Here is a 70595-nt window from a genome sequence, read left to right as displayed (position 1 = left end):
CGGTCGGCAGCCCCTGGGTACGTTCTGCACGAACCGCCCACAGATCAAGAGAAAAACTTTTCCCCCTCCTGTGATTGGAGCTCCCAACCAGATCAGATGGACTCAGGGAATCAGAGGAACTTCTCCGCTCCCCACCCTTTGCTACTCTTACAGGAAGTAAAACCTTGCAGGTGGGTTCCTGGTGGTAAGTTTGGTTGTAAAAGGTTTATTGTTTTCAGCTCCTGATGTGTCTCACAGGTGCGCTGACACTGACCCCAGGCATGGCAGGGGGTCGCTCTGGAGGTGGTCCAGTCTCGCTTTCAGGCCGAGTTCATCCGCACGCCCAAAATCCTCGTGGTTCGCCCCCTTTGGGCGCGACCCTCTGATCAGAGAATAGCGATGGCCCTGAGTTTGGGGAAGGTGGAGGCTCATCTCTTTCCTCAGCTCTTAATTTTATACCCAGCACCTCCTGTATCTGAGGAGGAAATTAGTCCAATACTCAATTATAATTACTAAATTACAATTCCCCAAATTTTACTTACTGCAAAAAGGAAGAATTCCATTAGCAGATTAAATTGCTTTTCAGCGAAATTAAATATGCAACAAAAGCAAACTAAATCTAGCCCCAGTGAAGTGTGCCTATCCTGTTCATTAATAGCCACGAGCTTTATACGCTCTTATTTTAAAACAGCAACTGAATATTTAAAAGTATAGGCAGTTGAATGGATTCCTATTAAACCACAGTTTAAGCGATTTCGGCTCAGCTCTGGTTTTAAAGAAAATAGGGAACAAGGACATCACTGTGAATGAAAAGTAGAACAAGAGCCATTTGTCCCACGAGTGACTGACCCAAGATGGAGTTGTGAGATTATCACTAATTGTACCTTGCTTACATCTGAGGAACCAGAGCACCACTGCACCAGGCATGAGAGCTGGTGAGGAATACTAATTCCACAGCCAGAAATCAGACGGACTGGTAACGCGGGATCAAGAATCGCATGCATTTGGCTGGATGTGCAACTGAATTATTTTATCAGAACGTGCTGGAGTTTATCCTAAGGAAAAAAGGATGAAGATGCGCACAAGTATTTAGCTATGAAGATGTTTGCTGAAGCTTTGTTTATGATACTAAAAAATATGAGGCTCTCTATAAATGTCCAGTGATAAGACAGGCTAAGAAATTACACACATACACACCCCCCTAAGCAGCAGAAAACTTGTTGTTGGAAAGGTATGTTTCTTATCCTGAATGACGTTTACCCTGGATTGTTGGGGGTGGGGTAAACTGGGAAACAAGACACAAAATATTATGTACCATATAGTCCTGAGAGTAATATCTTGCCTGGAAACTTACATATGTAATTATACACACAAAAGGATCTGGTCGTGTGTATACCAAAATGCTACCCATGACCATCCCTGGGTTTGGGGATTATAGGTGACTTTTATGTTCCTGTTTCTACTTCTGAGTTTCCTACGTGAACATGAGTTATTTACATAATTAACCGCACACACAAACAATTTTAAGATGACCTGCCAGGGCATTTCCTACTTCTAACATCCTTAAATTCTTTATTAAATTATTTATTCCAGGGTTTCCCTGGTGGCTCAGTGGTCGAGGGTCCGCCTGTCGATGCAGGGGACACGGGTTCGTGCTCCGGTCCGGGAAGATCCCACATGCCGCGGAGCGGCTGTGCCCGTGAGCCATGGCCGCTGTGCCTGCGCGTCCGGAGCCTGTGCTCCGCAACGGGAGAGGCCACAGCAGTGAGAGGCCCGCATACACACACAAAAAAACACTATTGAAATTTCACTGGAATAAATAATAAATTTTTTTTTTTTTGCGGTACGCGGGCCTTCCCAGCATCCCCCATCCTCCCTCCCACCCTCGCCCGATCCCACAGGCCGACCCGCTCCTCCTCCAGGACCCAGGGTCACCAGCCAGCTGGACGGCAGCACCACCGGCCCAGACCCGCTGGGAACCTCCCCCTTCCCTCTGCATCCCCGAGGAATTCCAGAAACGCTCCCTGTTATGCAGCTGGGCCAGACTCGTACCCCGGGCAGCCCCTGTCCTCTCTGTGTTGCTACCGTCACCCACTTTATCCCTTGGGGCCCTGTCCCCCATTGCCCCCAGCTCACCCCCAAACCTGGCTGAAAAACAGGTTGTCATTTTTCCACTTTTCCTCTTTCTTGTTAATCTTGAACAAGGGCACATACGAACACCCTTTTCCTTTTTCTGTTTTAAAGATTTTGTTGCCAATAACCACAGGCAAAGCGACAAAGGATTAAAAACAGCAACAAACCAGGGAAGCACAGACATTCTCAGAGTTGCTGTCCCCAGGCTGTACCCCTCGCTCACTTCTGAGGCAGGAAGTGGAGCCAGGCCTTTCCACCTTCTGGCCTGAGGATGGGGGTCTTTGCCCCACCCTGTCTCCGGCCACGGCCAAGTAGAAGACACAATGCCCTCTTCTCCCTCACGGACCCTGGACCGAAGGGCCACTCGGCAGGGGTCATGGGCTCTGTGCTCCCTGAGACCTTCTGGGGGGGGCGGCTCATCCCAAGGGGCCACAGACCCCACCAGCTACACCTGGTCCCAGGCACAGAGGGGAGAAAAGGCACAGTGAACCCCACACTCTACCCCAGAGCTCCTGGCTCCCGGCTCCCCTCCAGCCCCACCAGGTGAGCCAACATCACGCCGTGGCCTGTCCCCCCAGACAGTTACTGCTGCACCTGGTCTTGGCCCATCCAGGTCCGATCATCTCCCAGAGCAAAGAGTAAGAGCACGACCACTCCCGAGCTCCCGAGACGCCCCATGCCTGGAGCAGCAAGGCACCCCAGGGCTCTCTGCAAAGTGTTTCTAAACAGAAATCCAGTTCTGCTAACTTTCACCAAACAGGTTGACAGCGGCAACTCTGCTCAGCCAGACGGGCAGCTGCAGGCCACGCCAGACGTGACATGTCCAAGCACACGTGGGTCACACCACCAGTGTGTATTTCAGCCCACAGCTATCGCACTGCAGCCCCTGATGTGGCTTATAGGTCATCTTAACTCAGAAACCACTTCATAATCCGTGTCCTTCCTGCGTGTATATAATAGTAACAAAATCCTTAGCATCCCCTGTAAGGAGACGGGAAGTGGCCGGGAACATACTTTCCGCCAGGCGGAGCTTTGTTACACATCTCAGGGCAAAGCACTCAGGAAAAACAACCTGAGCTTAAACATGAACTTGGACACAGTATACGCATCAGGGCGATGAAAGATGACAGACTTAGGCAGACGTTTAGCTCTCTCTCCTGAAATCATGTGCGCATGAGCAGACTGTGCTTCACGGGTCATTCCACAGGGCCTGTGTCTCCTCCGTCCTGACAGTGTCATCTTGTCTGCGGGGTAGAAGCTGGCTCACCTTCCCGTCCACATTCTCTGTTGCAGGAATAAGGGGGGAGACTAAGAAGGGACTCAGGAAAGCACTTTGTCTTTAAAGAGATGTCCCAGGGACTTCCCTGGTGGCGCAGTGGTTAAGAATCCACCTGCCAATGCAGGGGACACGGCTTCGATCCCTGGTCCGGGAAGATTCCACGTGCCGAGGATCAACTAAGCCCGCGCTCCACAACTAACGGAGCCCACGTGCTCTAGAGCCCGCGAGCCACAACTACTGAGCCCGCACGCTGCAACTACCGAAGCCCATGCACCCAGAGCCTATGCTCTGCAACAAGAGAAGCCACCACAATGAGAAGAGTAGCCCCCGCTCGCCTCAACTAGAGACAGCCCGTGCGCAGCAACGAAGACCCAACGCAGCCAAAAATAAATACATATATACATACATACATAAGTACATAAATACATTAATTAATTAATTAGTTTAAAAAAAGAGATGACCCAGAAGTGGCTCAGGCACGTCTGCTCACATCCCATTGGCCCATGGCCACACCTGCACTCAAGGGAGCCTGGGAAGTGTCATCACGTGTCCAGCTAAAATTCAGGGCGTTCTGTTAGTAAATTCCTGTTTTATACATCTTATAAAAGTACACAAGGTATTAGTATAGCGATACACATATAATTTTTAAGTACACTGACACACTTATTTAGGGTGAGAGCTAACCCTCGTTTAACCAACAGAAACATGTGCTCAAAAAAGGTCTGCAGAGAGTAGACACTGCTTTGGGAAAGATCCCCGGCGTTCTTCTTACTTGCTGCAAGTAATAATAAATCCTTCCTTCTCCAGAAAAAATTAAGGTCTGCAGACATCAGCCCAGGGGATAAAGCCTAAGTTACTGAGCATGTCCCTCGGGGTTTGGCCCTAGGAACTCCCCTCCTTCCTCCAGACACTGACCCGACCCCCCAGCCGTGCTCACGCCCGCCCCCACTGCCTGTCTCCACGTGACAGGCTCGAGCCTCTCACCCCTGAGGGGCACGTCTGTGCTCCCATGGCATCCTCTGTGAACCTCTGCGAGGAAACCTGCATCGGACGGTGGCCCCACGTCTCTGGCTGCAGGACACAGTGCTCCTCGCACCTGGCCACGTCCTAACCCCTGGAGCCTGGGACCATGGCGCCCTGCACGACAGCGGGACTCTGCACATGCGGTTAAGTCAAGGCTCTTGAGATGGGGAGACCGTCCTGGATTACCCAGGAGGGTCTTCAGAAGTGACAGAGGGAAGCTGCAGAGTCAGAGAAGGAGACAGGAGGACAGAAGCAGACGTCAGGCTGATATAGGAGGGGCCACGAACCCAGGGTAGGGGGGTCTCCAGGAGCTGGGAGAGGCAGGGAGCCTCCAGAAGGAGCGCAGCCTGTGATGCCTCGATTTTAACTCACTCAAACCCATTTCGGACTTCCATCCTCCAGAACTCTTAAGACAAGAAATGTGCGTTATTCTGAGCCACAAGTTTATGACAGTTTGCTACCACAGTCCTGTGAAGCTCACACGACGCCCTTCTCTACCAGCTTGTGAGCTTGTAGAGGACACAGGTAGATGCCTGAGCTTCTGTATACAGTGTATACAGCAGGTGCTCAATGAGGGTTTGGGGGTGTGGGTAGGAAGGAGGAGGGAGGGCAGCAGCTTCCGACTCAGATGGGCCTGGATTTGAATCCCTGCTCTGTCACTCACGTGCAACAGCTCTGAGCAAATTTCTTAATTCGGGACTCAAATTCTTCACAGCTAGGTAACAGATGACACCTATCCTTCAGGTGTTTATGAAGGTTAAATAACAGAGGCCAGGGACTTCCCTGGTGGCACAGTGGTTAAGACTCCGCGCTCCCAATGCAGGGGGCCCGGGTTTGATCCCTGGTCAGGGAACTAGATCCCACATGCATGCCGCAACTAAGCGTCCACGTGCTGCAACGAAGACCCGGCGCAGACAAACAAATAAATATTAAAAAATAATAATGATAACAGAGGCCATGTTGGGCGTCTGCATTTTGGACAATAACCAAGGAAGACAGGGCTGTGAGGCATGAGACGCTGACCACCCACCTCTCCTCTTCCCTGATTCCACATTCTCCTCCCGGCTACGCCCCCGCCCTCTAGAAATCCCCGTCTGGACAGTGAACTTGCCTGCCCTCTCGGCCTCTTCCCCGCCCTCGCCCACGCCTCCAGGCCTTGGCAGGACCTGGCTGTCCCGTGCCACCTGCTGTGCAGCTGTCCCACAGACCTGTCCTTCCCTCTGTGTTAGTTTCCTGGGGCCTCTGTAACGAAGCACCACAAACTGGGGGCCTTAAAACAACAGGCATTTTCTTGTCTCTCAGTTCTGGAGACCAGCAGTCTGAAATCAAGGTGCCGTCAGGACCGTGCTCCCTCTGAAGGCTCTGGGGAGGGCCCTTCCTGCCCCTTGCAGCTTCGGGGGCTCCCGGCCACCCTCGGCTTCCTCGGCTTGCAGCTGCATCTCTCCACCCTCTGCCTCCATCATGACGTGGCCTTTCTCTGAGTCCTCTCTCTCCGTGGCTCTGTCCCTCTTCTTACTAGGACACCAGTCATGTTGGATTAAGGGCCAGCCCTGCTCCGGCATGGCCTCATCTTGACTAACCACAGCTGCAATGACCCAATTTCCAAATAAGGTTGTAGTCTGAGGTCCCAGAAACGACACGAATTTGGGGTGACGCTATTCAACCCAGTGCAGCCTCTTAGCCACAGCCACCCACCATCGTCTGAGTCCACTGTCGTCACTCCCTGGAGACTGGGGGCCAGGCACACATTCTCCTCCACAGCCCATCCTGCCTAAGCAGCCCTGCCCCCCACGCGAGTACGACTCAGCCGCGCCTCGGCCCCGCCTCGCCGGACACCATGGCCCGCGTGGCTCTTCCTCGCCACTTCGGCCGCCCAACTCCAGGGCCACGCCGTGGCTTGTCACCATCACCCACAGCTGCTGTCCCTCTGAAACCCCCCGCGTGACCGCAGTCTCTCCTCCAGATTGTGTATCCAGTAACGCACGTGTAGGGTGCCTGGGTTATGCCAGTGGACAAAACACAGATGCCGCACGCGGGAGGGAACACCGAGTTCTCACGGCACTCTGCACGGTTCTCCCTCCCGGGGGGCCGCTGCCACCCCCACCCCCGGGCCTCCGCCCACGTCCATGAACCACTCCCCGATACGCTAACCTTCCCTGCCCCGGTGTCCTTCCTTTGTTGCACCTGGAAAAACCCAGTTTCTCTTGCCCCCAGATGGTGCACAAAGGAATCATCGCGCCACCCTGCAGACCCTGTGGAGGCCCGGCACGAAGCCCCAGGAGGCCCTCGCTCGGCCTGCTCACCCCTCACTCCGAAGCCTCCAGCAAACTCGAAAGCCCTGAGGGCGGCGCCCTGGAGCCCACCCTCCAGGCCCACCGCCTGCGGGCCCAGGCCTTCCTCAGGGGCGCCCTCCTGGGGACAGCCGACCCCTACTCACCCCACACCCGTCCCTCCTCAGCAGGACTCTTCAGGAGTTACTCACACTTTCTCCCCCTTTTCTCTCTCTTTCTACTGGAATCTTCCATCAGCACTTAAATGTGTGTCTCTCCCATCTTTAAAACAAAAGAAAACGCCTCCAGCCCACGTTCCCCTCCAGCCCTGTTCTCCCCTCCTTGTCCAACCTGGCTCCGTATGAAGCAGCAGCCTGACTCCGCACTGTCCCCCCCAGGTTCCCCACGTCCCATCACTGCCTCCTTCGGACAGGAGCTGGCCTCTGCCTCTGCTGACTCTCCTTCGTGGAACACACCTCTCCGGATTTCTTTTTTTTTTTTTCCTTTAACGTGGAAGAAGCGTTTACAGACTTGCACGTCATCCTTGCTCAGGGCCCATGCTGATCACTGAGTCGTTGCATTTAGTGTCTGTGCTGCAAACGGGAGCGTCTCTCTGGGTTTCCTAAGCACATTCCTTTTCCTGTTTCTGGACCTTCCATCCCAGTGCCCTTTGCAGCCTTTTCCTAATCTCCGCCCCCAGGGCCACCAACGCTCAGCTCATTCATTCTTCACCCCACACACCCTGCCTTGGTGCATCCTCCAAAGACTCTGGCCGCCATTTGCAGAGGTCTCTGTAAATCAAAGGGTTGGGCTCTCACGAATCTTTTTTCCCTTTCTGAGTGACTGACGCAGGAATGGACCATCTGACCCAACTGGACCTACAGAAGCAGCCTTGGGCTCTTCCTACAGCTTCAGACTCCGACAATGCACTCGCTGTTGGCTGTGGACTCTGGATCCCCAGCAGCTACAGGGGGTGCTGAGAACCAGAATCACAACAGCGGAGGACGTGGTGACCAAGGGACAAACTTGACCAACCAGAGAAGGGAGACAGAAAACTAAAGATACTCTTTTTTTTTTTCTTTTCCCCAAAGGACTGTTCTTGTAAAACATGTTTGTTCTCCACAGCCTGTATGGGAGACATGGTGCACGACCAGGCAAGTGGATGTGTTTCCTCGGACAGCTGCAGCCATGTCGGTAAGGCCCTGCCTGGTATTTCCTCCTTCACTGGTTCACTCGCTTCATTCCCTCACTCGTGTTGAGATGACACTTATCAATAGAATCTCAGCAAACAAGCGAGGACACTCCCCAACATACAGGAAGAATACCATCCTGCTATCAAGACGAAGACACACACGCTTCACACCCACTGGGGTAACTAGAATCAAAAAGTCAGATAACAGCCAGCATTGCTGAGGGTATGGAGAAGTCAGAACCCTCATATGCTGCTGGTGGGGCTGTGAAATGGTACCGCTGCTCCGGAAGAGAGTCCAGCCGTTCCATAAACAAGTAAAGACAGTTACTAGATGGTCAGCAAGTCGACTGTCAGCAGTTCCCCCCGAAAGAAGTGAACACATATGTCCACACAGAGACTCACACACAAATGTTTGTAAGAAGCATTATTCATCATAGACAAACACTGCAAACAACACAATTGCCCATCCACTGGTGAGTAAACAAAATGTGGTATTTCCACATAAGGGGGTATTATTCAGTCGTAAAAAGGAATGAAGTACTGGTACGTGGCGCAATGAGGATGAACCTTGAAAACATCACGCTAAGTGATAGAATCTAAACACAAAAGACCACATATTATATAATTCCATTCATATGAAACTCCAGAACAGGAAAACCTATAGAGACAGAAAAGAGATTAGTGGTTGCCTAGGGCTGGGGAGTGGAAGCTGGAGGGTGGGATGGGAGGCGCATGAGGGGAAGGATAGCTCGGCACACACAGAGCTTCTTTCAGGGTGATAAAATGTTCTAAAACTGGCTGTGGTGATGGTTGCACAACTCTGCATATATGAAGAGCTATTGAACTGTACACTTCAGATGGGTGAATTACATGATGAGTGAATTTTATCTCAACAAAGCTGCTAAAAAGTGATGACATGGTCTATGCATGATCTCCGAAGGCCTGGTTCCACTATACGCAAAGTATGATCCTACTTGTGATTTTTTGTTTGGTTTTTTTAAAAAACACACACATACATGCATAGGAAAAATATCTGGAAATACCCCAAAAAGTTACAGTGAGTGTCTCTAGGTGGTGGGAATTATGGATTTTCTTAAAATGTATTTTCACATGTTTTCTGAATGTTTTACAATAAGCACGTGATGTTTTTCTATTTAAAAATAATATACTGGGCTTCCCTGGTGGCCAGTGATTAAGAATCCACCTGGCGATGCAGGGGACATGGGTTCAAGTCCTGGTCCGGGAAGATCTCACATGCCGCAGAACAACTAAGCCTGGGCACCACAACTACTGGGGCTGCGCTCTAGAGCTCACGAGCCACAACTACCGAGCCTGCGAGCCGCAACTACTAAAGCCCTCATGCCTGGAGCCGGTGCTCCGCAACAAGAGAAGCCACCGCAATGAGAAGACCACGCACCGCAACAAACAGTAGCGCCCTATCACCTCAACTAGAGAAAGCCCGCGCACAGGAACAAAGACCCAACGCAGCCAAATATAAATAAATTTTAAAAATAATAATAATATACTTAATCATCTACCCTACTTTCAAAAATAGGTTATTTAAATAGATTATTTTTAAAATGGTTATTAGTGTTACAATTAAAAGGACAGTAGGAATACAGACTAAGAGCCATAGATTGCCCACTACACGATGTCTTAAAGTTCTTAGAACAGCCCCCCACACACACCGCCCATGATCCCACGATTCGTCTGTGTCCAGAAGAGCTACTGAGCATCGTGCCCTTAGTGAGTGGTCTGGGGAGAAGGCACGGGACTGGGTTTAGTTCCTAAGGGACAGTAAACTCCCCTTGTGTAATAGCACCTCTATAATGATTAATATAAAGTGGTACAATTAAGAACTAAATGGGACCCTCATGAACACATTTGCCCAGACACTTAACTCAGAGTCACTGACTGGGGCTGGAGAGAATAGAGCCCATTATGTTGAACAGAGAAACTGCATCAATGACAGCCTCGCTGGAGATAATGGCATTTCAAACTCTCAAAATATTTGAATATGGTTTCTGATATCGAGGCTGCGGTCTCCAGACAGTAAATCCAAATCCTTCCATTGTCATTCCCCTAGACTGACTTCTTTCATGGGATCAGACTCCACAGGCATTTAGGCAAACCACACACCCTGGGGATGCAGTGACCAACGCTACCTGAGATAGAGGCCATGCTGACAGCCCTCGGCAGGGACCAGACAAAATGCAGCTCACAGGCATCCCTCCCGCCTTCCCACGGGTCCCCGGGGCCTCTGTGTAGCTTCAGGAGCCCCCTGGTTCACAGAGTCCCACTACAGATGCCAGAGGGGATGGAGAATCAGAGGCTAGGCTGCATTAACATCTGCTCCGGTAGAGAGAAAAAGGTAACTGAGTGAACAGACCCTAACACACCAATTAGCTAATGGAATTAACAGCCCTTTTCTGCACAGCAGACAGACAACACAGGAACCCATAAAGTTTTTTTATAAGATATGTACTTGGACATAAGGAACATTGAAATTGAAAGATATTGGGATAGTCTGCATGGCCATGCAGAATGGCAAGAGAAAAAAGATGAAGAAAACTATCTTAGATCCCAGAAGACAGATACGCTGATTTCTGTGCTGCCCGGAATCCCTGTCTACAGCAGTTCAGTAGGTAAGCAGAGAGCTGTCACCTTGGTTTATTGGGCTTCATATATCTGAATAAACCAGGTTTTGAAAGCGGATGTGCAAAAGCTTCCTGTATCTACTGGTGTTGCTCAACTGAATCCATGACACACCTACATTTCAGGGTCAAGGCTGTGATGTATATGCATCTCCATGAGGTTAAGAGCTTGATTTATATCAGTGCTTCCTAACCTGTGTGTATGGGACTTGAACTTGAGGGTGGGGTAGGGGAGACCCAGCACAGTCCTCTGATGGTTGAAGAAGGGGTGACTCTCAATTATACAGTATCCCATTGTACTGATGTGCCATCATTTATCGGACCAGTTTCCTGTTGGTTGATAGCTGGGCAGCTTTTTGGAACTTTGTGGGTTCCAACATTACTGTGAAGGTATACACACACACACACACAGACACACACACACATACAGACACAGACACACACACACAGAGAAACATATCTTCATGTACTTATGCAGACTCCCTGAGAGAAGAAGCGAGAAAGGCCACTTGGAGCCTTTCAAGGCTCCAAGCCTTTCTTGGAGGCTTGGCTCTTCAAGGCTCCAAGCCTTTCTTGGATTCCTTGGAGTCAAAACTACTTCGAACCTTTGGGAACAAAGTACATACTTGTGACCAGGGCAGAGAGAGGAAAGCCTGGCCCTGCCTGCCCACAGGCAGAGCTGAAGACGGAACCCTCCTTTCCACCAACTCCTGCTTTGTCTGGGTCACGCTCAAGAAATGAAAACAAGTCACATTATTAGAAAATGCTGTCTCGATTGAACATAACCATTGGAGAGCAATTTTGGTTATAATCCACAGTGACAACAGTCTCTTATGTTTTCACAGAAGTAGAAGATTAGGTTAAGTTCATGCCACGTTGGCATCATGGACCGGGGGTAGGACATCCACACAATCAGGCTGTGTCTAGCCCGTCAAGTAAAGGAGACAAAGAAGAGAAACCAGTTCTGACCCTGGGGCAACAGGAACACGCTAACAAGGCAACTGTCTTTTGTAGCGCCTCTCAGGTTTCCTAAGGAAACACCGCTATGGTCTGGGAGAGTAAACATATCCACTGCCAGCATTACTTTTCCTTGAAGTCTCCTGATTACTATTAGAAATTCTTGTGAATCCTACCCCCACCCTCCAAATCAAATTTGAGAAATGTTGATACCTCCGTAAGATGTTCAGGTTTTCTTTAACCTTCTGGCATAAAGCCAGAAACCCTGATGTGGAAGATGCCACACAATATGGTATTTCACACTGCCTAAGCCTGTAGGGTCTCTTGGCCGCGAGAGAATTTGCTATTTAGAGCACAAACTTCCTCTCAATCTCTGCTCACCCGCAGACAGTACAAAAGACCATAGACTTTCTCTACTGTTTTTCAAGGACATCTTAATAATACGACCTTGGTCAACAAGATGTGGGTTTTCAGTCGGCGAGGAGCCTGCCTCCTCTTTAGATGGTGAGACCCATGTGGCAAACGGGGTATAAATATATTACATCAGCAAGATAAAACAACGTCTTATTTTTTCATGAGTGGTTTTGACGGTTTGTTTTCCCATGAAAGGAAAGATAGTTAGAAACTAGAAGAAATTATTTCATGAAAATTTCATCACTTTCATTTTCATAAAGGATCTTATGTCGTAAGTTTTCAGAACCACTCTGGTGGCTGGGAAACATAAAAGTACCCTTAACAACACGCACATCCTTGCACACACGATAAACAACTCATATCTCCGAGCCCTTACTACGCATGCCAGCACCTTCTGGTCACTGCACACACGAACCCGCTTTAAATTAGCAGCTGTGGTGTCAGGAGCCTCAGGGAGCAGGACAGGGGACAGAGATCAGAGTATTATCAGGTGACAGGCAGGTGCAGAGAGTGACCAGCTGGCGAGGCCTCACTGGGGAAGTTTTGGAATGGGCCACGCCTGCGTCAGGGTCTGGGGGCTAAGGTGTTCAACTACCCGACGCCAGGCCCGCGGCTGCCAATTGCTGGAAACGGCCCTCCCGCCGCCGTCCGGTCCGAACCTGCGCGGGGAGCCGCCCGCCCGAGGTCCGGGGCGCTCTCGGCCAGCCCCGTCCGTCAGCCTGTGCCCCACTCCCCGGCCCCGTCCGTCGGTCAGTCCCCCAGCCTGTCGACACAGCCCCACAGCGCCGTGCATCGGTCCGCCGTCGGGCCTTCCCCGCATTCCCGTCCATCGGTCCCCCAGCCCGTCGTCCCCTCCCAGCTCCGCCCTTCGGTGTGTCCGTCCCCTCCCCCACAGCCCCGTCCGTCAGTCCGTCCCCGTCCGCCCCCCCCCCCCCGTCTGGCTCCCGGCGCCGTCAGTCCGCCGTCCGTCCGCGCTCCCAAGTCAGTGCGCCGGACGCAGGGCTGCGGTGGCGTGTGATGACGTCATATGGGTCGCCCGCCCCCGATTGGTCGCGGGCGCCTCACCAGACCGCGAGCGGACGGGCGCGCGGGAGGGGCGGGGGCGCGCGGTGGCCACGCCCCCTGGCGCTTGGGGCGGGCGGCGGGCCGGGGCGGGGTCACGTGACCCGGGGCCCCGCCGCCCGCCTTATAAGCTGCGCGGCGAGCTGCACGCCGCGGGCTCAACTCCAGGCGGTTTGGGCCGTGACGCTCCTCGGCGATCTCCTCCCTCGGCGAGCCCGCGGGCGGGCGCCCCTCAGCCAGGTACGCGAGGCGCAGCGAGGGGACCCAGGCCGGTGGCGGCGGGGGCGGGGTCCCGGTGTCGGGCCGGGCGGGGATGTCGGGGTGCCGGCGCCTCCACTCCCCCGGCAGCCGCCCCTCGAGACGGGCTTCCACTGGGATCCTCGGCACCGACCCTCGGGGCTGGGCGCACGCTCTGACCCCAGCCCGAGTCCCGGAGCGGGGGGCTGCACCCCCGACCCCAGGTGGGCTCTGCCAGTGATCCTGTCAGTTCGGAGGACCCCAGCACCTTGTCCTGGGCGGCCTGCCTCCAGGCTAGCCTGGCTGGGTCTGCCTCCTGCAGACGGACGGGGTCTGAAAAACTTCAGGACTGGACGGGCCAGAACTTCGGGGCTTATGCAGAGGGGCACTGCGGCGGGCGCTCAACGCTCAGGTGTACCTAATCTGGCTGTCGCGGAAAACAGCCTGTGCAGCTCCCAGGCGGGGTGTGTGGGCAGGGTCCTTGCAGCCCTCCGCCGCGGTACCTGCCCGTGGGCTCCCCTGAGCGGCTGACTCCGAGGGCCTTGGGGGTTTCCCTGGACGTGCCGGCGATGAAGGCGAGCAGAGCCCTCCCTCTGACCGGGCCTCCCTGGACCTGCCATGTCCTTTGGAAGTGAACTTGATCGGGGTTCCACCTCCACACCCCCTTTTCCTTCTAGGAAAGCCTGTCACACTGGTGGCTGATGCCCAGACTAGACGACCACCCCTGGAGCGGTCCCTGCGCTAAGGGCGCGAAGCACAGAAGCCACCTGAGGGCCAGTGCCAGAGGGCTGGAGGCCAAAGTGGGAGAAATGATCACCTCCTCAGTGTCAGGCCCCTCTCCCTTGGTGGCCCACAGTGCCCGGGGCACTGACCCGGCTCACGGGCCCGTGAGCGCTGGTGTGGGAGGCCATGGCAGCAGCGGCCACATCACCAGCTGGCATCACCACCTGGTGCAAAGGAGCCTGGTGCTGTTCTCAGTGGGCGTGGTCCTGGCCCTGGTGCTGAACCTGCTGCAGGTCCAAAGGAACGTCACCCTGTTCCCTGAGGAGGTCATCGCCACCATCTTCTCCTCCGCCTGGTGGGTTCCCCCGTGTTGTGGGACAGCAGCTGGTGAGTAAAAACTGAAGATGTTTGGTTAAGAACGATTTTCAGCCTCTGAGAACCGTTCATTTGAAAACCGAACCATCCGCAGAGGGGAAGTGTGCATCTCCAGTGATTGTATTTAGAGAAGGAGGCGGGGGGAGAGGATGGTGATCCGCAATGCCAGTCTCTGGAGGCTGGAAGAAGCCCAGCGATTGGGGACCAGGTGTGGAGATGATTGGCTGTTTCACGCTTGTGCCAGGCTGACCGAGGTCCTTCCCTCTTACTGATCCGGCCCTGAGGACAGTGTTGGGGGAGCCCGCAGCTGTCATCCCGAGCGAGCTGTGCGATTGGCCGCTGGCAGAACTGGTGAGCGAGGGAACTGCAGTGCGATTGGCTGCCCCAGCGAACATGCTACAGCGCTGGGTAACTGAAAACAAACCGTCACGTGGGCCGAGTGGGCAGAACTGCTGCCCGAGCGGCCTCCCACACTTCCTTTTTCGGGATGCCCGTGAACGTGCCAAAGCCAGGCCTTCCCCCTAAAACGTTGGGCTCCATAGATGAAGGAAAACAAATCCCCTGTTCAGAGTTCATATTGCAGTACACCTGGCCAGCCACAAAACATGACCCAGGGTTAGCAGTCTAAATTGTGGACAGGCGGACTGTCTTTTTTGAGTAGAATTTCTTGGTCATTTGGCTGGTTTTATAAACTTGCTGAATTGGTGTCAGCTCAGGTCACAGTACTTCTCTGGTCACACAGCATCCACTGACTAGCAAACATTTGTCAGATGCTTTCTGTAGCATCAGCTCTCCCAGCTGTTGGCAGTACAGAGTGAGCGGACTGCCCCTGTCAAGCATCCTGGTCTGGCGGGCAGAACAAGCGTGTACCTAAGTGACTGCGGTGCTACAGGAGGGATGCCCTCCTGTCTGCTTCGTAGCTGATGTTTATGGACTGCTTACCTTGCATTTTTACATGTTTTGCTTCCTTTCGTCCTTACAAAAGGACTCTGCTGTAGCTCCATTTTACAGACGTGGAAACTGAATTACAGAAAGGTTAAGCAACCGTGTCCAAGGGGACACAACTGAGTGACAGGCCCACTGTTCTTAACTCTGCCTACTCCCCCCCTGGAGTCTGGGTGTATCCCCTGCGCTGTGGAAACATGTTGCCTTCTCAGCACGAGGCTGGAGTGGAGAGCTGTGTTCCAGCCGGGACGTGTCATGGGAGGGATGCTGTGGTTACCAAGCAGTGGGGAGAGTGTTCTCATTTTTGTTCTTGGAAAGATAGGCTCCTACTTTGTTTTTCTAAACCCTTTCAGTATATGGCTATACACACTGGTGCTGTGGCCTCAAGGCCCTCGTGGAAGCTCCCCTCCCCACTGTACGATGGAACAACACTGATGCAAACTGGAACAACACTGATGCAAGCTGGAGGCCCCCTGTGTAGGCGCAGAAGTAGTTTGCTTATGGATAATTAACCCCTGGCTCCATTCGTTCTGTGCTTCAAACCAAAGAACTGCGATTTTATTTTAAATTTTTCGAAACAATGATTTTTGTTTGTTTGTACTCGAGGAGAACAAAAATGTAAAATTAGTTTTAATTCAAATATTACATTGTAGCTGATAAATCTTCTAGGAAAAGGAATGGTTTGAAAAATATGTTAATAATTGCCACGCAGAGATCACATCATTTTCAGCCGGTTCTCTAACGCTGCTGCCTTGTCTTTCTTCAACAGCTGTCGTCGGCTTGCTTTACCCCTGCATTGACAGTCGCCTTGGAGAGCCACACAAGTTTAAGAGGGAGTGGGCCAGTGTGATGCGCTGTGTGGCAGTTTTTGTTGGTATCAATCACGCCAGTGCTGTATCCTTCAGTGGGTGTGCTGTCCAGAGCAGCTTCTTACGTTACATGTTGAAAAGTTTCGTTACTTTTAATGAGTATATATCACATCATGAGTCAGTTGAACCATCTTCTTCCGAGTATGTTATTTCAAAGCACGTTGCTCAGTTTACTCTCAGCAGTTTTCATAACGGTTCTTGGAGTCCTTTCAGTTCATTTCAGGAAACAGTTAACACCAGGAACACAGTGGACGTCTTCATTCAGTCCTTTCTCAGGCAGCATCTGTTGGATCCTCAGAGTTCACCTTGTGAATTCCCTTTACATTTCTACCTTACATCCTTCCACCGTGAAGACCTGGTTCCTGTGGCCCAGTGAGAAGTGGCGAGAGCATCACTCTTCTTGGCGGATCCTTCCAGAAGGTGGAGGAGAAGCCTGTCTGCTTCTCTGTCCCTCCCTGGCATGACCACACAAGGCCCAGGGCCAGTCAGAAGTGGTGGCCTCTGGAATAGGGTTCTTAGTGGAGGCTAACTTCAGGATCAGGTGCTGGCGTCCACGGGTGGAACGCACAAGACATGCTGCGCATCTGTGCACAGTGCATTCTTCAGGAAGACGGGCCGTGGTTTACCAGGTCTCAAAAGATTTATGGTTTCTTTAGCACAACTAGATTATATTTTTGGAGAAAGTTAATTTTAGAGTTACTGCTTCTTAAATCTGCTCTAGCCTGATTTTAATGATAAGAATGTCAGAAAAGGGTATTATAAGAGGTCTGGGCTCTGACAAACTTGTTTCGTCCGCAGTTGGTAAGCAGTGTTGGGACGGAAGCCAGTCGTGTCTCCACCAGCTGCGACCGTGTCGTGTTGGATGCCATCCTGGTGAGGTGTCTTCTTGCAGACGTGGAGCGAAGACTGGGCTTGCTCAGTTCAACCGACTAATAAAAACGAGAAGTAAAAGGGGAACTATAGATGACTTACTAGCAAAGTATGCTGTTGGTTGAAATACCAGCAGAATTTTATATGTAGCTTTCAGGAAGCTTACTTGTAAAGTCAAGTTTTCAACCCAGGGATCCCAGAGAAGTTCCAGGTCATCTCGGTCACGGTAACCTTGTATCCAACAGATGCTCTCTGCAGCTCACCTGGCAGCTTCTATGGATGAAGAATTATGTGGTGCACACATAATTGTAGGCCCTGGGGCTTTTTTGGGTTTGACCATATTAAAAATCGTTACGCTTTTCCTTAACTCTGCATCGCCAGAAATTGGATTTTGCCAATAACGTTCAGCTCTCCTTGACGTTAGCAGCCCTGTCTTTGGGCCTTTGGTGGACATTTGACCGTTCAAGAAGTGGCCTTGGGCTTGGGATCACCATCGCCTTCCTTGCCACTGTGATCACTCAGCTGCTGGTGTACAATGGTGTCTATCAGTAAGCATGTGCTCTCAAATATCACCTCCGTCCGGAAGCTGTTACTTAACTTTTAAAAAAAATACCTTCTAAGCTAAGATGTCATGTTTTTTCTGTAATTACATAGCATAAACTTAGACATGAAATTCTCAAAAACGCTGCTTATTGTTGATTCACATGTTAAAAATGCACCATGCGTAATTTAATGTAAAGGAAAACCCAGCAGTGGCGGTGAGCGTGGATGTCACATACTGACGCTGCTGGTGCGCCGTGTGCCTGCCCCACCTGCGCCGGGGAGCCGGCTGCCCAGGGGCTCACGTCTCCTTCTCTCCAGGTACACGTCCCCGGACTTTCTGTACATCCGCTCCTGGCTCCCGTGCATCTTCTTCTCGGGAGGTGTGACCGTGGGAAACATAGGACGACAGCTAGCCATGGTACGTACAGTTGTCACCTGCGCGCCCAGCTGTGGTTCCCAGCTTCACAGGCTGAGTGTACGTGATACATTATGGTTGCTGTTGATAAATATCTAGTTGAGACTCGCAACAGTTATTCAGAAAAGCGTATTTAAAAAAACTAGGTGCAATACCCAGGTTACTCTTTGCTAGATTATAAAGATTCAGGGAATCGTAAGCTCACAACGCGTACTAAAAGGAACTAGAGTTCCACTCACGTTACAGATGAACTGCAGCTCCTGTGATAACTGGCAGAGAAAAGTTACTGAATGGCTAAATGAATGATTTATAATGAGTTTCCTCCCCGCCTTCACGCAGGTACAGATGATGCTATGCTAGGGAAGGGACCCCAGGCCAGGCCCATGAGAGTGTGGACCAGGCTGGGAGGGGGCTCAGCATCCCTGGGTAGGTGGACTCCAGCCTGGACCCTGTCTAATAACTAAAGAGAGAGAAACGGGACCCCCGCACAGAGCCACTTCCCGAGAGCCAGAAAGACAAACGAAGTCGGGATGACTTAGCAGTTATTTCCGGGAGTTAATAATGGTCGACACTTGAGCGCTTTGATGAAATGTGGACATTTGACTGTCAGTTTGAATAGACTTTGACTCGAGGCTTAAATAAAATGAACTAAAAAAAAAGAAACTAGAATCTTATAAGGGCCATTTCTCTCAGAGACACTCTGGGGCTTTGTCAGAAACTTGACTTGGTTCCTCAGATGGTGTTTTTAAAAACAAGACGTTTATTCGTGCCAGCTGACGGTGGCTTGGGAGGGCCAGATTTGAAGGCTGCTTGGCTGTTTCATAAAAATGGAAGTAATTTCAAAAAGGCAGAATTTGTAATGTGTTCCACCGGTTCCTGAGCCCAAATCATCCTTGCCTTCCACCCTTTTGTGACTCTGTGTGGATCTGCTTTTGCCAAAACGAAAAGACTCAATTGAAAAACCTTTCTTTCTCGACCCCTCATGAGCATCAGAGGACCTGGCTCTTCTCACACTCACGGTGGCCACAGTCTCGTGGTGCCCCTGTGCTGCTCCCTGGAGCCCTTTCCGGTTCAGAGTAGAACGAGGCAGCTCTATGATCCCTTACTGCTTTGGGATTTTTATTTTCAGTGCCGTTTAGCTGAGAAGTCCTAATAGGGCTTTTGAGATAAGTTGTCTTCAACCCCCCGTGACTCTTCGTGGAGTTAAAACTGACAGCATTCAGCCAGTTGGTTATAAATTCGGGAGGCTGGGCTGATGCTGCCATGCATTTATGATGAAGGTTTTTAACCAGCTTTAGTCTTTTTTTTTTTTTTTGCGGTACGTGGGCCTCTTACTGCTGTGGCCTCTCCCGTTGTGGAGCACAGGCTCCGGACGTGCAGGCTCAGCGGCCATGGCTCACGGGCCCAGCTGCTCCGCGGCATGTGGGATCTTCCCGGACCAGGGCATGAACCCGTGTCCCCTGCATCGGCAGGCGGACTCTCAACCACTGCGCCACCAGGGAAGCCCAAGGGTCTTTTTTGATAGAGGTAGACACTACACATCATGCACTAGCTCCTAACACCTAGAAATGGTTGAAGGTAACTTATTTTACAAGAGTGGCACAATCACACCTTTGGTCACGACGCTGAAAGAAGGCGGTTTTATCAGTGATCATTCCATCCTTGTCGCAGGCATTTTCGTTTTTGAAAAGATGAAAGTTTTAAACCTAACTTAAGATAGCTGGCATAATTGTAATTCTCCCCACTTAAGCTTTTTCTTCTTTTTCACTCTTTAAAGTTGGGGAAAAAACTTGTATTTGGATGTTACTGCTGTGTCTTGATACTGGAGGAGGGTGATGAACATCCCAGGTCATCAAAGGGAAACAACCCTCCCGGGTCTCTGAGCCCAGCGCTCCTGCCATATTTACATCCGTGAAAATGTAAACCCTTACGCCTGGATCCCAGCTGAAGGGGGAAACGGCAGGCCCTTTCCAGCCGGAGGAGCAGTCACAGCTGGTTTTACCGACTCCCCCTCTGGCTGCTGCATCCAGCATGGGTCCTCGGAACAGATGTGGTAGCGGGCGCCCACTGCCGGCTGTTCCCGGGCGCCGGCTGCTCCAAGGGAGAAAAAAGCTAAGTCCCTTTTCTCCAGGTTTCCAAACCCAGCGGAGGGCACAGTCAGTGTGAATGAAGGCAAAACGATCGCACATCACGTCACAGCTGTGTTTCTGCCAGAAGTCAGGCGAGCGAATGAGGGAGACTTACTCCTATGAGTTACTTGAGGCCTGAGACTGAGGAACCAGGTTTAAGTAGTTTTAAAGGATCGGTCAGTCAGATTGGCAAAGGCATGCAGCACTTGCTCCCAGGGTAGGGAACAGGACAGGGGGTGTGTAAAGGAACGAAAGTGGCGATTTCTGAGGAGAACTGCAGGTAGTTTGGGGTTTTTTCTCTTTTGCATTTTTAAAATTTACAATGAAAACATTACAGTTGACCTTTGAAGAGCACGTGGATTGGGGCACCAGCCCTCCAAGAAGTTGAAAATCTGAGTTAACGTAGAGTCAGCCCTCTGCTTCCGTGGATTTAACCAACCACAGAGCACGCGGCGCTGTAGCATTTACTGTTGAAAAACATCCGCATGTAAGTGGAACCGTGCTGTTCAAACCCGTGTTGTTCAAGGGCCAGCTGCACTTGTATGAGCAGAAGCGCTAAGGTGCGCACAGGAGTTTGTGACAGGTCTCTGCAGCGGGTGCATGTGTGTCAGGAGGTGGGCAGACCTGCTGCTGTGCCCTGTTGAGATCGTTTACGTGGAGGTCACTGCAGGACGCTGGTCCCTCTGCCTCTGTGCTGTTTACTGGGAGCAAAGCCTTGGCCTTGGGTTGCGGAAGACAAAGCAGCGCATCAGTCCCCCCAGAGCTCCCAGACTCTCATCCCTACCCCAGCAGCCCCTCCCTGAGTCTGTCCAGACTGGTCTCTGCCTTTTTGTTTCTCTCTTCTTCCATCCTTCAAAGTATCTGTAAACAAATCCACCCTGAAAGCAGTAGAGAATCTTAATAAAAAGTCCACCTTTGTCCAACAGGAACTGCGTAGCCTTCACATCCAGTTCCGCTAACTCTTGAACCTTTCAACCTACCCCTCCTCTTCGCAAATCCCCTGTCCACTTCGGCTTGAACTGAGGACGCTGCCTTTCTTGCCCCTCCCGTGGGCTGGCAGGCGGCCTTTCTAAAACCTGCTGCAGTAAAAGATAAGTGCGTGAAGCCCAGACTGTATTTTTCATGAGAAGAGAACTGGAAGTGTAGGAAATTAAATGTGCTTCAGATTACATCAGAGCTGAAGAATGAAAACTCCATTTATAATAAGCTTTGTTTTAGAAAACTGTGGCTCCCCGTGACATTGAGTGTCCCTGCCCAACTGCAGCCTTTCCCAGGACCTCTTGTTGCGTGGGCTTTCCCCACCAAGCAGCAACAGGTGGACGTGGCGGGCTGGAGCGAGGACACTGCGGTAAAAGCATCCACAGGTGTGGCTGCTACCCTCCTCCACCTGCCTGGCCACTGCAGTTGCAGATCCCAGTCACCTGGAGAAGGTCCCGCGGGCCTGGGCTGCGGGGACCCTAGCACGTAAGCCAGGGCCACTGAGGCTCGTGCATCCTAACACACTGGGATGTGTGCCCTGCTGTTGTGTATCTGTGTCCAAGAATTGTTAACCTCATGTTTATTCTCTTTGGGGACTCTTGAAAGTTTAGGCTGGGACAGACTGGCACCTTGCTAGAATCTTTCTCGCCCAAAAAAGTCTTTAAAAAGAGCAAGTTAAACATTTTCTTTTTAAAGAAGGAGTTAAAATACTTAAGCCAAGTCTTTATTTTCTTCCTTCAAAGAAAGGGAAAAAATTAACAGCTTATTTGTGAAAGTGAGCTTATTCTTTGTTAAGAATTTGAAAACTCATTTCCATCCTTAAAACCCAGGAAATGGCTCAGTGCCTTAGAAATGGGATTGGTCAGCACCGCCCATTTCTTTTCCTCTGGCTGTGCCGCTGGGCCCTTAGACAGAAGATGGATCTGCGGTGGTATTTTAGGGGCAGCGTTTAAGAGTGAATTCTTGGTTTAAAACTTCACCAAGTAAGGCTTTTGTGGTGGGATGTGATTCGAGTGAAGAAGATGAAGGTCTGAAGGTGGAGACCTTAGGTGGACGCTGGTCAACACAGTGACCAGAGCTGCCCGAGTCCAGTGCGACGTGGCTCTGTTCCCTCTGAGGGTGACCGTCCCAGCGCCTCTGCATCCCTCCCCTTCGCGCCTTCTCAGTTCCCACTGCCCTTAAAAGAAATATGGTTACTACCATCAAGGGCAGCCATGCCCCAAACCTACAGGTTGGCTTTGCTTGAGTGTTAAATGGTCCGAGTGGCTTTTTCTTTGTGGTATTCGTTGTCAGCCTGCATGTTTAAAAGTGAGTCCGTAGCATCATTTTATAGAATCTGCATCTGTTGCTGTTTGTAGCTTAAAGTCTTTTCTCAAAAAAAGTAAGGCTTCCAGCTGCCACGGCGAAGAGCGTGGCCCTGCTTCCTGGGGCCCAGGCCCCGGACACCTGGTTACAGGTGCGCTTCCCTGGCACATGGAATTCAGTTTGCCTTTCCTGTTTGCCATCCAGCGGCTGCTGGCAGTAGTAACATTAATTAGCACTTCTGTTGCACTCGAGGTGTTGTGCTAAATAGTGTCACTGCCAGCTGAGGCCTGTAACAGCAGTCTAGAGGTAGGGACTCAGCCCGCTTTAGAGATGGGGAGATCCAAACTCAGGAGGCTGACCACCTGCCTGAGTGGGTGCAGCGCAGGGCTGGAGCCGGGCGCCTCGGGAGCGCGCGGAGCTGCCCTGGCACACTGCTCCCCACTCCACTTGGCCGGCCAGCTGCTAAGCCAGAGGTTAGAACGTGTGCTGGGGCTCTGGCTCCGTGGCAGGAGGCGTGGCGGTCTCTCCTCATGCAGCCCCGTGACCTCAGGAAGGTCATCTGGTCTTGGATCTGCTCCTCCAGTGGAACATCTGTCCTTTGCTGAGGACCGACCAGGCCGGGCCTGGACAGCGGTGACAAGTGCAGGGTTCACCTCCCTGAATTTCTGTACAGGTCAGTGAGGAAGCGTGTGTAGAAACATCTCCTGAGCTGTTACACCCTCCACCTCGCCTGAGAGGGATGGGCCCTGTTTTCTGGGTGAAACAGTGGCTCCTAGCCCTGGACAGGGAGAGGACCGCGGTGGGGTTGTTGGAGCTTGTCTGCTGCTCCGCATTTCTCATCTCCATCATCTTATCCGACTCAAAGGAATTTTTTATCTTTCACTTTTTAGGATCGGCTTAATTGCTAATTAAAATATGTATATATTGGGCTTCCCTGGTGGCGCAGTGGTTGAGAGTCCGCCTGCCGATGCAGGGGACATGGGTTCGCGCCCCGGTCCGGGAAGATCCCACATGCCGCGGAGCGGCTGGGCCCGTGAGCCATGGCCACTGAGCCTGTGCGTCCGGAGCCTGTGCTCCGCAAGGGGAGAGGCCACAGCAGTGAGAGGCCCGCGTACTGCAAAAAAAAAATAATAAAAAAATAAAATATGTATACATTTAGTGCTGATTTTCTCTCGCTCCTTTTTCTCTTTTTACATGTAGGGTGTTCCTGAAAAGCCACATAGCGATTGACTCTTCAAACCCACTGATCCTGAAGAATGGCAAGATTTGGGAGAAAATCTGGGATACTGGATTGTGGCAAAGATTATCTTTTTTCCTCAATAATCTTTTTAGATTGGGCTGACTGTACAAGTGACTCCTGGAAAGCAGTTCACCTGTTTTAGAGCAGCAGACTGGGAAGATGACCACTTGTGCTGAGATGTCACCTTGCCTGACGGCATTCACGCCTGGGTCTGCTCAGGAGGCCCCAAGTGCAGGCCGGCCGGCTGCAGGGTCCCGGAGATTCGGTTTCATGTGTCATTAAAAGCAAGTTGCCATATTTCCAAGCCTTGAACTAAAGCCTAACTACCAGCTCTGGTTTTGTATCAGCGCCCAGGGGAGAGCTCGATGGTGCTTACAAAGATGAAGTGTGATAAAATAGGAATATTACTTATCCAAAAGATTTATAAAATAGGGTTGTGTAAAAAAAGAGAAAGGCAGGGGCGGCGAGCTTAGGGTGGCAGTGCCGGGCGCCCCGTCCCGCAGCTGCGCACGTGTCCCAGCGTACGGCTGTGCTTTTCATTCCTCCGTGGAGTCGCATGTAGACAATCTTACCGAGAGCAGAAGGCAATGAGAGGTCATCGTTCTGTACTGTGATGTGCTGGAATGTCCACCTCAGTATTTACGCAGTTTATCCAGAATCCGTAATCATCTAGGAGGGGCACCTGCCTGCCGTGTGTCTCAGTCTTAGTGAGCCAAAATCGTGTGTTGTTTCTTTGATACTCCAGAACAGAGATGACTGTTTTTTTTCCACAGCCCTATGGGATTTGCAATCTGTGATTGCCTTGTAAAAAGAAGAGTGCGTATGTCACTGTATTAAACATTTGGTGTTTCTAAATACTCAAAGACGTGGTGAGCACAATGTATTCATTTAATGGCATAGACCATGTTTGTTAGACCCAGTTTGCAAGTACTGGGTCTCCAACTTCAAGTGCAATGTATATGAAAACCAACCTGAGCCTTGTATCCTCTTAAATATTTATTTTTTTAACGTATGAGGTGTTACAGAGGGTTCTCCATTTCAGTGCTGCATGGGGGCAAAATTCAGCAACAGCCCCTCTCAGTTGTGCAGTTACTTCGTTGCTGTGCTCTCCACTGAGCCGGTCCTTTGAAATACTCCAGTTTTGTGCGTTTAGTAAACTTGTAATTTTTACTCACAAATTTACCTTTTTGTATTTTGCAATTTAAATGTTTTGGTTGTTTTACACTCTGTGAACATGGCTGAATGAAAAGACTCCTTCCCCCTGAGCAGCTGGAGGTCAGAGCCACTGCCAGCAGCCGTGGGCTGTGCTCTCAGCTCCCCTCACGTGATGGTCCTCGTTGCAGTTGGGTTTTGTCTTGAGGAAAATATCCTGGAGTAGGTTACTGTAGCTAATTTGTTTTAGAGGAATTTTGTTTAAAAGAAAATAGGATCATTCTGAACTTTGCAATGACCCCCTTACACATTTTTCTGAAATCAAGCAGCTATGTGAAAAGAGTTTTCAATGAGGCTATCAGCATTTCATGAAAAACCAGAAGTTATTAGATGAGAGCAGGCATTGAATCTTTCAAATATACTTGATCATGCACAGTGAGTATTTTTTTCTCTTAAACTGGAAATAAATCTATACCTGTTAGAAACAATGTAGCCAAAAGATGTGAATCTGAAGAATTTTGTTGCCGATACTTTATAGCGAGTGTATGAACCAAAGCCATCTGAGTCTGTAGAATGTAAACTAGTGTGAACACGCTTTGCACTACGCCAGGTTTGAGCATTAGTGGGATCCACATTCACACCAAGTTTTCAGCATTGTGTTCTTTTGCATTCATTTTTTACTTTTATTAAAGGTTCAAAACCAGCCATCGTATTTATGGGTTTTTCTTTAAAAAGGCGGGGAATTCTCTCTGTAGGATATTCAGATTTGGAATGGAAGAATATTTTATAGCTTTTCAAAATGTACTAAGTTTCAACACAACCTCTTGGGAAACTTCGTTTTCCTCCTGGTGGAAAGTGACGTGTAGTTTAGCCCAGTTTAACTTCCTCCTGCCCCTCCCACTGACCCTGGGAGGTTGGGCGTCTTCTTGGGCCTTGCTCAGTCCTCTCCCAGGAATGCTATCCTCTCTCTCTGGGAGAGAGGGCCCTTTCTCCCTGTACTAGAAAGGGGGGGAGGTCTGGACACCCAGAAAACAGAGCCCAGGGAAAGGGAAGAGCATCCAGCCCAAGTAACAGCCAGCATGTCCAGGGTCCGCGAGTGGCAGGCCACACGGCAGAGGAGCAGCGCCCTGCCCGAGGTCCACTTCCCTCGGTCCCTGCCGGATGTAGAGCCGCCCCAGGTGACGAAGGTGTCAGGGCCCCACCGCACACGCTGCCCTCCGCACAAGTCCGCTGAATGCCTGCTCTGCCAGCGCCGGGTGCTGGGTTGGACAAGAGTCAGAACTGGCCTCAGAGGCTCTCATCCCGGGGCCCCAGTGCCAGACCGGGGGAGGTAGGTGTGAAGGGCACCACCGAGACAGCGAAGAGTGGGTGCTGTTTGATTCTTTAATTAAAGAAGTAACAACTGTGCGCAGTTTGGCACCCAGAGCAGCCCGATAAGCCATCCTGCACGACCTGCACCGTCCCAAAGGTGAACCAGGGCCCGGCGCTGCGGGAAATGCCCTGGAATTGCCCTCTCCCCCGAGCGATGTTGACAGGGAAGCTTGAAAAGAGAACAGGCTTCTGGGAAGGGAGGCAGGGCTGGAGCTGAGCTGCGGTCCTTGGTTCCGCTGACTCTTCCCCGAAAGCAGAGGGACAAGAGGACGCCTGTCCCACCCTCCCCCACGAACCCACCCCCGCCCGCCCCGGCAACTATGCGACGCAGCTTTGCAAAAGTTACTTTCAGTCGCGAAATGGCACTGCAATGGCGGTAGAGAAAGCCCTCCCCTCGTTACACTCAACCCGATACATTTATAATACAGTCCAGACCCGAAAGTTTCTCCTGCATGGAACACAGAGCTGTTCGTGTACGGAAAACTGAGAGCTGCTACATTTCCCTCACCACAGAGACTGGAAGACTTTGCCTGAGATTGATCCAGTTTATGAGGCTCTAACAGGGTAATGCCTGCTCTGAACTGGCCTAAGCCTTGTTTCAGAGTAAGTTTGGGGACTGAAACGTTTCCTGGAATTGCTCTGGTCTGTGAGCAGGTGACTGAATATCCCATTTCACTGAAGGTACACAAAAGATTTCCGCGTCCCGTCTCTTCAGCTGCTAAAGCGAGGCTGAGCGAACAGGAGCTCAGGATGGGGACGAGGGTACTGTGTTTACTTAGCCAGTTTTCAAAGTCTCCTGCGATCTTACCTGAGGAGTGTTTCTGGCAGTTCATCTAGAGACCTGGATTAGACATAATCAAGTCATCTGGTGCCCGGGAACTACCCACCCTTGAATTATAGACACTCCCTTTATGTTGGTGGTAAAAAGAGAGGAGCGAAGGGGGCCTATTTAAATCTAAACTTGCTTTTTCTACTTCATGTTTTACATAGACCTTTTGCTATGAATGTTCACTTTCTGAGAGTTTCAGATGATCTCTTTGTAATAATGTAACTAGCAGATAAAGCCTTAGAGTTGGGATATACTCTGAAAAGTATTAATGTTATAAAACGTTAATAAAGATATTTCAGTTCAGCTCTAACACGTTTATCTCACACACTAGGAAGCTGGCCAACTACCCACTCATCTACCACCACACTTGCTCTTGGTGAATTAGCCACAGGGGGATTTCATATTGACCCCTGAATGCCGCCAAAATATGCAAAGAAAGCACCTCCCTGGCGGCCCAGTGGTTAAGACTCTGCGCTTCCACTGCAGGGGGCTTGGCTTCGATCCCTGGTCGGAGAACTAAGATCCCACATGCCGTGTGGTGCGGCAAAAAAAACGCGAAAAAAACAAAAAACAAACAAATAAAACACCCAAAGCACGAAAATATGCAAAGAAAGATGCATGAAATCTGCATCCAAGGCCTAGGACCCAAACTTGGTCCTTTGTGGATTTTCCGTATAGATCTTCAAAGATTCACACCTGAAGAATCTCTTACTGAACAATTATAACACGAGTGCCTGGTACAAGGCCGACTGGTCTGGAAAGAGCGGATGTGCTGAGACAGGGCGGGAGTTCCTGCCTAGGTTTGTGATTTAAGACGAGACAGTAGCATGTGAAAAGCAGTATCGCATCACTATTTTCATCCATTAGCCACTGTTTTTCTAGTGTGTTGGCTCCTTATAAGTGCTCTACAGTTTTTGTTGTCCTGTGTGATATACATTCCCCAGTTCAGGAACACAAGACAGCCAAGGACAATGAGTTAAAAGTCCCCTAAAGTAATTTTCTCATTAGAACCTATAGCTCTTCGTGTTTGTTCTGTGTCTGCTCTCGGGTAGGTTATTTTTCTGGCTGTGTCGGGTCTCAGTTGCAGCATGCAGGATCTTCCGTTATGGCGCGTGGGCTCCAGAGCACATGGGCTCTGTAGTTTGCGGCACACAGGCTCTATAACTGAAGCATGCGTGCTCAGTAGTAGTGGCGCGTGGCTCAGCTGGTCCGTGGCATGTGGGATCTTAGTTCCCCGACCGGGGATCGAACCCATGTCCCCTGCATTGGAAGGCGGATTCTTTACCACTGGACCGCCAGGGAAATCTCCTCTCAGGTAGGTTTTCTATTTGAAATTGTAGAGTTTATTCTTATTCATCCATCAGACCTCAGCTAAAGTGTCATTTTCTCACTTTCCTCATCGCATCAAGCCTCCCCAAAGTTGCTAAGGCAACAGGGCCCTGTCGCCTGGCCGTGTCTGTGCTCTGGTCCTCCGTCCAGCTGTGTGCCCCTGAGGGGAGAAGTGCCTCTCTGTCAGTCATCCTGGTCTGCCCTGAGCCTCAGGGTCTGGCTCCTCATTATTATTCAGGAAGAATGCTGAATAAATCATCCACTCATCCATCTATCAGCCATTCAACAAACATTTTCCGATAGGAGGGCAGGCACTCTGCCCACTGCCATTTTGCTGCCCAGCCCTCAGGCCCCTCCAATCTGCTGGGAAACTAAAGTTGTTAGGACCACTCACAAAATGAGAGATCTGAGTAGGGATGGGAGGAGGGCTCCTCCGAGCAGAGTTTAGTGCAGGCGTCGTTTCCAACAACAGCGTCGGTTTGCTTTCCTCACCGCCCCCTAACGAGGCTCTTCCTGCCCTGGGTTATTGTGTCACCGGCGCCCCAGCTCGGGGAGGTGACCCGGGCGTAGGGTCAGACTGCGTTGGGTCCTCCTTGCCCTCAGCCTCGCTGCCAACCCTGGGTAGCACCCACTGCTGCCAACTCAGAGGCTGTCACTAGGGCCTGGGGCCGCCGCCCAGCTGCTTGCTTGTCTTTCTCACGTGCACACTGACGCCCTCAGAATTTGTCTTTTCACTGCAGAACGCTGTGTACTTTGACAGGTGACTGACATCCTGCCGCCCTTCAGATTGTGTCTCATTTGCCACCTGACGGCTCTCAGACCCATCCTAACTCTCCTGGTGACCCATACCAGTGTGAACAGCTGGCATCACCCTTTCCCCTAATTTTGCGTCAATCACATTGGTTGCCAAGACCCAGCTAGGGCAAGGGGAGCGCCGGCAGATAAGCTCTGAAAAAGGGCCCAGGGTGAGGCGGCGGCTTGACAGGAGCCCCTCAGTCAAGTCACCTCCTAATGAATTGCTTCCTGCAGCCCCAGAGGCGATCAATAGCCCTCCACGTGACCGCCTTGTCGGGCCAGTTCTGGGGAAGCCCGCTGAAAAAAGGTCAACATGCCAACAAATCACTGGAAAGATCATTTCAAAGTTTCCCAGGTCCGAGGAGGGAGAGTCTGCACTTTACTCCACCTCACAGGATCAGAAACGGCCTTCGGGTCCTCTTGGAAATCTGGGCACACGGGAAAGCCCTGTCAGGGGGCTTCTCATAAAGGAAACTGTTGTGTTTCCTGAGATCCACAGACAGCTCTTTGCATTTGTTTAAATGGTCGTTGAAAAACATAGAAAAAATGTTACCGAAAAACGTAATTTGATGTAAAAAATGTTACTCAATGTGTGCCAGAAATTATGCTGTGTGCACTGGGAGCCACACAGATTCCTGCTCTGATGCTGGAGTCCACCTGTTCACCAAGGAGATCTAGTTTACGCTTCCGAAGACACACAGCTCTTTGGGGACCCTGTTTCTGTTTCATCTTAGCAACCCCAATCCTTCTCCGTAACAGGTATTTGAAAGGAATTTAGGAAGGAGGAAGATGGGTAGGTAGGTAGGTCGTCAAACACTGAGCTGCTGGGCATTATGAAACCAATTTTTAACTTAAAAGAGCCTATAGTTTTAAATCTAGCACCTGGACTTAGTACTTGGTTGTCAGTTAAAAGCACCATGTAATTACTACCTGAGAACCTTGGCTCTCCAAGAAGGAAGAAGAAAAGTTGGGAAAGCTTCCTTTTTCCAAATAGTGTTGCCTCCTGTTTTTAATCCAAAGGCTCCTTCCTCATGGACTTGTTTCTCCAGGGATCTCACTGTCCTTCAGCCTGTGTTATGGGCTGCACTGTGTCCCCCCAAAGAAGGGAAGTGGAAGGCCTACCCCCAACACCTCAGAATGTGACCTTATTTGCAAAGAGTCTTTGAAGATTTAACCAAGTTAAGATGAGGTCACAAGGGTGGGCCCTGATCGAATAGGATTAGTGTCCTCCTCAAAAGGGGAACCGTGGGGGAATTCCCAGGTGGTCCAGTGGTTAGGACACGGCACTTTTACTGCCAGGGCCTGGGTTCAATCCTTGGTCAGGGAACTAAGATCCCACACACACACGCACACAACACCCCCCAAAAGGGAGAACCATGGATGCAGACAAAGTGAAGGCAGTGGGGAGGACTCCAGTGAGGACAGAGGGTTGGTCCCAAGGAATGCCTGAGGCTGCCCCAAGGATGAGAGCCCTGGGGCCTTCAGAGGGAGTGTGCACACCTTGACTTGAGAACTGGCCTCCAGAACCATAGACAATAAATCTCTCTCGCTTTCTTTCCTACGATTTTTACTTCTCCAGGAGCACAAAAGGATGTTCTACGTATTCACCCATTTCGTCTGAACTTCTAGAGTTTCTTTTCCTGTACAGTATATTGAAATCTAATCCAAATTATCCATGCCATCCTAAGGTGGGATACCTGTGCTGTATTACAGATAGTTGAAAATGACAGTAAATATTCACTATAGAATTCACTATGCTGGATTTCTGTTGTTTGGAAAATGCTCTTGTATGGACCCTCTTTATTTCTCAGGGAGATGGGTGGAGGAATGCTGCTGGGCAAATCAAATGGGAAACTAAGAGGCTCTGCTTAGTCAACAAGCAAAAGTGTGGTGGTCTTTGTAAACATAATTGGCTTAGATTAAAACCAGCACTAACCAGGTAGAACTTCAACACGCAGTGTTAGGCTCTCCTGCTGAGAAACCCAGTTAATCTCCTCTCTGCAACTGGCCCTTAGGGCAACTGACTGGCAAACAAATAAAATAGGGAAAGCAGAGGCGCCCTCCCCTGGGGGCACCTCACGCCAGGCTCCACCCAGGTTTGGCAGCCAAATCCCCTGTCCTACTGCCCTACAGTTCTCCCTTCCTGGGGGCCCAAAGACACCCCAGCCGTAGAAATACATGGCTGGAATGCTCTTCTATTATTGGGAATATGATCACAGTATAGAGGAATGTCTCAGGGACCGTCCACACCCTCCGCTTTCCCACCTCCCCTTCACAACTGAGGAGCTGACCGCCCAAGAGGAGACTGGACAAGCAGAGTCTGTGGCCACTGCAGCCCTGTGTCCAAGCCCAAGGTCACGGTAGCCCGTGTCCACCTCTCTGGTAACTCCCGGCTCCTGCATTCAGTCCAAGCAGCCCCAGGTGCCCAAGCTGTTCCCCCAGCTGGTGAGCCCCAGCCCCGACTCCTGGGTCAGGCACTGCTCCTAGTGACCCTGGCAGGCAGTGCAGCCAAGGGTGCAGGTGCTGCGCTGTCTCTGCTTCCCCTGCACTGGGGCACCCTGTTGCCATAAAAGAGGTGGTGGGGATGCTTCTGTGCTCCCCTTGGGAGCACTGTGTGACCCAGTTCACATCACTGGGCCTCCCCTGGCAGCCCACGCCTCGTCCCAGACATGACCCCAGGGGCCGAAGCACTGACCTTACTGATGGCAGAAGCCTGTGCTTCTGGGGAGGCCCACGCACTTCCTGCCACCCTCCTGGGCTCTGATAGGAGTCCCCCTAGTAAGTGTGACTGACATCTCACCATGGTTTCGATGTGCATTTCTCTGATTTTAGTGATGGTGAGCATATTTCCATATCCTTACTGGCTATTTGTATACCATCTTTAGAGAAATGTCTATTCATGGCCTTTGCCCGTTTTTTAATCCAGTTAATTTTGTTGTTGTTGAATTCTAGGAGTTCTTTATATACTCTGGGTATTATCCCCTTATCTGATATATTATTTGCAAGGATTTTTCCCATTCTTAGCTTGCCTTTTCACTCTTTTGGTTGTGTTCTTTCACGTACAAAAGTTTTTAAGTTTGAGGTAGTCCTATCTGTTTGTTTTTTCTTTTGTTGTTGGTGTGTTTACCGTTGTGTCTGAGAAATCATTGCCAAGTCCAAAGTCACTAAGATTTTCCCCTGTGTTTTCTTCTAGAAGTTTTATAGTTTTGGGTCTTATGTTCAGGGCTCTAATCCATTCTGAGTTAATTTTTGTATATGGTGTTAAGATAATGGCCCAGCTTCATTCTTTTGCACGTGGATATCCAGTTTTCCCAGCACCATTTGTTGAAGAGACAGTCCTTTCCCCATTGAGTGGTCTTAGCACCCTTGCTGAGATCATTGACCATATACACAAGGGTTTATTTCTGGGCTCTCTATTCGCTTCCATTTTCAATCTGTCTATCTTTATGCCATTACCACACTGTTTTGATTACTATAGCTTTGTAATATGTTTTGAAATCATAAAGTGTGAGTCCTCCAACTTTGTTCTTGTTTTAAAAAATTGTTTTGACTATTTGGGGTCCCTTGAGATTCCATTTGAATTTTAGGGTATTTTTCAATTTCTGTGAAAAAATGCCATTGAGATTTTGATAGAGATTGGGTTGAATCCGTAGATGACTTTGGATAGTATTGAGATCTTAACAATGTTAAGCCTTCCAATCTACGAACACAGGATGTTGAAAACTATGCTTTTTACTCAGCAATGTATCATGAATATCTTTTCATGTCAACCACACAAATTCATTCATCTATTTATTCAATGAGTGTTTGTTTTTTTTTAAAGCGTCATGTTCTAGGCATTTTGAGATATACTGGTAAACAAAACAAAGATTCCTGCCTTCTTGAAGCCTCTTTTCTAGCCAGAGGACATGGACACTAAACACTAAAGAAATAAATGATATAATATTTTAGGAGATGACAAGTGCTATGGGGGAAAAAGGTAGAGCAGAGTCAGGAGAATTAGGAGGGAGGGTGGGCAGGTGGGTTGCAATTTTAAGTAGGCTGGTTGAAATGAAAACCTCACTAAGAAGGTGGCTCAGTCCCTGTTCCCTGGAAAACACAGCCTGAAGTGAGGTGTGGTGCTGATGCTTCTTCCTGGGCAGGAGCAATCCCAGGGCAACAAGGGTGAGGATGGGAAGTGAGGTGGGGAGGGCACAAAGCCAGGGGAGCTCAAGAAGCTGACTCGGGGCTGACCCCACTTTGTTTCAGGCCGGGGAGCTGCACGTGGGGCTCCAGCCACACGGGACACCTCCAGGCAGGTTGTATGGAAAAGCCATGCTTGGGGACGGTCCACTGGAGAGGGAGGGAGGAATCTAGCTGCCTGCTCTCTGCCACCTCTTTGAGTTGCAGTTGGCTCCACGGAGTTCTGTCCCCCGTCTCCGTACTGTGTCACTTGGACGCTTTGGCAGCTTCTGCAGGAAGCCGACCCCTTGCCTCGGACTTGGTGCTTCATCTGGGACCCGAGAGGGTGGGAGGGACCAGAGACTCCCGGCATGGCTGGCCAGCCTCAGACAGGGCCCCCTGGCCACACGGGTCGGTCTCCAAGTGGCAGAAACCAGGCAGGTGGGCTCAGGTCGAGATCAGGTGAGGTGTGTCTGACTCAGACCATTTATTGCATTACTCTCAGGGCGATCGCTTCCTTTTTAGTAGCCACACACTCTTTTACAGAGTAAATTTTAGACTACTTAAGTGGCCCCTTCTAGGGAACAGCTGGGTCATCTCCGGTGGTTCTCTGTCACTACCAACGGTCAGGCAGGCACACGTGTCTGCGCTCCCTCGCCACCTTGCCTGACTGCTTCAACCGCCAGCGCTCTAGAAGCAACACTTCCGGGTTTACAGCATATGCACATCTGATTTTTGAACAGATACTGTGAATGTTCCCTTCAATGTGCTGTCCCTGTTTACACTCCCACGACTGGGAATCTCCCACCTGTGTTGACATGCGGAACCACTTTACCTTCAGCGTTTGCCAATCTACAGGTGAAAATGGTTCCTCTCTTTTACCTTGCAGTTCGCTGGTCACTAGTAGACTGAATCTTTGAGTATGTTTATTAACCATTTGTATTTCTCCTGCGAATTTTCTGATCAGCTTCTGGCCCACTTTTCTACAAGGTTGTTTGTTCTTTAGTTGTTACTATTTCTTACTTCTAGGGCCTATCTGCGTATTAGGAGTGTTCACTCCGTCTTTCTGCACAGTGGACCGTATGTCCTGGCTTCCTGGGCCAGTCCCAGCTCCTGCCTGTTTTCTTAGCATAATTACTAATAGCTCCGCCTTTACACTCCAAAGTGCCTGAGCTGGAGTGATAAACAGTATCTAACGTAACACCCTGGTTCTGTATGGCTCTCTCTAGGTTCCCGAGTCTTATTTACAAAGACCAAGTATAAGAACACATTAATAGACTGTCTATAAGTTGAGGAAGCTGTCACTGGAGGTAAACATTTCAATTCTCCTTTGGAGGAGCTCTTAGTTTTAAGAAAAATCACCAGACAGACCCTTCAGCCATCTATATACAATACATTGTTATATTACTTAGCATGGATAATCAGTAAATGTTTGCTGAATCAATGAACAAATGGATGGAGGAACCAAGCAATAGGATGTTTCTGTTGATTAAGTCTTTAGTTGAAGGTGAAACGGTGGGAACGGACCAAAGAAAAATCAGATCTGAATCAAGGGCTTGAACTAAGCAGAACGAAGCACCCCCTAACCTCCCACCCCCACAAGTGTTCTGAAGAACAGAACCTTCTGCCGCGTACTGTACCAGCCACACGCTCTGTTATGCAATCAACAACCTCAGAGAGCACGGAGAAGCAGCCAGAGTACATGAAAAGTTGGGTGGATGGGGAGCCAGGGCCTCCTCACCACTTAGCGCCCAGGAACACAGCGGCATTTGTTCTGGAGCCTGACGGATGGGCACGCTGAAGGTACTAATGATGAAGCCCTTGTTGAAAGCCACGGGTCACTCCAAGTGACCATGGAGTGGCCAGCACAGAGGCCACAGCACTGAAGCTGATAATGACCAGCGTGCCCACAGAAGATCTACTGGGGCCTCGATGTGCACCGGCTGCTGTGTTAGGACTTTGTCTATATCATTTCGCTTAATCCTCATAATAACCTGACGAAGTAGAGACTACTCCCATTTTAAGATTAGGAAACAAGGCACAGAGAGGTCACATAACTTGTCCAAGGACACACAGCAAACGGCAGAGGTGGGGTTAGTCATAACCACAGGTCAGAATAAGAGTAGCTTGTGCACCTCAACAGTTTTTCAACACAGATGAAAGCCTGGGGGCCAAGAAAGAGTAGAGCAAAGAAGACAAGCGAGTGCCTGGTCTAAAAGCTTCAAAGGACTGACTCACAGTCCAGTTTCATGGAAATGCCTCTACAGACTCTGCATCTTCTAAGTCATATTAACTTTAAAAACACCCTTTTGGAACCTAAGCCAACCCAAGCAAAGGCATCCCTATGCCCTGGAGCTCAGGGACCAGTAATCAAGATCGAATGAATGCCTGGCCAACTTAACACTTATGTTAACAGAGAAAAGGTGTGTAACATGCAAGAACAAACCCTCAGCTGCCTGTGCCGGATTTGGGACGATAGCTCAAGTTGTGCCCCCTGGCCGCCTAGGCCGGGAATTTCCAGCTACTTGGCTACAGTCAAGGAACTGAAGTCGACCCCATAATCCTTGATTCACTCAGAATTATATCCAGGGGTGGGTTTTGTTGCTTTTTTTTTTTTTTTTAACTTACATTATAGCAAGGTGAATTCTGTTCTTGGCTTGCAAACCTTGAAGGCCAAGTTCCTGAGAACTGGTATTGATGGAGCTGCATCTGTAACCGGGTTACGGGATTGGGGCTGTGACCACATGACCTTAATGACACAACATGCCATTCTCTCCCCTGGGTGCTGGCACCTGCCTTCGAGCTCTGCTCAGGCCCACAGACCATTAGACCAAATCTAAGCAAAGGCCTCCAAGCTACCAGGGAACAAATTCAAGCTCAGGCCCTACGGAGGAGGGTTTGCCAAGGAAGGTGCCCACAGTCACTTGGATGTTAGCAACTCCTTAGACAAAACTGTCAAACACGGGAGCCTGCATAAGCCACCTTGGGGCATTCCTGAGGGTGTCTGTGCCCTGATCCCGCCTACACCCGCCCACTTCTGTCCCACTTGTGGGGTGGGTGCAGGAACTTCACGGCACACGTGAGCAGACACCCTGAACGGGTCCCCGTGATACCAAGCTGTGAGAGAATAAACTTCTCTTGTTTTGAGCCACCAAGCTTTTGGCAAGTGGTTACAGCACCCACAAGACACTGATCTAGTCCACGGTGACGCTGACCCCCCAACCCGCCCCAGAACGTCAGCATGCTTGTTACTGAGCCGGAAACAAAGCCACTGGGGAAAAATCGTAGAGAGAGAGAGAGCACACATTTTATTTAACCAAAATACCTGATTTTGAGTCCAATCTCTGATTCTCACTACATTATGACCCATCACCTAATTCCTGAGATAAGTTTCTTCGTTTGTAAACTTGGGAGAAAAGAAATGTTCACACTGCTGTTCCGAGATCAGTTAGGGTAACAGATCCCAGATTATTAAATAAACCGCAAATACTGCAAACAGTAACTAACGCACGACTAAGCCATTAGCTGACATCAAATTCCAAAGATGATAATAACAGTTACTCACTTCTTGCACCTTTAATGTATAATCATGAATATCAGTAGCAGTAGTATAGAGACAAAAACACATCTTTATCTTTTATCTCTAAAGTAGCACCAAAAGGAAAAGAAAAAAGATTCAATAGCTCTGCATAAAAATAACAGAAATGTGGGCGTTCCCTGGTGGCCTAGTGGTTAGGATTCCGGGCTTTCGCTGCCGTGGCCCAGCTTCAATCCCTGGTCGGGGAATTGAGATCCCACAAGCTGCTCGGCACGGCAAAACAACAACAGAAATGTATCGAAGAAGTAATTTCCGCACAGAAAATATACATTTTTAGAGGCCAGAGGTTCATAATCATAAGGTACGAACTTCTGACCCTAAAGCTCTGCGCGTCCTCCCCTGCCCCGTCTGCGCGTCCTCCCCCGCCCCGTCTGCACGTCCTCCCCCGCCCCGTCTGCGCGTCCTCCCCTGCCCCGCCCCACAGCACTCACCAGGTGAGCGCTGCAAATAGCTGCCCCAGCAAATTCTTCTGGCTACAAATTAACTTTGTTATACCGATGATCTTCATGAAAAGTCAGACCCTCATTAATCCCGGTGGACAACTGAAAAAACTAATTCCACCGTCAAGACGACGGTTACCCAGGGAGGGCACAGAGCAGGGATGCAGCCCACTGTGACGCTTCAGTGCTCAGCTTGAGAGCTGGTACCCAGGGGTTCACTCTTTGTGTTTTATTACTTATGCGTTACATATATTTTTATGTATTAAAATAGCTGAAATAAGTAGAAAAAGAAAACAAAGCTTCGTGTCAGGCACGTTTCTCGCAAGGCTCAAGACACTCCAGCAGTAGCCCTGTCACACACTTCCTGTCTGGTGCTCTCCGGCCGGTGGGTTGACTTCCAGGGTCACTGAACTAGGCCCCGTGAGATGGCTGGGGCAGCACTACTCTCCCAACGCACACAGCGGAGCAGGTAATGGACTCAGTGCCCCTGAGCTCATTTCCCCCCTTTTAATCTGCACCTCGTGTTCTCATTCGGCAAGAGGAGCCCCTCGAACAAGAGACTGCAACAAACACGCGCATCACAGGACAAAGGAGGCGCTTCTCGCCCAGGCGCCGGGCAGAGGCGGTGGGCAGCGCAGCTCGTGTGGTCACTCAGGGGCCGGTGCACAGGGCCTCTGCCGTCTTGACCACGTGGCTTCTGAGGCTGCCTGAGTCGTTGCCGTTGCACCCAGTGGGAAGAGGCCACAGGGCACACTACTGTTACGAGATCAGTTAAGGTAACAGATCTTAGGCAAGGGAACAGAAGCTGTACCTATCTCTGTTGTGGGCTGAATTGGGGCTCCCCGAAAATTCACGTGTTGAAGTTTTAACCCCCAGAATCTCAGCATGGGACTGTATTTGGAGGTGGGGCCTTAAACAAAGTGATTAAGGTAAAGTGAGGTCACATGGTCATATCTCCTAAGAAAAGGAGATAAGGACACAGACACGCTCAGAGGGCCCACAATGCGAGGACACGGTGAGAAGGTGCCTGTCTGCAAAACCAGGAGAGAAGCCTCAGGAGGAACCAGCCCTGCCAACACCGGGATTTTGGATTTCCAGCCTCTAGAACTGTGAGAAAATAAATTTCTGTTATTTCAGCCACCAGTCTGCAGTCCTTTGTTATGGCCACCCAAGCAGAGTTCTACTTACATTCCCAGGGAGAACTCAGCCAAGTACCACAATCAGCTACAAGTGAGGCTGGGAAATGCTGCAGCCATGACTCAGCTGCATTCCTGCTGTTACGGAAGGAGAGAAGATGGATTTTGTGGAGAGCTACCCACCCTTGCCTCACCTACAGACAGGTCCGGAACGCTGGCCTGTTCAGCTAAGGTGGCTGCAACCACACCGTCACAGTCTGGCTGAGGGATCTCTTGAACAGGGGCGGAAGCAGCAGGAGCATCTCCCTGCCGTGGTGGTAAGGAATCTGAGAAAGTGTAGGACGTTTCTTAAGAAATTGGTGCCTTATGTAGAGAAACAACTAGGCAGTCAGAGGACACTCAGCGGATCTGATGCAGATGCGACGGGAAGCAGAGAAGGAGACAGAGGCTGAGGTCAGAAGGCAGGATGGGCTGGACCCCAGTGACCCCGACAGCTGGGGCAGAAAGGCGAATAGGAACACAAGCCAGTGACGGCATGCTGGTGGGATGGGTGATGTGCCGCAGCCGGACGCCCTTCTGTGTTCTGGGGTCTGGCACTGACTCCCTGGCCTGGGTCTCCAGTCCTCCTGACGTCCCGCCCTGCCAGTACAGCCATCTCTGCCTAAGCTAAGCAGAAAGGTTTCGCTCCCGGCTACAAAACAGTTCTGCTGACATGGCCTGGGGCGGGCATGGATCTTCAAGATGAGCTGAGTCCAAGGCACTGCGCTGGGCTTCAGGCGGCAGAAAGGGCACAGAGCTCTACAAGAACAGGCTTCACACACGGCACGACTCAAAACTCCAACTATACGAACCAAACATTTTTCTAAGTTTCAGCCTGGAAGGCGGGGAGAAGGCAGTCCACAGCCAGCAGTGCTGGTTTAGAGTAGAAATGGGGGCTCAGGAGCAGGCGGGTTGAGGGATGGTGATGGGGGGGGGATGAGACAGAGAGCGAGGTCTGGGCGGGGCTGCCACCTTGGGACAGCGAGACCTCGGGGACCAGACGAAGGAGGCATTGGGAAGACCCTCTGCAGATGGAGGGGATGGGGAAGGCCGTCTGAGGAGACAGAGAAACAGCAGTGAAGCAAGGAGAGATCCAGAGAGCACGACGTGCAAGCTCGGAGGTGATCACCTTGTATTGGAATCACTGGAACACCGTATCAAACGTTCGCCACCACTCTGTACACGGACACCTGCTTTCACGGAAAGACATTCACGGCACCGTTAGGTGCTCGGGCGAGAGTTGGGGGGTCGCATTGAGGACACAGAGCAGGACAGCGGCCGAGGAGGTCACCCGGGCAGGCACTGGCAGCTGGAGTGGGACCCAGCCCTCCTCACCGGGGGCCTCCTGAGCAGCAGCCCGTGACGGCCAGATGCCGCAGCAGGGGTGGGGGGCCCTGAGAGTGGGGGCCACAGCAGGCTCCAGGGGCCAAGAGAGAACGGGAACCCCCTCCCACGTGGACCGCTGCTGACCCCGCGTGCCCACAGGTGTCACCTTGACGTGAGGCTGTGACATGCCCCCTCCGAGAGCCTTGCCCTCAGCACCTACAGCCACGCGGCCCTCCCAGTGTACCCAGTATGCACTGGTCTCTGAGTGTCGGAGACCAGCATGACTGCTCGCCGTGCGGTTGATGGATAAGTGATGTGACAGCAGCAAACGGTTCCGTATCTTGCTGCGAGACAAAGGGTCCCCCGTAGAGAAAGGATGCAGGTCCCCCTCTGGTCCTCGGCGATCACAGACAAGGATAAAGGCTGATACTCCGGTTGCCGCTCCCGCTGTGACTGATGCACTGTCCTTTGTCTCTGACCAGATGTGGCTTCTGCCTGAGTCCCTGAAACTGGGGCAGGTGACTTGCTACCTTGCAAGAAGAAAACAATCTCAGACCCTTCACAGTTCTGGGCACATTTATAGAAGTAAAAAACGCAGAAAATGATACAAGCAAGAGTTACAATGTAACTAAAGGAGCTAGTGCCTCAGGGTTCGTACAAATGGACGCTGTCCTGTGCGACCCCCCTCCCTGTCCATCACCCACCACAGAGCTGGGTAGGCCGTGGGTGCCCCATGCAGCCTGGGGTGGACGGGGCTCCTGCCGCCCGTCTCCAAGGCGGGAGCTGTCGAGGCAGCAGCTGTGTCAGTGGGAGTCCCGCCCTCCCAAGCCCCTCGGCCGCTGCACGTCCAGCACAGGCCGCACGGCCGGCTCGGCGTTACTCTGACCGGGGCGGTGGAGGCAGTCGGGCTGCGGAGAGCAGGCGCATGCCACACACAGCCTGGGGCTTCGTCTTCTTTCCCACATCAAGGTCACTTTGCTAGAAAGTGGCACGACTGGGTCTAAACTGAGCTGGACATCTGACCAGCGAGGGCCTGAGAACATCCTGCGCCCGAGGGGCGTGCTTGGGAGGGGACCGCAGAGGGTCCTGCTGCTGGGAGCTCCTGGCCGCCACGCCATGACTTGTTTGGACAAGACAGTCACTCGTGCGGCCTCGGGGCCACCTGGCTCCTGTTTGTTTGTGGCAAAGGTGACAATAAGGGTGCAGGGCTGTGTTTAGACGCACATGTGGCTCCCAGGGGCCACAGGTGGGGTCAGGGCAGCCGTGCCCCCTGCCCGTCGTACTCAGCCACCAGGTGGGGGTGGGCGCCCCCGACAGGGTGGGACCCTAGAGCCGGACGTCTCCCCAGTCAGCCCAGAAAGCCCTTCACTGCGGTCCCACCCCAGGGCATCCCTCCTCCCTCCCTCTTCTCGCTCCTTCTCTTCTTTTCCTCCCTCTGCTGTGCGATGAATTAGCCCCTAAACGACCTCGGGAACCGCACAGAGTGAGCTGGTGTGGAAGCGGGGTCCTGCAGAGGCGGTTAGTTAAGACGAGGTCATCCTGGGGCAGGTGGGTCCTCCTGCGTGATGACTGGGGACCTTACGGGAAGAGAAGACCCACAGAGGGAGACAGCCATGCGGCTGTGGACGTGCCGCTGGAGGGATGCCGCTGCCGGCACGAACACCGAGGACCGTGAGGCACACCAGAAGCTGGCGGAGGAGATGCCACGGGTCCTCCCTGTGAGCGCCAACCCTGCTGGCGGCTTGGTCTTTGGCTCCTGGCCTCCAGACCTGCGGGCGAATGCATACTGCACTTCTGGCCACCTGGTGGGCGGCGGTGACTCACGATGACGGCCTGGGAAACTGATCCTCCTGCCAATTCTTTCTTCCTTCTGCTGCTTTTTACCATCTCCCCTCTCCCTCTCCGTCTCCCTTGCTCTCAATCTCCAGGAAGTATAATGTCCGCTGCTGAATCACAGCTTCCAGGGGAACGTCCAGTCTGGGCCGCCTAGCTCGCTTTCCATTTCTGGGGACTCAGGGGCCCCCAAGCAGGGTCACGTGGTCCCTGCCATGCAGCCCTGCTGGCTGTGGCTTTGTTGGCTCAGTGATGGGGTGTCATGTGTTCAGCGTGGCCTGTGACCTCCCAGTGGCTGCCAAGGAAACGCTTACTTTACTAAAAGAAAACAGAACTTACGGAGGTTATGCTTTGGAAATCCTAGTGCTCTGTCAGATATGCACAGCTGTTTTATCCATCTAAGCTTTTAAAATTTAAATTTCAGAGGTAGAGCTGGGAGCAAGTTCTTTTTCCTCTCCTGAGCAGGCCTTGCTTTGTGCAGATATCCACAGGGAAGAGAGCACATGAACTTCGGCATCACCCCCAGCCTCCCAAGCTGTAGGAAGAGAGGGGCTGAGTTTGCTGAGAGGAGGTGAAGGCTGCTCTCTCCCACAGCAGGAGACATGTGCATGGCTCCCATGTGCTTCAGGTCCTCGAGAAAAGGGGGCTTCTTCCAAAGAGGGAGACCTTGAGTGAGACCCCCTTCTGCCCCGCTGACCCAGGGAGGCCCTCTTCAGCCCCCACTTCCAGTGGGAGCCGCTGGTCCAGCCCTAACTCACACGGAGCGTGGCCGGCAACAGGGCCAGCCGGCCTGTGCCATCGGTGGCCAGGCACTCAGGGCCAGGCTGCCCAAGCTGGAGACAGCCCCCATCCTGCCTTTCAGGACCTACAGCTGAGACCCTACACGCTGTACTGGAGCCGACGCACAGACCCCTCCGTCCTGGTCGCTGCACTAGCCAGCTTTAGATTGAAGGCCCAATAACTTCAACCTGTTTAGGGACAACATGGGGGGCCAGAGAAGGACCACCCCAAAGATGTGGTGTCTGCCAGGCATCCTCGCCCCAAGAGACGAGCGTTGGGGTTGAGCAGAGGACGGGACCTGGTGGGAGGGGGCAGTGGATCAAGCGTGGGACAAGGGGAGGGACACGCATGCTGACCACGAGGTTCTGACCCCTGGTTTCCAGGTCATGGGGACAGAGGCTCAGCCAGACCTTGTCCCAAACCCACACCTTGGGCTCCAACTTGAAACCCTGTCCACTTCCAGGGACCCTGGAGAGCTCCGAGACAAAGAGGCCAGTACAAGGCCGCAGGCCTTCTCTCCCCAGCCAGATGGCCACAGAGACAGGCCCAGGCCTGTGGCTGATTTGTCTGACCAGCTTGGCTTGAGGTCCTGCATGAGGACCCAGGAGTACGGACCCAGCAAAGTTCAGAGACGGAGGCACCTTGGGAGGTGTGTGTCCAAAAGCTCAACTGTGCAGAATCCCAAGCTTCCTGACAGCGACAGGGACCCACTGCCCCTCTGTCTTCAGATACCGGCGAATAACACCCTCTCACCAGCACTTTCTTTACTGTTTTTTTTTTTAATTGTAGTAGAATAGAGATAACATCAAAGTTTACCAGTTTAACCACCTTTAAGTGTATGGTTTAGTGATATCCGGTACATCCATACTGTTGAGCGACCATCACCACCATCATCTCCAGAACTTTTTCATCTGCCCCAACTGAAACTCTGTTCCCATCAAATACCAACTCCCCATCCCCAGCCCCCCGGACCCCAGCACCCACCTTCTCCTTTCTGTGTCTGTAAATTTGATTAGGAACCTCATGTAAGTGGAATCTCACAGATTTGTCCTTTTGTGTCTGGCTTATTTCACTGAGCATAACATCCTCAAGCTTCATCCACGTCGTAGGATGTGTCAGGATCTGCTTCCTTTTCCGGGCTGCATAATATTCCAATGTAGGGCTGGATCACACTTATCTCACCAGTATCTAGGCTCTTGCTGTCTATTTGCAGCCTATGAATATGTTCAAGTCTCTCCCATTCATCCACACACACAAATCCACAAAATAAAACAAAAGCCCAAGACAACCCCCCTCTGACTTGTGACTCATTCACTAGGGCTGTTGTAACAAAGCACCACAGACTGGGCAGCTTAAGCTACAGAAACGGACAGTCTCATGGTTCTGGAGGGCAGATGGCCGAGATCAAGGTGCGGGCAGGGTGGATTCCTCCCAAGGGATCTCTCCGCGGCTCCCAGACAGCCATCTTCGTCCTCACATGGGGTCTCCCTGTGTGTCCACGTCTAAGCTTCCCCTTTACACAAGGACAACAGAAACAGTGGACGAGACCCACGCCAATGACCTCACTTTATCTCCGCGACCTCTGTACACACCCTACCTCCAAATCAGATGACATTCTGAGCTACTGGGGGTCAGGACTCCAACAAATGAATTTGGAGGGACCGGATCCACCCTAACATCTCGGAACTCCCCTCCCACCCAAGCCAATCAGCTCTCTTCCTTCTCTGGAAGTTCAGTTTTGTTTTTAATGTTTATTTGTAATGCAGTTTAGAAACACAAAGATGTCTCTGAATAGGCAAATTCTAACACAAATGCAAGCAAACCGTTTACACAGGTGTTGGTTTCCCACCGTCTCGCCCACACTGTCTCTGTTTTGCTTCATGCAGGTTCCTTTGCATGAGGCCTGCTGCCCTGAGGGCTCGTTACGGACAGGTGTCTGTGTTCCCAAATTCATACGTCGAAGCCCTGCCCCCAGCGCAGCTGTATCTGGAGACGGGGCCTCTCGGGAAGTAATTAGGGTTAAATGAGGTCATGAGGGGGGTGCTGACCTGGGAGGACCACCGGGACAGGCTGTCCCCAAAACCCACACCAGCCGGCGCCGGACCTGGGACCTGGGAGAGACTCATGCTCATCTGCCACGTATGTTATGGCTCCGAGGGGCTAACGCAGCTGTGGCTACCAAGGGCAAGAAGAATCACACTGGAGGCCCCACACAGACAGTGCACGTGCCCTCACCCCCACTCCCGATTTCCTGGTGCGGTGAAGAATTTACGAAACCACATGTCTTTGCTCTTGGAATACTTTTCACCTTCTGCACTCAGTGTACACGCTTCTCCCCATTGCTACGCCCTTGTCTTCGAACAATGGTAACTGTCCAGGCCCCATACTGGTCACCAACTCAGCACAGTCGTGGGCAGCTTTGGGGTCCTCCCCCTGCGTAACTCCCCTGTCGAGAGAGACACCCCATCTCTCTCCCCTCACCCTGCCTGGCACAGAGCCGGTGCCCTGTAGGCACACGTTGAGTGATGGTGAGTGGAGTCCAGGTGGTGCAAGAAAGGGGCAAATCCAGTGCCCAGAGCGAAGGGGAGAGGGAGCCGTGCCCCCTGCCCAGAGGAGGCGTCTGGAATGTGACCCTTGTGCTCACCCAGCCCTGGGGACCCACTGTCAGGGCGACCCCTCTAGATTGGGGCTCCCCAGCCTAGCACTGGATGTGTGGACCAGATAACTATTAGCCCGGCTGTGCTGGGCCCTTCGGGGTGTTGCAGCATCTCTGGCCTCTCCCCACCGCCTCTCTCCAGACGAAAGATGTCCCCAGACATGCTCAGTGTCCCCTGGGGGTAAAGTCTCAGGGACTGAAGCACAGACAGTTCACCTGTCTGCCTGTGGCATGGCCGACCCCACAGCCAGTGCCCTGACCCTAACCCTAGGCCTCACCTACCTGCGCCCCATCGCACAGCTGGGGAAGCGAAGGGGAGCCTGCTTGACCAAGGGTTCCTCAGACGCAGCACTCCAGAAAGACCCGCCCTTCTCCTGTCTCCCAGCGCGCACAGAGCACACGTAGATCTTTGATGACTCAGGACCCACCTCCCGGAAACCACTTCCCACTGCTGTGAGCCCATCAGAGAGCGGCCTGCCTCTGCTTCTAAAACGTGCCCACTGCCGCCACAGGTTGTCCCTGGTTTGTTTTTGGTCAGTGTGTTCTGTGCAACTGAGGCTTTCCTGGAATACCCAGTGGCTGCGTTTGAGGAGAAGGGGGTTCCTGTCCAAGAACCCCCTCCATCACTTCACGCCCCTGCAGCCCACCTAGAACCAGGCCAAGCCCCGTGGACACGCGACCCCCCATAGTCCCTGCTGAAGCGGGACGCCGGCGGGAAGGCCTCGGTGCAAGGATGGGGCTCATCCTGGGATGAGCTTCGAGATTCCCCCTGAGTGGTGCCCGCGCCCCCTGGTGGCCACTGCAGCACCTGCGTTTCCCCCCCCCCCCCCCACCGCCCTACCCCCACCCCCTGCCGCCCAGCCTACTCCCTCATCAGAGATCAACTGGGGGCTCATAGGTATTTTTTAAAAGGCAAATCTCAACGGGAATTTGATGCTGAAAACATGTTGTATGTATTCTACTCCTTAAACAGCATGCGAACTGGGCGAAGCTTCTGGCAACTTACCACTGCGGTTGTGGGGGACTGGGACTTGGGGCTTGCTTTCCAGATTGATGAAAATGCAAGTCTGAGGAAGGGAGGACACGTAAGTGGCCAAAAGCACCAGAAGGTTGAGTTAATAATCCAGTAGAAAGAGCCACCGGCTCCACCCAGACCCCATCCCCAGCCACCTTACAGCCTGTTGTCTTTTCACCAGCCGCCTACCGCGCTGTAAACTGACTCCCTTCGGTGGGCTTCCAGGGACTGCAGGAGTCTCGTGGGGAGCACCCCGGCACCCCCGGTGTCCCAGGAGGAAAGTGCATTCTCGCCTAAGCCCCCAGTTGAGGGCTCGACCCGGAGGAATCAATGCGGTGGGCATTGTCAGAGTTCAGATACGAAGGGAAGGTGTGTCACGGCTCCAGCCAGGTGTGCACACCTGCCTTCGGGTGTCTCTGGCTGCCGATCCTGTTTGACCTGGTGAGGAACTGGGGCCTCCATAAATTCCCAGCTGCTCCTGCCTGCTGTCGAAAACCCGGGAAGGGAAGGAAGATGTTTATGCACCACCATCTGAAGCCAGCAAAGTAAGAACCTCCGCCCTTGGGGCCCAGGTAAAAGTGGTAACAGATGCTGCAGCCTCTGCCAGAAGGAATTGTAAATGAGCCACTTTGGAAGCAGGCACATTAATGAAGGAAACTGTACTTCTTGTTCGTTCATGGGGGCAAACAGCTGGAAATCGTATTAGTGAGGGGAAAATGGAGAAAAGGCTAAGAATTCTTCTCGCGCACCAACCACGGGGAGGGGTCCCTCAGCGCCGCAGGAGGATAACGCCCGCTCGGTCCCTCCAGGCTCCAGGTTGGCTTTCCCCTCACGTCGCTGCCGTGTCACTGCACAGCTTTGCCCTTTGCAGCCAAGGACAGACCCGTGAGCTGGAGGAGGGGCAGAGCCCGGCCAAGCCTGACGCGAAAGGGTGGCTCTTAGCCATCTGGGTGCCACAGAAGCCGCTGAGAACAGAAACAGAGTTCTCTGAGAAAAGGCACAGGGTCCCCAAATGCTGCCTGCAGGCCCCCGGGGCACAGAGGCCAGCCTGAGGAATCCACAAGCCATGTCACCTCAGGCCGCCCCTGCTGTCCCCCTGCGTGCTCGCCGCAGGCGTAACTGGGTACCAAAGAGACTGTCGCTGCAGATATACAGATCCCGAAGGGTCCAGGGCAGGGCTCTGGCCAGAGGCACGGCCCTCGGGGCAGCTCCGAGAGGCCCAGGGCTAGGACGCACAAGATGGGATGACACTCTTGGGGTGTGCCTTCAGGGCATCTCCCCACCCCAAACTCCTCCCCTCCAGTCCCACCAGGGTCCCCAAGCTGGGCCTCCCTAGGGAACACACTGCCAGCCGAACCAGGGTCCCAAGCACAGGCGAGGGGTCCGCGGGGACCCTGGGTCTTGACTGTCCCGACTGCGGACGTGCAGCTAGCATCTGTTGGCCACCCTCCCGCACGCTCTGGACAGCTCTCACCGCAGGGAATGACCCAGGCCCCGCGGCGCTCGTGCGTGGCCTGGGAACCATCCCTCGGAGTCTGAGTCCTCGAGGCTCCCCGCCAGCTGCACCCACGGCGCCACGTTCTGATACATCCACCTTTTTAAAAATGTCAAATGATCCAAGGATTTTATCTCTGTTTCATTTCATCAAAACAATAATAGTGGGCTTTCCTGGTGGCGCAGTGGTTGAGAATCTGCCTGCCAATGCAGGGGACACGGGTTCGAGCCCTGGTCTGAGAGGATCCCACATGCCACAGAGCAACTAGGCCCGTGAGCCACAACTACTGAGCCTGCGCGTCTGGAGCCTGTGCTCCGCAACAAGAGAGGCCGCGATAGTGAGAGGCCCGCGCACCGCGATGAAGAGTGGCCCCCGCTCGCCGCAACTAGAGAAAGCCCTCGCACAGAAATGAAGACCCAACACAGCAAAGATAAATTAATTAATTAATAAGCTCCTACCCCCAACATCTTCTAAAAAAAAAAATAATAATAACAGTTTTCAAAGTTAACACAGTTCGGCCGACTTTCGATGCAGCCCTTCCTGGCACCTCTGCCCCGGGGTCCAGCAACAGGCTCTCTGTAGCCTCTCTCCCCCTCGCCTTCTCCACTGCTTCTTTCCAACACATCACATCACAGCTTCTTGTTCAGCTGATACTAGGTGCACATAACTGTGAATACTGCTCACAACTCAGCCCCTCCGTGTGTTATGATGACGTCTGTTTCCTTGTGCACTTCTGGCCCCCAGACAATGAATTTCTGTTTCCCTCGCTCAGCTGTGGAGCCTGGTTCCAGCAGCCCCGGGCCACCACTGCCCTCCGCGAGCTGGGCGCTCAGGCCTGGCCCATGAACTCCTCACTCAGGGCTCTTCCCAAGGACCTGGGCCCGCCGGTGTCCACGCAGCCTCGGGCCTGGGGAGCCTGTCCGGGGCACGTCTCCTCTCAGCCGGCAGAGGGTCGGCCGCCCACAGGCCAGGGAAGAGCTCTCTCCAGCCCTTTCTGATGTGGGACCCTGGTCTGAGGGGCGCTCGGGGAAGCTCGGTGCTGGGGTGTGACCGAGAGGCAGGCGTGTCCCCTCGGGGGCAGCTGGCGGACAGCAGCGGCTCCGCTGAGTATAACTGCCCACACCTTGGGGGCTGTGGCAGAGACCGCTCCTTGCTCCCAGAGGCCTTTCTTCCTCTTAGAACCTTCTAGAACAGGGGCTGTACCTGGGGCACACTCGGAAGGCCTCACTCCCCAGCTCCCCAGCAGCCAGGCGGACGCTGTGAGTGGCCCTGAGCCAGCGGGTGACCCGAGCTTCTGGGCAAGTATTTACAGGAGGCGGTTTCCGTGCTCTGTCCTCTGCAGGGACACAGACGCCACGGCCAGACCTGGTGAGCATGGTGTCAGCGCCCTGAACCTGGAGGGCGCCTTCTAAAGGGGCCCCGCACCGCAAAGCCCGGGGAGGATGCACATGGGGGGCGTTTCTCTTTAACCTGAACCACTGTGAGGAGAGCTTCCAACACGGCAGAAAACGAAGCCATTCATTGTTTTTTCATTAAGAGAGTCTAAATTACAGATCGGAGCAGGTGCAATATTATCATTTAATTTGTCTCTGTTCCATTTTTCAGGCTGCAAGGGCTCTCCTGGGCCCTGGGAGGCACCAGTCATTTCAGTGCTTTTAACAATTTCAAAGCAATGAAATAGCAGACACTTCCACCACCAAAACATCAATGCAGAGAACCCGCTGGACAAGACACCACAGAATATTACTTAAAGAGTGCTTTATTTAGACGCAAATGCAGGTTCTGTCTCGAAAGGACGCTACAAAATTGATTTTCTCCAGAGCACATGCAGTCTTGCCCAGAGATGGTAGAAGTCCAGCTGCAAATCTGAGTGCTCACCTTTGGAAATGACCCCTGGGGGTGTCCCTGCTGTGCTTCTGCATGGAGTCCGGGCAGTGGGCTCACAGCCGGGCTGGGCACAGTGGACCCCAGGGACTACTTGCTGCACCCCTCACCCTAACCAAACTGCCTGGTGAATGTGATCCCGCCAGCTGCTCACAGGGCAGACGGGGGTGGGGAACTGTGGAACCCCAGGAAACAGGACCCCCATCCTCGGAGCTGCTGTAGACCTCCCAAGTGAAGGGATGTGCCACAGGCATCCTGCACTCGAGGGACGGAAGCGCAGGCGCACTGCTCTGAGGAGAATGAGGACGCACGTGGCACGCCCCACCTCGGGTTACAGGACGCGTATCGTACGTGGAAGGCGACCCCCACCCCCATTTATTAGATTTAAATCAAGAATGATCCTGTTAAATATTTCAGATCGCCCGGTGAGGATATTTTTAAAGGACTATGCGATGAAGAGAAGAACACGGGAAGCATAAGTTTTTAAAATTCATTCCTTCCATCTAATAATCCACGGGGCCTTCGCGGCTGCTCAGCTAGCTACACGCAGAACCAATCACAACCATGTTGCATGTGGCCAATTACTCCCGTCCCTCTGGCCCAGGACCACCTGTCCACCCCACCCCCCGCCCCCGCCCCGCTCTGCTGACATTCACGAAAGAACACGGAGATTTTTTTTTTTAAGGCCCGACTCTTTGCATCCCCGCCAAACGCACGGGTTCTCTTGCAGAACGAAACAGATTCTCTCTGCTGGCACAGGAAGGCCCGGTCAGAGCACACGCACACGCACGCACACGTGTGCCCACATCAACACGCGCACACGCACCCTCCCCTCACCGGCTTCGATTTGCACCCATGCTGAGCTCCTGCGACGCTAAGTGTCACCAGCAAACCACGGCAACGATTCCCGGAGAACGAAAACAGAATCTGGATAATAAGACTAACCTTTTCTTCCTCTGTGCTTAGTCTTCACTTGCTCACAGGGGTTCGCGTGCAGAGGCCTCTCCCGCTCGGACCAGAGTTTCTGACGTAAAAACGCTGCGCCCGACACCGCGACTCAAGATGGCGGCAGCGGGCCGTGTGCAGAACCGCTGCGCCCGGCGCTTGGCGATCTGGAGCGTGAGCGGCGCGGCTGCCCCGCCCCCGAGAACCCCGCCCCCTCCGCCGACCAGACCCTATAGAGCAGCCCCACCCCGGCCTGAGGGCAGAGAGCGCGTGCTCTGGAGCTCAAGCAGTTGTTCGCGCAGAGAGCAAAGCTTACCTCTACCTCTGAACTGAGCTCCGTCCCCTCCTGCTGGCTCCAGCGACACCACGCAGGAGACCCTTGGCTGGGAACTGACTCGGGAGGGTCGGTAACAAGAGTAGGACAGAAGGGCAAGATTCACAGAGGGTCATTTGCTCCTATCCAGGTGCCCGAGCCGGGACCCACGGCAGCCCCCAGCTTCCTCTCCTGCTGGGAAGGCAGGGCCTCTGACACCCCTTTCTCTACCACCCACGTCCACAAAGGTACAGAAGCAAAGATAGGCCATGGGAATTCGGGGACACCTGGGATAGGTACCCTACCTGCCCCCCACCTTTCCTGACCCACTCTTCCTGCACCGTCGCTCTCCCCCTGCAAACACCGCTGCCCCAGACCCCATTTTGCCCCCAGCTGAACAACCCTGAGTCCCCACTGAGGTGTGACGGACACCTAGGACGCCAGCGATGCTGATTCACGGCAGCGTTCCCAAGGCAGCTCTCCAGAGGGTTTAGGTGAAGATGTATTTGTCTCCCAGGTGTGGTGACTGGGGGCTGGTGGCTGTGCTCCCCAAGGTGCCCAGGTGTCTCCCGCGTGCCACCCTGCTGTGTCCTAGGGTCACCAGTGCAAGTGGCGCACCACCAGCCACAGGAGGGTGGAAAGGATCCCTCCCACCTACTGCCCACCTGCCACGTGGCCTCCTGGCCTTGCCCAGCTGAGAGGGGATTGGGAATGGGCCCCTGTCAGGAGCCAAGCCCATGGCAAACATGAGGGCATGTCTACCATGAGAGGGAGAGAGGCTGCGTGCGTCCAGAGGGACGGTTCCTGTCTCTGCTGCACTGAACGAGAACTTAACGCGGGGCTTCTGGTTGATCACCCCACCCCGGGACACAGTGGAGAAAAGAAAAACGAAGGTCCATGTGCCCTTGAACTTGGGACTCAGAAAGGGGAAGCCTTCCTGTTCCCAAACACCAGATGGTGGGGTCAGGGAGCTGCCTTGTAGACCTCAAGGACAGCCAGGGAGAGGGATGGGAGCCTGTGGGCCGACACACGGGAGCCCCACCCCCTCGCCCCTCCTCCGAGAGCCGAGGCACGTGGTCCTGAGGCCCAGGCTGTGCTGCTGGGCTGGGCCGGACAAACTTTGGTGGCCGAGGACCAGGGGGCAGGGAAGAGAAGAACGGAGGGGAAATAGGGGGTGGTCCTCTGCTGAAAGGCAAACATCCCAGGGCCTGTGGGTGGTGTGCACAAAGCCTCCTGCCCACGCCGAATTTAAGCAATATCAGCGGGCTAGTCATTGACACATTAGTATAAACAAGCTTTCCATTCTGGTCATGAAGGATATAATTTCAGGGAGATGAAAGGCGGGCAGAATCATAACACGGGGCAGCCGAGCAGGTCGGGGGGAGGGGACGCTGAGAGGAAAGAGGCGGATGAGGACGGAAGTCCACAGCAGTGGAGACAAACTGTCTCTACTCTGTCATTTCCCTCGGGATCGGCCCAGATAACAGCTTGACAAACCCTTCAGTGGGCAAAGCTGCTGGGTTACTAGGTCACAAAAACAGAAACGATATGCACCGCTGATTTGCTCCCAGACCATTTCCCCTCAATGTTGTGAAACAGGGCTCTCCCAGAGGGTTCCAGATGCAGAAGTGTCAATAGGTGTTACCTGGGGAAAGATTCTGGGGAAGATACCTGGTTAAATAAAACCAGAGCCTTTTTTTTTTTTGGCCGTACCACGCAGCATGCGGGATCCTAATTCCCCAACCAAGGATCAAACCCGTGCCCCCTGCAGTGGAAGCACAGAGCCTTAACCACAGGATGGCCAGGGAAGTCCCTCGGAGCCTTTAATATGCATACAGAAGGAGGCCCTGGATGGTGGGAAACCCTGATCACTTCTTCCATGGAAACTTCCCCTGCCTTTCTGCAGGACAAACAACATTAATCCCTGGAGAAACCAGTATTCCGAGGAACGCCGCCTGGGAAACACTGATGCGGATTCATACTCAGCGGAAATCTCCTGGGGCCCGGAGGAGGTGGTAACTAGGCACAGGGAGGCCTAAGGGGACGTTGGCTCCAAGCGACAGCTTCAGTCATTTTGATGAAGATGCCGCAGGCTCCGAGGTGCATGGCACACTTTGCAAAACACAGAGCAGGTAGTAAGCCGTGAAGCGGCGGAAGAAAGGAAGGAGGCTGAGGGGCGAGGCCGGGGCCCGTCCTGCACCCGTCCAGCACCTCTACACGGCCCCGACCCCTCCTCCAGTCCTTGGCCTCCTATGGCCCTGCAGCCCAGCAGTCAGGCCGTGGGGGACCAGGCCCTCTTCCCCTGCCCCCAGCTGTGCTGTCACTGCCCGGACAGCGCCTCTTTTCATCCACATATTTCCAGACAGATGTGCAGCCAGACCCTGCCTGCCCCCCAGAAGGGAGCCTGGCATGTCGCAAAGCTGTGTCCCCCTTTCAAGGTCACGCGGCCGCCTCCCTGCTCTAAGCAAATGCCCACAGACACGGGGGGAGGAGGGCAAGCAGCAGGCAGCAGCAGATGGGCAGCAATGTCATGTCCTCGGGCACCAGGGTGACACGCAAGGAGCCCCGTGGGTATGGAGCGCTCCCATGAAGTGTGACACTGGCCTGCAAAGCAAGCAGAGCTTTGCAAATAAAACAAAAGCCCCCAACACATCTCACACTCCCGGCCTCTTTCCCAGGAGCCCTGACCCCGCCCTCGGATCCGCCTCGGAGCCAGCGCTGCACTCTCTCCTTCCCTCCACCAGGAAACAGTTCTGCACGTCCAGGGCACTGCCTGTGATGCCGGGTGTCCTGACTGCGGTCCGGGTCAAATGCCGGTCCGAGCGAGGTAATAACAGACGTTCAACAACTGTGTACTGATTGTCTCTCTCTCTCTCTCTCTCTCTATCTATCTATCTATATCTATCTATCTATATCTATCTATCTATCTATCTATCTGTATGATTTTGTCTATGCTATGATATTTAACATCTTGAAAACCTTTCTGGCTGGGGAGAGACTGCCCCTCCTGGGGAGAGAGCCAAGGGCCCAGTGGGGTCCTGCAGAGCTGCAGAGGACGACCGTCCAGAGCCACCCCTCCACTCTATGCCCAGGCACCCCACGGGCAGCAGCCCTCTGCCTTTATTACCCTGGCCCAGGTGCCAGGCAGCTCGGGACCACCCCTAGAGCTTGGAGCCCCCAGAGCGTGCAGACCTGCCTCCCTAAGCCGCTCGGCCCGCCCGCCTCTCTGTTGGGCACCTAGGCTCCCCCCTCATGGCCGCCCCTCCACCTCCCAACCACGTTGTGGCCTCCCGTGGCTCCGTGGGGGGAGGGGGGGCGGGACCCCTCTCGCCCGAGAGCATAAGAAACGCCCTCCTTCCGGGCCTCATTCTGGTCTCCTCCTGTGGGCTCTGCCACACTGTGGCTGCATGGCCACTGCTGGGACACAGAGACAGGACAGGGAGGGAGACTCTGGTGGGGGTTGGAGGGCAGAGGGAGCTCCCAGCACCCTCAGATCATACCCTCTCGCCCCGGGGGCCTTGTGCTGACACTTCATGGGGGCACACAGGGCATCGCGGAGACCACAGCGACATCACGGCCAGTGGGAGGGACCCCTGAGCCCCTGGCCTCACTGCCGCCCGCTAGCCTCGCCCCTGGTCCTCTCCTGCAGGGCATTTCAGCATCGCAGGGGTTTGCTGTAGCAAAGCCCCGCAGACTCGGTGCCTTAAACAGCAGAAATGTGTTCTCCACGGCTGGGGGCTGGAAGTCCAAGATCAAGGTGTGGGAGGGCCACCCGCGCTCTGGAACCTGTCAAGGCCCTCCTGGATTCTGGTGGTTCCGCCACCCTCGGCTTCCTCGGCTTATAGATGAGACACCCCAATCTCTGCCTCCGCCGTCCATGGCTGCGTCCTCTGGGGGGTCTCCCTGTGTCCTCTTTTCTTCTTATAAGAACACCAGTTCATGTATTTAGGGCCCACCTAACTAGTGGCATCTGCAAAGACCCTACTTCCAAATGAGGGTCACATTCTGAGGTTCTGGGGAGGACATGACTGGGGAAGGGGAGAGAGCATTCCCCCCAGTACAAGCACGTTCTGTTCAAGACCCCTACCCTGCCAGGAGTCCTCTCCACCACCTCCGCGGGAGGGACGGTTAGAAACCACCAGGTGGGGCATGAGCAAAGCTGTGTCCTCTTGCACCAGAGGGGGGCCCAAAACACAGGAGCCTGGATTGCACAGCTGGCTGTCTTCTCTGGCCTCTGGAAAAAGAAAAGTTGCAGTAAGTGATAATCTCTCCATTTCCCTCCAGACCCAGAGTTCTCACTGCATCACCCCAGGGAGGCAGGAGGAGGCCATGTTACAGAAGCTACTGGCCTGCCCGAGGTCACGGTTGACCGCGACAGGGCAGGGGTAAAACTGGCACCTGGTCCTGGGCCAGCGCGGCCTTGCTGTGTGGGACACCTTCCCTCCCGGCGCCCCCAGAGCCTGTCCCAGGTCCCTAGTGGTCATCTCTCCTGTGATCGTCCACCTCCGATGCATTTCTAGCCTCTGGGAGTGGCAGGCAACTCAGTTCCTGCCAGTGAGTGTTTGCAGACGGAGACACAAACAGGGAGGGAATGGACTGGCGACTGAAGGGCAGCTGGGGGTCCTCCCCTGGCAGCGCCCAAGCCCCAGATGCCGAATCACAGCTGTCCACGGACAACGTGGTGCAGCTGCCTGGTGCCCACTCAGAGGGCTGCCCGACAGGACAGAATTATCCGGAACGGCCTGCACCATCCACCCCCGGCCCACAGCATCACTGCAGGAGAAAGAGCCCCCACTTCAGGAACAAGGGAGAGCAGCAAATGCCCCACTTCTCCCCGCCCTCTCTCTTCTGGTCTTTGCCAGTTAGTCCTCATTGTCTGTTTTCTCCGAGCCGCTCAGAATGGATTCAGCACTTAAATCAGCGAGAGGTGGGAGTTAATCATCAAAGCTTCCGGCAGGCGCAGATGCCCACGAGTCCCACAGAGACGGACCCCCATAGCCCTTTAGAAGCTCCAGATGCCAGAATGAGAGGAGGCGCGAGAGTCCCCAGGTAAGGCCGAGTCCACCTGAGTTGTCACCAGTGGTTAAAACAAAGCAATTCACGTGCGGACAGCACAGGTGGTGACAGAAGTCAGATGTGCTTGCTCCGGGGATGTGGGAGCTTCATGCCTCATTGGCCGATTGTCAGATTTGACTGAGAGGGGCCCTGCCCTCAGGAGGCACAGTTTCCTGGGAATCACCGGGAGTGTGTGGGCTGTGTGCGGGAGCCTCTCCAGGAGCCATGGAGGCCCCAAGGGGCACCTCCAGGACCTCAGGAAACACCCTGCATTTACACACCACGTTTGGATTTAAACACCCTCATGGGATGCTGAAGGGAAGGTGGGGTCATCAAGTTCCTGCTGCAGAGCCGTCCCCCTGGCCTTCTATCATGGGGACGTCCCTGGAGGGGAGGGACAGAGGGGACATGGGGACATCCCTGGAGGGGAGGGATGGAGGGGAGGTGGGGACGTCCCTGGAGGGGAGGGACAGAGGGGCAAGGCACCTTGGTGCTCAGACTGGGGGGAGCTGACAACACTGCCCCGTCTGACTGGGCCTCGGTGGCACATCACTACCTGGAAGCTGTTTCACCTGTGGCTCAATGACCAGGCTTCAGTGTCTGCCCCAGCTTCTCACATTAGGCACCCTCTTAGGGGATTTGATTTCCTCTGAATGAAAATCCATTTGCCATCTGCAAGGTGAGAAGGTGCCCCCTCCCCAGCCCGGAGCCCTGCATGGCTTTCCTCTTCACGGCAAGGGCTCGGCCCTTTTTCATATAAACTGTGATTTCCCAACTCTAGATGCAGTCACTATCGAGGGGGGTTGTTCCAGGAAAGGTCATGGGAGGCGGGTATGACCCCGGAAGCAGGAAGACCGGGGGAGATACCCAAGGGTTTTCATCTCTTTTAGATGAAGTGAGTCAACACAGGTTCCAAAGGCAGGAAGCAGGGGAGTCCGAGCTGTTCCCTGGGGGCCGTGTGATCCTGGGGACTAGAGGCCCCCAGCCCTGGCTGCACCCAGGATGCTGTGCTGCTCACCAGCACCTCCTCCAGGGGGTCCACAAAGAAGCTGTGAAGGGGAAGTCCAAACCTGCCCGATTACCCTCCTGCCAAGAGGGTCCAGATTCAAACCCAGCTGCATCCATTCGTGGGGCTTCGGATAAAGGAGGGCTCGTCCTCTACGTGGGCTGGGGTGAAGGAGAACCGCTTGAAGCAGGTACTCTCCCTAAACCTCATCAGGGTTATTTCCATCCCGGGCGGTCTCTGAAGCTTTGGAACCTGGAACCCTAATATAAGTGCAGTAGTTTTACAGGCAACTGGGGTGCAGCTTTCCAGCCATCGAGTAAGAGGGGTACCGTCAGGGCTCGGTTGCTGGGAAAAGGGGTGGACCTTTGTTCCACATAGACAACACAAACGCATGGATGAGCCGGCATTCTCAGCAGAGATCCAGGTCGCGCACCCTGACCTCCTGGGCCCCGCAGGAGGGGACAGATACACAGTGAAGCAAGGCTCACGGGGCAGGTGAAACATGGCACAGATTCTATCATATCCAGAGGAGACAGGCAGCAGTGGACGCCCGCGGCCTGAGCATCTAGCTGAGAAGGAGCTTGGAGAAGGCCAGCAGCGCAGTCTTTTCCCAGGCTGAGTACTTTGTTTGTCCTCGGCACTGTCCACCTCCCGCTTGCCCCTCTCCTGCCCTACCTGTGCCTGGCCCCTGGCCTCCGGACCTGTAGTGCATACATAGGCTCTGCTGGGCCCAGGTCCTGATGGAGCATGGAGAGTGGCCGAGAGGAAAGTGCTAGGAACAGGTTTCTAGCCCCAAGCTTGTCACTTCGATTCACGCAACCCCCTGATTACTGTTCCTGCCCTACTTGAAGGTGGAGGACAAGGCTCAGAGAGGGTGGGAGATTTACGTGAAGCCACACAGCTAGTGAGGAGAAGGGTGGGGCTCTAAACCAGATCTGCTTGGCCCCAGAAGCCATGCTGGTTGCCACGGTCCCGGAAGCCTCCTAAGTCCTCGCTGGTGTCGTTTGGGTTGAAAAGCCTTGAAATCGACTACAGCAAAACCCCTTGTTTTCTTGGGGCGCTAAGTTTTCTAGACGTCTCATAAGAAAGCATCTCAACTTTGAATATTCTTTTACCCACTTTGGAGGAAATCATCTAATCTGTTATTAAACACACCTGACTTTTCTCTGCTGGGTATTAAATATGCTTGACTTTTTCTTGATCGTTTAAGGGACATTTACTTGGGGGGGGGCAGTGTTTGTGCCACCCTGTGGGAAGGCGGGAGGTTTGGGGAACAAGGTCGCTGGTGGGAACAGGTGTTCAGGCCAAAGAATCCCAAAGAGGCTGGCGCTGCCGCCTAGAGAGTGGACGGAAACAGATGGACAGAGGCCGGGTCATCAGCGGGGATTAAGACTCATTAGATCAAAGCTAAGGATGAGGGGGGAGTGGGAACCGGGGTCAGCATGTGGAACCTCTCCCGGCAGAGGGGTAATTGGGGCATGTGAGGCCAGCTGCGCCCTTTTATCTGGGAAAATTCAAGGCGTCCTTCATCAGGTCCACCCTCCTGGAGGGACCAGGAGGCTCTGAGGATGAAAGGCAGGCACCCAGGGGCCAGGTGGATGGCTGGACCTTCCTCCGCCCCTTCTCTTGTCTCTGCTCATCTGTCCACAGTGGACGGTGGGGCTCCTCCTGGGGACAGGCGTCTCTTTGTGAGAGGTGACACTATGCAGGGCAGGACAGTGTGGTGACAAACCAAGGCTCCACCACTTACCAGGTGGTGTGATCTTGGGCAAGTCACCAAACCTCGCGGTGCCTCGGTTTTCTCATCTGTAAAATGGGAAGAATAAGACTAGACCCTATCTTCCAGGCTCGTTGGGGGGCTGCATCCATAAAGTGCAAGGAGGATGAGGCGCATAGGGAATGCTATCCAAGTATGAGTTATTATTAGCTGACAGGGCTCCCCTCCTCCAGGCCCTTGGCTGGCCTCCTAATAGTTGATCCTTTCATCTTTCCAGGATCTCATTTCTCCATCTATAAAATGGAGATGGGGGTGCAGGCTTCTTCTGTCCAAAGCAAGGCCCTGGGAGAGCACGGCCTCCACTTCTGCTCTGCCGCCCATTTCCCCACCGCATCCGCCCTGCCAGCTTTTTACATCCATGGATGACGCACTTGCCTGCTCGGAGTGGTGAGAGGAGGGGACATTCTTGTTTCCAGGCCAGAGACGGGCTCTGCTGGTCAGTGGATGTGGTCCTGGGGCGGGGGTGGGGTGGTGGGGTCAGGACTCACGCAGAGCGGGTGGGGGAGGGGTGGAGGTAAATCTGCACCGGGAACCAGAGAGACTGCTCTAGATAGTGCTGCGCTCAGACCCCGCGGGGATATAAAGGGTCTGTCTTCCAAGGAAGGGTGCAGAGCCTGATTGTTTTGTGCACATACATCATATACATCTCCCAGAGGGACCATCCCCTCACTTGCCCTTCGCTCACTCATATGTACAGGAAATGCTGCAGCCGGAGAGGTGCCGCCCAGCCTAGCCCACAAGGACTGAGCTCTCCTCGTGTGCCAGGCAAAGACCAGACGTGAAGAGAGAGAAGCCGCCAATGTGAGACACAGGCTGGTCTGTTTGGTATAGTGTGCAAGGTTCCGGACAGGCTGGCGGGAGCTCCGTTTGTGTCCAGCCGTGACTAGAAGGGTATGCTCCGGGACCCCTCCTCTGGGTAGAGAACACGGAGGCTGGAGCAAGCTTGGGGGCTGCCCCTCCAACACCCTGCACGCCCCCAGTGCACCAAGTGCAGTGTTGGACCCACAGCAGGTGGTTAGTAAAGCCTGTTGATCACGGATTCTGGAAACCTGGGGGTCCAGCATGGCTTCTCCCTCAGGATCCCCCCGCACCCTCCCTCTCGCCGCCCCAGCTCCAAGACTCCCAGACTGACGGTGGAGCTCTGTTCTCTGATCGCTTCAACAGTTTAAAGTCATCAAGGTGCAAAGTGCTGTCTGCCAGGGCCCCACTGCTCCGAGGGGGAGGGCCATGGCCACACCCACACCCTGTCCGACCCACTGTGAGCGACCTCATCGGCTAAGACAGTCCTCAGAATCTGGGCTTCACTCCACGAAGGAGTGAGCAGGGTGGATGGATCATCAGCAGTTTACAGGTCAGGCGCCTGCGGCCCAAGGCGCAGAGCAGGCTCCACGTGGGGGCCACAGAGGGCGTCAGCGGAGCCGCAGTTCTAAAGGCAAGCCTTGCTCAAATTCAGCTATTTACTAGCTGCGCCGGCCTGGTTCCTCAGCCGTGCAATGGAGATAGTACCTGTCTCAGTGAGTGCCTGGAAAGATTTAATAAAATACCTCACGTGGCGAGGAGGAAAGCCACCTGGTGAGCACGGATGAACCCTGGCGATTGCTGTAAACGCGGCCGCGGCTCCCCCGTTCCCCAGCCACTGCCCGCCTCCGCCCGGCGACTGGGAGGCAGTGTCCTCCTGCGGTCACGGGAATGATTCTCAGACCCCCTCAAGCCCCGCGGAAGGCCCTGTGTGGGGCGGGCTAGGTATTTCTACCAGGATTCTGCAAGGGCTCCGGCAGGCTCAAGGGAACAGTTCGGCGCCCCAAGAGAACACAGTCCGGATCTGAGGAGGTGCCCCTAACCCAGCAGCCCAGCAGCCCCGAAACCGGCAGCGGGGCGCGGGGAGCCCATTCAACCTGGGCCACCCGACCGGCCGGCGAGCTTCCCGGTCTTTGTCGGCGGAACAAAGGCTTCTCCCGCTCCCTGCGCCCGGGAACGCAGAGCTGCAGGAAGTAAATGAGACGTAACTGAGCGGCGGTTGTCGGCGGAGAGTTGAACAAACTCTCCTTTGCGTCTTCTGGCTCCGTGTTCAAGGATGAGAGAGCGAGACCCGAGGACAGGAAAACAACTCCCCTACTCCCCTTACGCCTTTTTCCGGGACTTGCGGAAGAAGCCGCGCGGGGTTCGGGCTGCGCGCGCTCCTTTCCCCTGGGGCACCGAGGCCGGGGAGGGGGCGGTTACAGCCCAGGGCCCGGGGGCGCAACCCGGACGCCCCGCCCACCCTTTCCGGGGAGCCATCGGAGGCGCCAAGGCCTCAGCCAGCACTATGCCAAGGGCTCCATGGTTCTGCAGGGGTTCTGGAAAAGTCTGCGTGCGCCCCTGCGTCCCGGCCTGCCCAAGCTGGAGGCACACTCTCTGTGGGGCCCGCCCAACCTTTGAACAGGTTCAGGAGGGCAAGGAAGGTCAGATTCGGTGGGACGGCGGCGCCAGCACCACGCAGGATCCACTGGGCACCAAGTGCCCGCCCCGCCTGTTACCGTCCCCATCACCCCACCCCCGGCCTTCCTGACTCTGGTGTTACCCGCGGGAGGCCCGGGCTCAGGTGGAATCAGACTAGTTCAGGATTTATTCGAGAACATTCTAGGGAGGAGGCATGTCCTCCTCTGGATTTGGCCCGAGAGTTTAGGGCAGGAGCGGCGGCGGGGGTGGGAGGGTGCCAAAGAACGTGCATCTGTAAAGAACTAGGGTGCGCGTCTTGGTGGCGGCCAGTGGAACCTAGTGCACTTTCTTCCGATACTGGGACAGCACGGGCACTGGAGCCTGGCCACATTGCGCGCGTCGCCAGCTCGGTGCCAAGCCTGGTCCTGCCCGCGGCTCCGGCCGACCCGCCCTCCTCGCCGGGGCGCGCACCACCCCTCGCCCCAGTTCCGGGAAGTGCCCCACGGGACAGGAGCCGACGCGGTCGGGTAGAAGACCCCCGGCGCGGGCCAACTTGCGGGGAAAGAAGCTCGAAGCTCCCCACCCCCACGGGTGGCCGGCGGGGCTGGCGGCTGGCGCGGGGGAGGTGTCCCAGCGCGCCCCCTGCTGATCGCACGCGGTGGGGCAACGTCACTTGCCCTGGGGAGGCCTGGTGCCGGCTGCAGAGAGAAGCAAAGCGCGTGTCCGTTACCAAAGACCCTTTGGCTTAGAAACAAAATCTCCCGAAACCAACCAGGTGGGAGCGAGGCATGGTCAGTGTTTGCCTCTAAGTGACGTTTGGCCAAGGGGGAAAGAGAGCTCCTGCCCAGTCCGCCTCCCCCAGCAAAGCGGGAATCCTCTTTCGCTCACCCACCGCGACCCAGCGCATCCCCCATAAATCACGCCTCCCACTGAGTCTACTGCCCACACAAAACTTTAGGACTCTGGGCGTCTGTAATGCATAAAACTTCAATGATTGAGAAAGCAGAAACTGGGTTTGAAAGGCCGCTCAGCTCCACACACCCACCCCGCAGGCCAGACGAAGGGCCTAAAAAGGCCCGCCTGCCCCTGCAAACCGACTGGAAACAGTAATTTGACTAAAGGCACGTCCACTGCCAAATGCAGCACGGAACTCACCAGCATCTCACTCCTTACACTCTAGGCGCCAGACGAGAATCGCCACCACCCGCTCAGCTTTGCAAATCATTTTTGCTGCGTCTCCCGGCGTTCCTTCTGAAGAGCCCTCTCCCCTAGACCACTCCTCGGCGCCCACACCTCTTCCCCCGCACAGCCCCTTCCTAGGGAATCATTTAGATGGTCAGAATGCTTGCGCTCGGGGGCCTCCTTCCCCGCCCTAAGTCCCCTGAAAGAACTCTACAGCGCACACTGCCTCTATCTGGTGCCCTGGAGGACAGTGCCAACCGGGCGACCGCCGCACTCCCGGCGCAAGCCCTGACTGGCAAGGAGCGAGGCCTGAGTTCAACTGCTCAGGCTTCCTCGCGGCCGTTTCAACCCTCCGAACACAGATTCATTTATTTATGTTTTTTAATGTAGTAAATGGGCAGCTAAATGAATTGCAATTTGTAATTTTTATGGTTAATTTGAATCTCGCTCTTGTTGGCTAATCCTGTTAGTTGGTGGCAAAACAAGGAGAAACTCGTGTAGCAGCAGCAGTAATTCTAATAGGCATTTTACGTTAAATTACGGCCACCGGCCAGAACAAAAAGCGAGGCCGGACTTCCAGGCGGAGCAGTCTTGGCGGGTTCGCGCGGCCTGAGGGAGACCAGAGCGAAGCGTTCGGAGCGCTGGGGCGGGCCCGCGCGCTCCAGCCACACCCGCCCGCCCCGACTTCGAAATTAAGAAGCCCAGTTCGGCACCTCGATTATGTTTGTGAATGTCCTAAGCGCCCCAGATCCGCGCCGCGCGGTCTCGGAGCCTTCCCAACCTCGCCCTAAGCGCGGGGCGTTTGGGGCGCTGAGGCCCGAGGGCGGGACGCACGCCAAGGCCCTTCTCCCCTCCCTCGTCTCCTCTCTCTTGTCCTTTCTCTCCTCCCTTTCTGCATCTCGGTCCACTATTCGCTCCGGTCCCCGCAGGAACCGAACTGGGAGCGCGGCGATTAGGGGGCGACGTGTCTTCATCCCCCTCCCGGGCATCCCAGCCCCGGGCTCGCCAAGGGCAAGCGCCCGCCCAGTTCGTTCCGGAGACTGAAGCGAGGGGCGCGGGAGCCGGGAGGGTCCCTGCGTCCCGGGGGCGACCCTGCGGGCCCCAGCTCTTTCGGCGATCCGGCCGGGCCGGGTGGGGTCCCCGCGAGCAGCGCGCGCGTGGCTGGGGGCGCTGGATCGCGCGGCTCGGCGTGTTCGCGCGTTGCCGCTCGCGCCCTGTTTCTTGTCCCTGGCGCCTGCTCGGTACCATCCCAGTGAGTCTGATTGAAACGCGGCGGCGAGAAGGTGTCGAGCAGGGAACGCGGCTCGCAAGGCGGGAGGGGCGAGTAAGGGGGCCCGGAGAGGTTCTGGAGGGCGGCGGCCGGTCACCGCCGCGCGGCGCTGCTCGAGGACTGCTATTTTGAAATCGGGCTGCTGTCCCCTCCGGGGCGCAGGATGCAAGGGTCAAGTGTCACTTCCTCTGGCAGTCAATCTCCAATATTCCTTGTAATGTTTCTAAATGGACGAATTCATTACGCGCGGACATGTGAATGGGAGAGGCCGCCAGCGCGCTCGGTCAATAGCGTCCACTGATGGTTCATTTTGCACAGCGGAGCGCGGCCCCGTGGAACCGAAGGAAGAACCTAATCAATATTGTTTACTTCCTCGCCGCCGCGGGCGTAAAGGTCACTTCGAGAAGGCGGGAAAGTGCAGGCACCCCGACAGGCCCTAATTGTTCTTTCGCCTGGACCAGTTTCCCCTTCGACCTCCTCCACCCTCGGTCCGCTTTCCCAACGCAGTCCGCGGCTGCTGCTGCGCTGCGCCCGTAGGAACGGGTCTGGACGACAGCCGCCGCACGCCGTCCCCGTGCACACGCGTCCCCGTGCGTGCAAAACGCGCCCACGCCCGGACCCACGTGCCGGCAGCAAACGCAGCTCGATTCAGCCAAATCTCACAGCCGCGTTTCAAACAGTGTGGGGAAGGGGGGGAGGTTGCATTTTAAAGTACAGGGGCTCTCCTAGCTGACGGGGAGGCAGACAGGGTGGAAACCTAATAGGCGAGCTTGCTGTCAAACCTCCCCGCTGTCTTTAAGAGGAAGCATTAAGCAAAAGTGAAAGAGAAATACCCCCTTGTCCCTTCCTGTCCCACCCCTTTCAGCCTCCAACCCCACCAGGACAGGAGTGGGAGCACACGAGACTTGATGAGTCTCCAATACAGCAGCCTACAGATCCCGGGGAGGAGGTTCAAAATGGTCCAGGAAAGGCAGTGCCGGGGGAAGTCTGCCTCAGCTGCGTGGCAGGGAGGGCTTCCCCAAGGCAGTCCTAGATCTCAGAGAGAGGGAAGCGTCTCCTGGTAAATTAAAAATGGTGTTGGCTACAGAGCACATGGCTGAACGAATTACCTGGTGACCTGCTAAATCCCTGAATTTGGTGGAAAGAAATGATTTGCCCCCTAGAAGCCCCTCCATCCCTGCCCACCTCGAAAACCAGAAAGCTGTGCCTCCTTTTCCTTTCCTTCCCTGGGTTCCCACAGGAAGGAGGTGGAGGCGGAGGGAGTTTCCTGGACTCAAGCTGCCAGGGGATCAAGAACGGTCGTACTTGACCCACTAAAACCTACCTAGCTCTGGTTATACATGGCCACCTTCTACACGTGTGTGTCTCATGCAGGAGACCTGTGGATGCCGTAAAGGGCAGACTTCAGATGAACCCTGCTCAGCTGAAAAGAGATGTAAGCGGTTCGGGTCACTCTAGAAGGTGCAGCGGGCATCACTCATGGGAGTTAACACCAGGTCTAGGGGAAGAGAGGGTCCTTGGCATGCGTTCCACAAGAAACGGAAGCGAGCTTCCCCTAGCAGAGGTAGGTAGGCGGCATCTTTGTTTCCTTTAGACATTGGAGGATAAAGCAGAGAGCAAGTAAATGGCACCCCAGTTAAGACAGTTACTAGGCAGTTGTGGAGGTTATGTGTACCTCAACTCCCTAAGCGCTAGAGGCGTCTATTCCCCCAAAGGGCCCTTTTTAAAAAGTCACATGTGAGGATGTGGGAATACTGATTCTTTATGAGGGATCCCGTCTTGGTTTATGGTCAGACGGTACCTCTTCCATCAGACGCAAGTGTTAGTTTGAGCAGAGGGTATTTTAAACTGTTTGCAATTTGATTTGCCTGGAAATACACCTCCCCAGAGAAGATAGTCTTCCCTGGTTCCGTTCCCAATGATGTGCGGGTCATGTGTGAGGTTATCTCCAAACCTGTTCGTATTCTCTGTCGTTTAGTTGCACTCAGTAAAGAGCAATGTGCTTAATTTAAGAAAGTGACATGTATAAATAGGTAGATGAAAAAATGAAACAAAGCTAAAATATTTGGCAAATTAAACCTTGAAATTCTTTATAAAATTCCAAATTTAAGTTATTTTTTCAGTCTTCAATTATAATATTGAAAAGGACAAGCATTAAGGGGACTTTGGTGCCAATGTTTTCTGTAAAGCAAGCCCTTTTACAATTTCCCACAAAATACATTCTTTTACTTAACCTGGTCTATAACCAAGCTGCTCAAATAATAATATGAATGCTGAGTCCTCATTGCCCTGCCTCTTGTACCAAAACCCCCTAAGGTCAAGCACTTGCTTTTTATTTGTACATATTAAAATTTCTTCTAAGAATGGAGTTTCCAAACACAATGCGTCAGGACAGGAAGCAAATGTTGTTTTAGGGGAAGGTTCTAATAACAACCCCATGTATGCAAGCACATTAGAGCAGAAAGAATCATTTCTGTTAGTTAACATTTTTGAGCCAGAAAATTAAAAACAAATATTTAACTTCCCAATTTGGAACTCAGGCTGGCATTTGACGGTGAAACTTCTACAATGCATACTCGATGGGTTAAACAGTCTTTACAAGCCAAATAAAACTGCCTTCACGTGGTTCAAGAATAAGTTTGAAAAAACTGAAGAATAAATAAAATGCATGGAGATGCCCAGGGAGAGAGCCGATGTGTGTGAACTTGGCCAACAGACAGCTTTTGGACTCTGCTCAATTCAGGCGTTTAAGACACCCAATAAAGCTATATTTACAGAAGACAAATATGAAATATATACATATACTTACAAACATTTTTGCTTTGTTCTCTCCAAACCTACTTTACAGCAGTCCAGTGGAAATAAATTTGCCCTTCTCCATCCCTCATCACTAGAGTGGCGGGTTTCCAAAGCTTCCCATTTCTCCCTTTTGAATTGGGGTTCCCTACCTGATAAAGGGGTTGGTGATTGTGCATGGATTTGATCACATTTCCCCCAAACAGGCCAGCAGTGGGAAGCAGGGCTCACTGGACTGCCCGAGCCTCTTGTGTGCGCAATGCCCATCCTCCAAGCTTGCAGAGGAAGGAGGTTCCTAGTGGGGGGTGGGGGCCCCCAAAGTGTCAACCCTGAAGACCTAACAGGGTGTCTCTCTACTTCCCACCTCCCCGGCTGGGTTTCCCTAAAGTCTGGCCTAGATGACTGACCTCCTCGGATCTGGGGCTGAATTCTTGTCAGCTTTCTCCAAATATTTCCCCTACGCTCTGCAAGCACTTCCTGTCTCCAAACCCCCTCTCCCAACAAAAACAAAACCCCTAGGAGCTCAGGCTCAGGCCTGATCCACGGCCTGGGCCCTGGAGGGGCCTCGCCACCGAGAACCCCCAGCCCCTCAGCAATCAACAAGCCCCCAGTGCCCAGAAGCAGCCGGCGTTTCCCCACCGTGGTGCAGCCGGCAGCCCAGACCCCAGATCATTGGAGCTTGGGTCCACGGGTGCAGACCACCACTGTGCAAGCTGGAGGCTGCCAGTCCCAAGGCCAGAAAAGGCACACATACAGTGGCCGAGGGCCTGCCCGCCTCTGAGCTGGTGGTTGTTATTACTGGCAGTATCTGTGGGTTGGTGATGGGAGGCAGGGAGTGCAGACTAAATGGCCTCAAGGAAAAGGCCGGGGTCTGGGCTTCTCCACCGAGCTCTGGATCTACTACAACGACCACCACTCACGGAGAGTTGCTGCCAGTTTCGTTTCTGTCCAGGGAGTTCCGGCTATCCCCTTTCAGCTGGGAGGATGCTTCACCTTTACTTTTAATTTCTAGGTAAGCAAACAATGCTATTAGTAGGAATAAGGACAGCATCCCTCTGATAAATACATCTGCTAGTTACGAACAAGCCCAGGGAAACCAGCCGAGGGATACACAACCCAGGCACAAAGAAAGGTGTGCGAATGAGTGCACCTTTTGATGTTTTCTACACATTTGGTCAACTCACAGCTGCTTTAGAACTCTTCTTCCCCACGGCCAGCTCGTCCGTCGTTCTTGTCTACGGGGGACATTTGTTCAACGTGCCCCAGTCTGGGAACCCCTCCATGTCACATTAAGCTCAAGGTTCCCGCAAAATGAGGCAGAGGAGAGAAGGACGGGTGCAGGAGGGGAGCAGGTGGGTGCGCTGAACCACACTTTCTCCTGCCACAGAGCATCTGGACTCAGGTACTGGTGCTGACATCTGGGAAAATGGGAACCTCAGTTATAGATATGGGCTCAAGCAAAGGAAAACTCCTGAAAGATTTTAGAGCCTAAAGATAATGAGGGGGGGGGCAAAAAGGGTCAGACTCTCCACGCCTTTAGAACTGTCAGGCATCAAATGGAAATAAGTAACTTTAAAGTGTATGTACTGGGTAACCAGAACAGAGTTTAGACCCAAAAGGTCATGAGCTTAACCCACCAAAGAGAGAACTACAGGCCCTGGAGCTCTGCGGCCTCCACAATGAGCTAGGTTATTGATTAGTTGCAAAAGAGGCATTCGTGCATGAATCCGCAGACCCAGCCATTAAAACAAGGAACCGGTGAGATCTGGCCTCTTGCAAAAGTCCATTCCTCTTATATAAACGCACGTATCTGCATTAAATCCGGAAAAGAGAAAGACATTTTTAAAAACAAACAAAACCTGGACTCTCCTTTCACTAGAGTAATCAAAATGGAATTACAGACTTCTTGAGTTTACTAAACGCATCACCCAGAGAACACTATAGAAACGCACCATCAGGAATTCTTCAGCTTCTCTGTGGGAAGCTCACAGGTAGCGAGGCAAGCAGAGCCAGGGCGCAGATGGAGAAAACTTCTCTGTCCAGTTCCACAGAGCTGACAGGAGTGCTGGAAGAGACATCCGCCACAGCTTTCCCAGAGTTCTCACCCTGCCCAGTCTCCTTGGGGACTCCACCTCTATCTATGGAGATTCACATTCCAAATCCATGCCCTATATCACCTACAACATGCAGAGTCTGAAATGGAAGCAGAAACCCCATGGCTGTCCTCTCTCCGAGACCTCCCCCAAAGGGGAAAGCTCTGATCAAGCAGAACTGTCTTTTCCTTTGGCCTTAAGCTTTTGCAAACACGTGTTTCCCTCTCAGTCAGAACCTCAAAAGCCTTTTGGGTTGATTCTTTCCACTCTGGCTTTCTGTCTGCAGTTCATCCTGGAAAGGACCTTCAGAAATGCCACAGACAGTCAGATGCGATGACTCCCCAACAGTCCATGAACCAGCCTTGGCTACCCAGGGAACTGCAGCCCTCTGCCCCCAAAGTTTATTGCTAAACGATTTATAAACTGAAACTATTATAAATGCTCCCTTGCCTTGCCCCAAAGAAACTGTACTAATTTATGACACACAGAGGAGCCTGATTAACCAATGAAGACTAAATTTGCATGTGGCAAAATGCAATACAGATATATATATTTTTCAACAGTATAAAAAAGTTTTTGCCATCAAACTCTTTGCTCCCAAGGTTTAGTGATCTCCAGTCCCTGTTCGTAAGTGTTTAAACACCGACTTTGGGTATTTAAAAAGTGACTCGGCTAGCAGGCATCTCCCTGGTTGCCTGTGGGGAAGGAGCCGGTTGGCAGATACTCCGCAGCAGTGCGTGGGAGTGTCCTTCCATCAAAGCGACGCCAGGGGGCAAGAGGCGTTAACAAAGAACGCGCGTCTGCGCTCTGCCGGTATCTGCCCGTGCGTGTCACGCTCTTACAGGGCGAAATGTCATTTTGCAAGGTTATACGTTTCCAATTCCGCACAGAGCCTTACCACTCTTGGGCACAAACAAACAGCCTCTTTAAATAAAACCAGGGAAGGGAAACATATACCTTTGTAGAATTAAAAATTGCACAAGAATGCCAACATGTATTGAACCTTGCTGTTAATCCGACTTACCTTGCTGGTACTTTTGCCTAATCCTATTTTCTCCTCGCGTTAGCATGATTCTGCAAGGCCTGTTTTGTTCTTCCAGAGGATGGCTTACCTGGCCAAAGGGCTGAGGGGTGCAGAGGCCCTCGCCTGCCGGCCTGGCAAAGCCTGCTGGAGGTCCGAGAGCAGAGCCTGCTCGGCGAGACAGAAAGCAAACGAAATCACTCAAGGGAAACTTGGCTGGAGACAAAACACATTCAATTTCCTGACTGCTCCGCTTTCTCTCCCGAATTATTTGCTTTTGCAGAGAGGCACATTAAACAAATTAAACACTAAAAATGGAAGCTTCTTTGCTCCCTGGCTCAGAAAATAATGTTTTTTTAAAAGGATATGGTAATAACAGTAATAAAAATGAAAGAAAACAATAACACTCTAGCTCTTTAAAATAAACTCGTTTTGTCACCTAAAGTCCTTTTGGCAAAGTCTCATCCTGTGGGGCAGTGCAGACAATGGGAGCTTGCGCTGCTGGCTGTGGGGCTTTGCTAATAGTCCTAGAAGCTTCCACAGTGCTTATCTGGGCATCTTTTCACACCTTCACCTTGCAAACGGCAGCCCCTGGTGATCCTGACTCTATCTGCATGGCTCCCCAACCAGATGTGTCCTGAGAAAGGGACTTGGTCTGAACGGGTGTGAAGAGGGCTGCCGAGGAGTCCCGTGGTCAAGGAGCCAAATTTTGTTATCTCCTAGGGTTTTGTTTCTCCGGCCCACCCTTCCCTCCCCACCTCCAGTATCATTTCTCTTTGAAATGTCATGAACTTGGCGCTTTCAGACCGAACCGCTGGGCTCAGGCCCCAGACAATGGGACTGTCAGAGGGCCAGCGCTGAGCTTTTTCTGCGTGTTCACCGAGCGTTAAGCCTTTATCCCACAAAACGGCTGTCTGACCGGGTCAGACAAAAGCCAACTTCCATCTTCCGCCCCCTCCGAGGGGATCTGGGCGAAGCCGGGGCGTACAGTACTGCGCTACCATGGGCAAGGCTGGCGGGGGAGGGGGAGTGCGCGGGTCCCAGCCCCCCCACCCGGCCCCATCCCCGCCCTGCGCCCCGCGGGCAAAGGCCAGCCTCAGTCAGTCCCACCACCCCTCGTCTCCGAGGGCGCCGACTTTTCCCGACACCCCCCCACCCCCGCCGCGGCTCCGGGGTGGCCTCCGGGCTGCCCTCGGGCTCCAGGGTCTTCAACCTTGGCCCGCACCTTCGTCCCTACGCGAGATTGGAAATGGTTCACTCCCCGGAGCGACCGGGGAGACCTGCAGAC

General features: G+C 53.3%; 1 protein-coding gene across 2 annotated transcripts; it reads left to right on the top strand.

Moving 5' to 3' along the window:
* The first annotated feature begins 13069 nt into the window (after positions 1–13069).
* On the top strand, positions 13070–25447 carry INSIG1 (insulin induced gene 1). Of its 2 annotated transcripts, none has more exons than XM_089917128.1 (6): positions 13070–13203; positions 13878–14310; positions 16013–16137; positions 17364–17530; positions 17844–17943; positions 23685–25447. In XM_089917128.1, the coding sequence occupies exons 2-6, from the start codon at positions 13902–13904 to the stop codon at positions 23766–23768; spliced, it is 885 nt and encodes a 294-aa protein (XP_089773254.1). In that variant the 5' UTR covers positions 13070–13203; positions 13878–13901; the 3' UTR covers positions 23769–25447. The 2 variants fall into 2 exon arrangements, with proteins under 2 accessions (XP_089773254.1, XP_022432388.1); XM_022576680.2 differs by having other exon boundaries at positions 13072–13203; positions 23553–23745.
* Positions 25448–70595: the final 45148 nt, after the last annotated feature.

This window comes from Delphinapterus leucas, chromosome 9, assembly GCF_059928025.1.
Source record: "Delphinapterus leucas isolate spDelLeu-1000000601 "Yukka" chromosome 9, BTC_Dleu_Yukka2, whole genome shotgun sequence".
Lineage (NCBI taxonomy): Eukaryota > Metazoa > Chordata > Mammalia > Artiodactyla > Monodontidae > Delphinapterus > Delphinapterus leucas.
This window is presented reverse-complemented; position numbering and strand designations above follow the sequence as displayed.

Excerpts from the sequence above, each read along its gene's own strand:
- INSIG1 (XM_089917128.1), top strand. The coding sequence starts at position 13,902 with ATGCCCAGACTAGACGACCACCCCTGGAGCGGTCCCTGCGCTAAGGGC. Across the intron at positions 16,138-17,363 it reads GTATCAATCACGCCAGTGCT|AAATTGGATTTTGCCAATAA; the intron begins GTATCCTTCAGT and ends CTGCATCGCCAG. Across the intron at positions 17,531-17,843 it reads GTGTACAATGGTGTCTATCA|GTACACGTCCCCGGACTTTC; the intron begins GTAAGCATGTGC and ends CCTTCTCTCCAG.